Source organism: Pan paniscus, chromosome 4 (assembly GCF_029289425.2).
Source record: "Pan paniscus chromosome 4, NHGRI_mPanPan1-v2.0_pri, whole genome shotgun sequence".
NCBI classification, from domain to species: domain Eukaryota; kingdom Metazoa; phylum Chordata; class Mammalia; order Primates; family Hominidae; genus Pan; species Pan paniscus.
In genome coordinates, this window is record NC_073253.2 from 169,594,820 (window position 1) to 169,666,908 (window position 72,089).

The window sequence follows — 72,089 nt, forward strand, 5'->3', positions numbered from 1 at the left end:
CTTAGAACAGTAATGGTTAAAAACACAATTCACAAGGAAATTTGCTTACTTCTGTGGCATACAACAATTTTACATAATGATCATAATTACTACTAAAAGTGTATGCTAAGACATATTAGAATCACAGGAATCTCATGCAATCCTGGAATACACACTAATAACACATTTGTATGAATATAATCCAAATAAGGTTAAACCCCATTCATATTTGACAATACTATTAGCCTGAAGTCCAAAAGAGACATATTCACCTTTGTTATAATAAAATGATTTTATTTGACAACGATTTTATTATATCAAACAAGCCAAATGTGTCTTTTTTGGACTTCAAGTTTACCTAATATCAAAAATTAATGAGGACCGAAGTTAGAGTTTGATTTTGGAAAGTTAGTCAAATATAAAAAGCTTCAAACACTTGATATCACAAAATAGAATCACAGGTTATTGTAAAATAAGTCATTCATTTAGTCAAAGTGATAACTCAAAGATTTCAAAAAAAGGCAAAAATTTTCATTCTTTGAGAGAGGAGACTTAATTTCCCAAACAATAAGCCCTAATAATAAAGATAGCATAAGGCCAATTAAATCTGTCTCTCAAAATTTTATAAACAAAATCTATTAAATTTTAATCATCTTGGTCATAAGATAATTTTCATAAATCTTTTTATAATCGTTATCATTATTTATTAAGGAGTGGGTTAATGCTCCAAGAAAACCTTGTTAATCTGACACAAGGGCCCAAATGTTGGTTTTGCATCAGTGTGCCTTTGAAATTAAAAGTTAATTTATTTAAAAAAGGAAAAAAGATGACTAAAAAATTTCTAAATCTGAGGAAAGAAATAGACATATACATTCAAGAAGCCTAGAGGACCATAAATAGATTGAACATAAATATTTTATACCAAGACACATTATAATTAAATTTTCAAAAATCAAAGACAGTCAGAACTTTTAAAGCCTCAAGAGAAAAGTGACTCATCACATATAAGGGAACCCCTAAATGATTGTCAGTAAATTTCTCACTAGAAACCTTGCAGTTCGAGACAGCGAGATGATATACTTAAAGTATTAAAAGAAAAAGAAAAAAACTAACAACCAAGAGTACTATACCCAGAAAAACTACTCTTTAAAAATGAAGGAGAGATAAAGTCTTTCCTAGGAAAACAAAAACTAAGGAAGTTGGTCACTGCTAGATCTGTCTTACAAAAAGACCTGCTTAAGGGGATTCTTCAAATTGGAAGGAAAACACACCAAACAACAATACCAAATCATTTAACTAATTTTTTTATTTTTAAGATGGAGTCTCACTCTGTTGCCCAGGCTGGAGTGCAGTGGCATGATCTTGGCTCACTGCAACCTTCGCCTCCTGGGTTCAAGTAATTCTCCTGCCTCAACTTCCCGAGTAGCTGGGATTACAGGCGCCCAACACCACACCCCGCTAATTTTTGCATTTTTAGTAGAGACAGGGTTTCACCATGTTAGCCAGGCTGATCTCGAACTCCTGACCTCAGGTGATCCTCCTGCCTCAGCCTGTCAAAGTGCTGGGATTACAGGCGTAAGCCACTGCACCCAGCCCCAAAGCATTCGAAAGCATAAATCTAACCAGTAAAAGTAAATATACTGGCCGGGCGCTCACGCCTGTAATCCCAGCACTTTGGGAGGCCAAGACGGGCAGATCACGAGGTCAGGAAATGGAGACCATCCTGGCTAACACGGTGAAACCCCGTCTCTACTAAAAAATACAAAAAATTAGCCAGGCGTGGTGGTGGGCGCCTGTAGTCCCAGCTACTCGGGAGGCTGAGGCAGGAGAATGGCATGAACCTGGGAGGAGGAGCTTGCAGTGAGCCGAGATCGTGCCACTGCACTCCAGCCTGGGAGACAGAGCAAGACTCCGTCTCAAAAAAAAAAAAAAAAAAAAAAAGTAAATATACAGAGGAATGCATAATAATATAACACTTTAATGGTGGTGCATAAATTATAGTCGGCTAATATAAAAGTAAAAAATATTTAGAATAAGCATAACTGCAAAAATTTGTTAGTGGATTCATAACATTAAAAGAAATAAATGCTGGCTGGGCACAGTGGCTCATGCCTGTAATCCCAGCACTTTGGGAGGCCGAGGCGGGCGGATCACCTGAGGTCAGGAGTTCAAGACCAGCCTGGCCAACATGGTGAAACCCCGTCTCTACTAAAAAAAAAATACAAAACTTAGCCGGGCATGGTAGCGGGTGCCTGTAATCCCAGCTACTCGGGAGGCTGAGGCAGGAGAATCGCTTGAACCTGGGAGCCGAAGGTTGCAGTGAGCCGGGGTCATGCCACTGCACTCCAGCCTGGGTGACACAGCAAAACTCCGTCTCAAAAAAAAAAGAAAAAAAAAGAAGTAAATGCTGGCTTTAAGAATACAAAATATGTGTGGGGAGGAGTAAAAGTGTAAAGTTTTTGTATATGATTGAAATTAAAATATTATCAACTTAAAGTAGATGGCTATAACTACAATTTAGTTAATACAAGCCTTGTGCTATCACAAAGAAACAACTATATAGATACACAAAAGGTAAAGAAAAAGCAAATCACTGCAAAAAATAACAAAGGAAGACAGTAAGGCAGAAAAGAGGAATAAAACAATTTTAAAAAGACAAAAAACAATTCGCAAATTGGCAACGGTAAGCCTTTATTAATAACATTAAATGTAAATGGATTAAACTCCCCATTGGAAAGACACAGAGTTGCTGAGTGGATTTAACACATATAGACACACTCACACACACACATGAGATCTAGCAATATGCTGTATATAAGAGACTCAGTTTAGATTTAAGGTCACCCACAGCCTGAAAGTGAAGGGATGAAAAAATGTATCCATGCAAATGGTAGCCAAAAAGAAAGCAAGGGTGACCATATTTACGTGAGAAAAAAATAGACTTCAAGTCAAAAACTGTCACAAGAGACAAAAGGGGACACTATATAATAATAAAAGGGTCAATCAACCAGGAAGAAATAACAATTATAAATAGATGTGCACCCAACACCAGAGCGCTAAAATATGTAATGGAAATATTGATATATCTGAAGGAAGAAATTGACAGCAATACAATAATAGTAGGAGACTTCCCTACATAACTTGCAATAACAGCTAGAACAACCAGATATAAAATCAATAAAGAAACTGACTTGAACAACTTTATAGATCAAATGGATATAACAGACATATACAAAGCTTTCCATCAAAAAGCAAAGAATGCATCTTCTTCTCAAGTGCACATAAATGTTCTCTAGGATAGATCATATCTTAGGTCACAAAATAACTCTTAACAAATATAAGAAGATGAAAATTATACCAAGTATCTTTTCTGATCACAGTGAAATAAAACTAAAAATCAATAACAATAAGAAACTGGGAAAATTTGCAAATACATTGAAACTAAACAAACCACTTGAACAACAATTGGGTCAAAAAAATACAAAAGGAACATTAAAATACGCAGAGACAAACAAAACTGAAGGAATAGCATACCAAAACTTATGGGATACAGTAAAAGCAGTAGTAAAGGGACATTCATAGTGACAAATGCCTACATTAAAAAAAGAAGAAAGATTGCAAATAACCTAATTTTACACCTCCAGGAACCAGAAAAAGAACAAACCAACCCCCATATTTGCAGAAGGAAGGAAATGATAACAATAAGAGTAGAAATAAATAAAAGAGAGAATAAAAAACAGTAGAAAAGAAATTGAGGAAACAAGACTTGGTTTCTTGAAAAGACAAACAAATTTGGCAAACTCCATCACTAAACTAACTTGGAAAAAAAGAAAGAAGTCTCAAGTAAATAAAATCAGAAATGAGAGACACTACAGCAGATGAGTCAGAAATAAAAAGGATCATAAATGATCATTATGAACAATTATTCATCAACAAATTGGATAACTTGGAAGAAATAGATAAATTCCTAGACATATGCAACCTACCAAGACTGAATTAAGAAGAACAAATTTTAACAATGAAATTGAATCAGTAATTAAAACCTTCCCAACAAAGAAAAGCCCAGGATTAGATGGCTTAATGGGTGAATTCTACCAAATATTTAAAGAAGAATTAATACCAATTCTTTTTTTATTAATTAATTAATTTTTTATTTTATTTTATTTTATTATTATACTTTAAGTTTTAGGGTACATGTGCACAACGTGCAGGTTAGTTACATATGTATACATGTGCCATGCTGGTGCGCTGCACCCACTAACTCGTCATTTAGCATTAGGCATATCTCCTAATGCTATCCCTCCCCCCTCCCCCTACCCCACAACAGTACCCAGAGTGTGATGTTCCCCTTCCTGTGTCCATGTGTTCTCATTGTTCAGTTCCCACCTATGAGTGAGAATATGCGGTGTTTGGTGTTTTTTGTTCTTGCGATAGTTTACTGAGAATGATGATTTCCAGTTTCATCCATGTCCCTACAAAGGACATGAACTCATCATTTTTTATGGCTGCATAGTATTCCATGGTGTATATGTGCCACATTTTCTTAATCCAGTCTATCATTGTTGGACATTTGGGTTGGTTCAAGTCTTTGCTATTGTGAATAATGCCGCAATAAACATACGTGTGCATGTGTCTTTATAGCAGCGTGATTTATAGTCCTTTGGGTATATACCCAGTAATGGGATGGCTGGGTCAAATGGTATTTCTAGGTCTAGATCCCTGAGGAATCGCCACACTGACTTCCACAATGGTTGAACTAGTTTACAGTCCCACCAACAGTGTCAAAGTGTTCCTATTTCTCCACATCCTCTCCAGCACCTGTTGTTTCCTGACTTTTTAATGATTGCCATTCTAACTGGTGTGAGATAGTATCTCATTGTGGTTTTGATTTGCATTTCTCTGATGGCCAGTGATAGTGAGCATTTTTTCATGTGTTTTTTGGCTGCATAAATGTCTTCTTTTGACAAGTGTCTGTTCATGTCCTTTGCCCACTTTTTGATGGGGTTGTTTGTTTTTTTCTTGTAAATTTGTTTGAGTTCATTGTAGATTCTGGATATTAGCCCTTTGTCAGATGAGTAGGTTGTGAAAATTTTCTCCCATTTTGTAGGTTGTCTGTTCACTCTGATGGTAGTTTCTTTTGCTGTGCAGAAGCTCTTTAGTTTAATTAGATCTCATTTGTCAATTTTGGCTTTTGTTGCCATTGCTTTTGGTGTTTTAGACATGAAGTCCTTGCCCATGCCTATGTCCTGAATGGTAAAGCCTAGGTTTTCTTCTAGGGTTTTTAGGGTTTTTATGATTTTAGGTCTAACATTTAAGTCTTTAATCCATCTTGAATTGATTTTTGTATAAGGTGTAAGGAAGGGATCCAGTTCCATCTTTCTACATATGGCTAGCCAGTTTTCCCAGCACCATTTATTAAATAGGGAATCCTTTCCCCATTGCTTGTTTTTCTCAGGTTTGTCAAAGATCAGATAGTTGTAGATATGCGGCGTTATTTCTGAGGGCTCTGTTCTGTTCCATTGATCTATATCTCTGTTTTGGTACCAGTACCATGCTGTTTTGGTTACTGTAGCCTTGTAGTATAGTTTGAAGTCAGGTAGTGTGATGCCTCCAGCTTTGTTCTTTTGGCTTAGGATTGACTTGGTGATGTGGGCTCTTTTTTGGTTCCATATGAACTTTAAAGTAGTTTTTTCCAATTCTGTGAAGAAAGTCATTGGTAGCTTGATGGGGATGGCATTGAATCTGTAAATTACCTTGGGCAGTATGGCCATTTTCAGGATATTGATTCTTCCTACCCATGAGCATGGAATGTTCTTCCATTTGTTTGTATCCTCTTTTATTTCCTTGAGCAGTGGTTTGTAGTTCTCCTTGAAGAGGTCCTTCACATCCCTTGTAAGTTGGATTCCTAGGTATTTTATTCTCTTTGAAGCAATTGTGAATGGGAGTTCACTCATGATTTGGCTCTCTGTTTGTCTGTTGTTGGTGTATAAGAATGCTTGTGATTTTCGTACATTGATTTTGTATCCTGAGACTTTGCTGAAGTTGCTTATCAGCTTAAGGAGATTTTGGGCTGAGACAATGGGGTTTTGTAGATATACAATCATGTCGTCTGCAAACAGGGACAATTTGACTTCCTCTTTTCCTAATTGAATACCCTTTATTTCCTTCTCCTGCCTAATTGCCCTGGCCAGAACTTCCAACACTATGTTGAATAGGAATGGTGAGAGAGGGCATCCCAAAAAAAAAAAAAAAAGAATTAATACCAATTCTTAAAACTTTTTCAAATAATTGAATAAGAGAAAGCACTTCTAAACTCATGTTATGAGGCCAGGATCACCCTGATGTCAAAGCTTAGCAAAAATACCACAAGGAAAAAAAAACTACAGGGCAATATCTCTAATTAACATAAACAAAAAAATCCCCAATAAAATACTAACAAACGAAATTCAAAAGCATGTTGAAAGGCTCATACACCATGACCAAGTAGGATTTATCCCTGAGATGGAAGGATGGTTCAACATATCAAATCAATCAGTGTAATATACCACATTAACACAATGAAAGGTAAAACCACATGATTATCCCAAAAGATTCAGATATTTTTTTAGAAAATTTAACATCCATTTATTATTTAAAACTCTCAAAAAAATAGGTATAGAAGAAACTTACCTCAACACAATAAAGACCATATATGAAAACCCCACAGCTAACATAATAATGGATGGGGAAAATTTGAAAGCATTTTCTCTCAGATATGAAGCAAAGCAAGGATGATCAACCTTACCACTTCTATTCAACATAATACTGGAAGTTCTAGCCAGAACAATCAGACAAGAAAAAGAAATAAAAGCTATCCAAATTGAAAAGAAATAAGTAAAATTGTCTCCTCTTAAAGGTGACATGATCATATATGTAGAAAATCCTAAAGACTCCATACAAAAAAATTATTAAAACTAATAAACAAATTCAGTAACTATGCAGTATAAAAAGTCAAATTGCAAAAATCAGTGGCATTTCTATATGCTAATAACAAACTATTCAAAAATGAAATTAGGAAAACAATTCTATTTACAATAGCAACAAAAAGAATAAAATACTTAGGATAAAGTTAACTAAAGAGGTGAAAGACTTGTACACTGAAAGTTATAAACCATTGATGAAAGAAACTAAGGGAGACATAGAGATGGATAGACATCCCATGTTCATGGATTGGAAGAATTAAAATCTTTAAAATGCCCATAGTGCCCGAAGAAACATACAGATTTAATTCAATCTCTATCAAAACCCCAATGGCATTTTTACATTAATAAAAAAAAGCTATCATAAAATTCAAATGGAACCACAAAAGACTACCCATATCCAAAGCAATCTTGAGGGACAAAAAAAAAAAAAACCAAAAAACCAAAAAACAAAAAAACACCAGAGGCATCACACTTTCTCATTTCAAAATATATTACAAAGCTATAGTAATCAAAACAATATGGTTCTGGCATAAAAACAGACATGTAGACCAATGTAACAAAACAAAGAGACCAGAAATAAATCCATATATTTACAGCTAACTGATCTTTGACAAGGATGCCAAGAGGACACAATGGGGAAAGGATAATGTCATTAGAAAAACTGGATAGTCACACGCAGAATAAAATTAGACCCTTATCTCACATCACATACAAAAATAAACTCAAAATAGATTAAAGACTTTGACATGAAGACATGAAACTGTAAAACTACTAGAAGAAAGTACAGAAAAAATGCTTCTTGACATTGGTGATGGCAACAATTTTTTGGACATAACACCAACAGAAGAGGAAACAAACCCAAAAATAAACAAATGGGATTGTATCAAACTAAAAAGCTTCTGTCACATGGTGGCTCATTACTTGCTTCAAGGCAGGTGCAGTGAGTCTACTCTGGGCTGGTCTGGGCTCCTCAGGTTCCGACCCAACCACTACCTGGCCAGTTCATGGAGAGGAGAGGTGCACTTTACAGGTCCCTGATGAACCAAGAGAACCCTCCACCACATCCAGGCCCTGGTCCATCAGCCCCATACCCACCTTATCCACAAAAACACATGGGCCCAGGACCTATGGGAGGGGGCCCTACCCACCTCTTCAAGGATACACCTATCAAGGATACAAAGATACCCACAGTACAGCTGGCAGGACAGACCTCGGGAGCCTCCTAAAACCACAGTGTATGTGGTAGAAGACCAAAGAAGACATGAGTTGGAACCATCCACCTGCCTCACAGCCTGCTGGACTGCTTTCTGTTGCTGCTGTCTCTGGGACATGCTCACCTGACCAGCCCAGCCATCCTCTCCTGCCAGCTCTGCCACCACCTCCGATAGATGTGCCTGCCCCTGTCTCTTCTGATTGCTGTAATAAATGACTAGCTCTGCACAGACACCTACACCTTCGGCACTATGGGATTCTAGATTAGTGAGGGCTGCTGCTGTTAAATTCAGTGACTTGATCTCTTTAATGTCCAAAATCCATTTCTTACTGACCTTTAAAAATGTGCTAAGTGACTTTTTTTGGACAAAGGCTTAGTTGTGGAAAATGTATTTATAATTTTGTAATTATACATTCAAGGTAGTGGCAAAATTTAACACACCATGAATGATTTCTCTGCTTACACCCTGTAGGTTTCAATAAATTTGTTCAAACCTCAAAAAAAAAAAAAAAGAAAGAAAGAAAAGAATCAACAAAGTGGAAAGGCAACCTATGAAATGGGAGAAAATATTTGCAAATCATATATCTGATAAGGAGTTAATATGCAAAACGCATAGGGAACTCATACAACTCAGTAGCAAGAAAACAAATAACCCAATTTGAAAATGAGCAAAAGATCTGAATAGATATTTCCCATTTGTTTATTTTTGCTTTTGTTTCCTGTTCTGTTGGTGTCATATCCAAAAAATCATTGCCATCAGCAATGTCAAGAAGGCTTTTTTCTATACTTTCTTCAGTAGTTTTACAGTTTCAGGTCAAAACTTCATTTTGAGTTTATTTTTGTGTATGATGTGGTGTATTTGTATGTCTCAAAAGAAGGCATACAAATGGTCAGCATGGAAATGAAAATGTGCTCAACATCAGGAAAATGCAAATCAAAACACAATGACATATCACCTCACACCTGCAAGGATGGTTCTACTATCAAAAAAGACAAAAGTGTTGGTGAGGATGTGGAGAAAAGAGAACCCTTGTACATTTTTTATAGGGATTTAAAGTGGTACAACCATTATAAAAAACAGTATGGAGTTTTCACCAAAAGTTAGCAGTAAAACTACCATATGATCCCACTTCTGGGTATACATCCAAAAAAAATAAAATCAGGATCTCAGAGAAGCATGCACTTCTGTGCTCATTGCAGCATTGTTCACGATCACCAAGATATGGAAACACCCAAATGCCCCTGGATGGATGAATGGATAAAAAATATTGTGGTATATTTCTACTATGGGATATTATTTAGCCTTTAAAAAGAAGGAAATTTTGCCACTTGTGACAACATGGATGAACTTAGAGAACATTATGCGAAATGAAGTAAGCCAGACACAGAAAGACAAATATGACATGATCCCACTTATATGTGGAATCCAAAAAAGTGAAACTCATAGGAACAGAGAGTCAAATGGTGCTTGCCAGGGGCTGAAAGGCGGGGGAGATGTTGGTCAAGGTGTAGTTTCAGTTCTGCAGGATAAATAAGTTCTGGAGATCTAATGTACAGTGTGGTGACTATAGTTAGCAATACCATACTGTATACTTGAAATTTGCTAAGAGGGTCAATCTTACGTATCCTCACCTTAAAGCAGGGAAAGAAGGAAGGAAGGAAGGAGGGAAAGAAGGAAGGAAGGAAAGAAGGAAGGGAAGGAAGGGAAGAGAGGGAAGGGAGGGAAGGGAGGAAGGGAGGAAGAAAGGAAAAAAGAAAAAGGGAATTAGTGAGGTGATGGGTGTGTTAATTGTGGTGATTGTGGTGATTATTTCCCTGTGTGTGTGTGTGTGTATATATATATAAACATCAGTTTGTACACATTAAACATATATAACTTTTGTTAATTAAACCTTAAAAACTGTTAAATATAAAATAAATCAAAATATTAAAATAAAATATTAAAATAAACACTGCCCTCTTTCTTTCCCTGATGAGGAACTTGGCTTTTGATGGGAGCAAAAATTCAGAGAAGAAAGCCAAATGCCACTAAGGAAAAAGTTGTTGAGAAATTATTCATTATAGATTTGCTATATTTGCTAGTATTTTACTATATATATTTGCTAGTATTTCTTTTTGCTATATATTTGCTAGCATTTTACAGTCATTCATTAATCAAACCCTCTCACAGTCCCTTGATGGGAAATGATAGTGAACGCAGTTCTGTCCATTTCAGACGTAGGGTGATCTGGGTCACTCGGGGTCCAGGTTACAGTCTCAACGTTAACAGGATTAACAGAGAAAAAGGAAGCCTGTCTCAAGACAAAGCTTAGGAAGAAAGATGATGCCCCCATTCCCAGTACCGTCACTAATGTCATGTGCTTCCCACCGTTTACTCCCCAGCACATTTTGATCAGACATCTTGGTCCACATTTGATTTATTGTTCAGCTGACATGAAAGTGAACAATGGTATAATTAGAAGGCTCGCACGCGGGTGCCTGCAGGGAGAGTAATTATTTGCCAAGAGAAGAACTGCGATAAAGGAGTAGCGTGGGTGTAGGTTTCCTGTTGTGCCCAGAGCCTGCTGTTCATACATTGTTGATACCAAAATACAAAGGTGACTGCACTCTTTTTCCTTAGAAGATGCAATTTATATTTTATCTGCTTGAGACTAGGTTTGCAGGGCTGTGCCTAACTCCTTTCCCTCCCACCCCCGTTCTACAGAGAGAGAGCTGTGAGTGAGCCTCTCGGGACTAGAACTTGTTAGGAGGCCCTGCCATCTCCATGGTTCCTTCCTCCCAGGACAGCACCTGCCTGCCCAGGATGTTACTGCCCTTCCCAGTGGACCCTAGACTTGCTGCTGGAATCTAGCTGGAGAGTTTCCAGGAAGGAGGGTGCTCTGCAGGCAGGCTCAGGCATGGACTTGGGGGAACGGGTAAAATAAGGGGAATTGACACTGATTGAGCATCTACTCCGTTGCCTGCACTAATCCATTTGATCCACATGGCATGATGGGATTCGTACCCCCATCTTACAGGTAAGGAAACCGAAGCTTGGGGAGGTAAAAAAGTGCATCCAAGACAACTCAGCCAGTAGGTAAGGAAGGCCAGGATTTGAACCCAGGGATCTTTGGTGCTGCCACCCTGCTGTTTCCTCTGATTCAATCTGCCTCCCCACAATGGGAGAAGAGCCCCCAGAGAGTCCAGGGAGAACAGATCAAAATGCTGTTCACTTCCACACTGTTGACGTCCTCCCTGTGACTGGTCCTTAGTTAGATCCTGGTTAAAAGACTGTTGGTTTTGTAATTCTAATTCCTTGTCCTGGCTCATGTTGACCTTATAGAGTATTCTGGCCCAGGTCACTGTGACCCTGTTGCTCCCTGGCTCTAGGTGTGGTCCCCCCAGAGAAAAAAGACCAAGCTGTGGGATTGAGGTGTGTCAAGGAATGGGCTGAGTTTCCAACAGCCGCCAGGTCAGGGCTTTATGCTACACCAACTGAGGCCCGACCTGTCTCCGTTGCACTGCAGTAAAGAGGCCTGGATTGCTAACATTAGCCCGTGCAGCATTGTGCCAGACAACAGTCTGCTGGGGTCGCTGTCTTTTTTAATGATCTCACTCAACCCTCAAATGTGCTTTTCCAGGTGGAGATCAGCAGCCCCATTTTACAGACGAGGAAACTGTGGCTCAGAAAATCCAAGTGTCTGGTTGTGTCTGGTAGTGGAATGGGATTTGGAGTCAGGGAGACCTGGCTTTGAATGCCCATCCTGTTTCTTTATAGCTTTGTGCCTCAGGAAATGCCACTTCAACTCTGATATATGATTATCTTGTCTGTAAACCAAGGTAAAGAAGAAAACTGTCTCCTCAATTTGTTGGGACAATTAAGTATATTTTTATTTAAAATACCTGGCATATAGTAGGTACCAATGAATCATGGTTAGTGTAATTACAGGAATAGTCACTGAGTTTAATATCACATGTCATTTCTTATGGTTGTCAAGAGACCTGTGCTGAAATATATTCTGAGCTCATATCTGGGAAAAAATGCTGGTATTGATGAGCCACATTTGCTTTGGCATGAGAGGGCGAGTGGCTGCATATGTATTTCCCATGCTGGTTTACTATTATTGCCCAAGGTCATACCAGGAGGGATTTGATTTGAGTTCTACTTTTATCCAAAGCACCCACTCTTTCTACTATATCCATTTTAGCCTTCCCTACTGTAATTTCCTCGTTGTTTTAATTTCTTATGGTTTCTGTAACATATTACTACAAACAAGATGGCTTAAAACAATAGAAATGTATTCTCTTGTAGTTATGGAGCCCTGAAGTCCAAAATCAGTATCACTAGGCTGAAGTCAAGAGCTTCCAAAGGCCCTAGGGGTGAATCCATTCCTCACCTCTTCCAGCTTCTGTAGCTGCCAGCATTCCTTGGCTTGTGGCTGCAGCACTCCCATCTTTGCCTCTATTGTCACATGGCTTCCTCTGTGTGTGTCATCCACCTCTTCCTCTCTCTTAGAAGGACACTTGAGATTGCTTTTAGAGCCCATCTGGATAATCTCTCCATCTCAAAATCTTTAAGTTAATCATATCCTCAAAGATCCTCTATTTCCCTATAAGGTAACATAGGTTCCAGGGATTAGGACCTGATGTGTTTAGGGGGCTACTTTTCAGCCTTCCACACTAGGCTTTATATCCCTATTACGAAAAAACTTTTTAGCTGAGCAACTCAATAGCCACTGAAAGGTTATGTCTCATCTTAGAAAGGTAAATTATAAGAAATTCTGAAATAGTGGGTCAGCCTGACTCTTGCTCTTTCTCAGATTTTAGACCCCAGACTTAGTACCTGAGCTTTAGCCTTTTCTCTCAAGACCAAGTCCCAGTCAGGTATTTCTGCTCACATTTCTTTTCTTTTTTTCTTTTTCTTTCTTCTCTTTTCTTTTTCTTTTTTTTTTTCTTTCTGAGATGGAGTTTTGCTCTTGTGGCCCAGGCTGGAGTGCAGTGGCACGATCTTGGTTTACTGCAACCTCAGCCTCCTGGGCTCAAGTGATTCTCCTGCCTCAGCCTCCTGAGTAGCTGGGATTATAGGTGCCCTCCACCACACCCAGCTAATTTTTGTATATTTAGTAGAGACAGGATTTTGTCATGTTGGCCAGGCTGGTCTCGAACTCCTGATCTCAGGCAATCCACCCACCTCAGCTTCATTTCAAGCCTGCAGTTTGAACTTCCCATCTTAAGACACTCCTCTGGATCCTGCATGGAGTGCATGCCCCTAATCCTGGTTTCAAGTCTTCTGTGCCCTCTGCAATCTGGCTTCTTGAATAGTAAGGGTAGGCAGAGCTGCTGTAACAAATAGACTTTAACACATAATGGTTCATCACTGTAGAAATTTCCTTGCTGATATGTATGGGGTGGAGCAACTGACTCTCCTCTACATGATCTTTGGGGAATTAAACTACTTTCACTTTGTGGCTCCATATCCTTCTACCAGGGTGAGTAGAAGCATGAATAGTGTGTAATTGCTCTTCTCATATTTAATGTCAGTTCTTGGAGTCCAGGTTTGGTCAATCAGATGTCCCTGCCTAGGATTTTGACTTTTAAGGGAGTGTGACCTGAAGATACTGGACTAATTAAGACCAATTCTGGCAACATCATCAGTGCCATTTAGTGGCCTGTGGCAGCAGCGTCTTAACCAGGCTGTTCATATAAAAACTTTGTGAGGTCCTGCCACTGCTAGTTTCCTATAGTCCCTCCTTTTCCATGCCAGGCTGTCCAGTCTTACCATTGATGTTGTGAGCTCTGAATATCACTCCATTTCCTTGTCTGCTTGAATTCATTGAATTCATAAGTATCAGTTTCTGGTATCTGAGCCAAGAACTGTACTGGATTCACCTACCTCACAAGGGCTTCTGTGCAGATTCCATTAAATTAGAGATGGGGAAAAAGAAATGTTTCATTCATTTAAATGTTATGTCAGGGAAAAGAGATTAAAAGTAACTACAGCACATAAGATCCAGCAATCCTCCTTCCAGATGTTTACCCAAGTGATTTGAAAACTTAACCAAAACCTGAACACGTATGTTTAAAGCAACTTCTGTAATCATTACCAAATTCTGGCAGCAATCAAGGTGTCCATCAATAGGTGAATGGATAAGCAAACTGTGGTACACCCATGCAATGGGATACTATTCAGCAATGAACAGGAATTAACTATTAAGTTATGCAAAGACATGGATGACTCTTAAAGATATATTGTTTAGTTAAAAAAAACTAAAAAGGCTACATACTATATGATTCCATTTATAAACATTGTAGAAAAGAGAAACTATAGAAATGATAAGCAGATCAGTTGTTCGGGCGTTTGGGAGAGGATTGAATAGATGAAGCATGGGAGACTTTTTAGAGTGGTGAAACTGTTCTATATAGCACTTCAAGGATGGACACATCATACTGTGCATTTGTCAAAACCTTCAGCCGGGTGCGGTGGCTCACGCCTATCATCTCAGCACTTTGGGAAGCCGAGTCCAGTGGATCAATAAGATCAGGAGTTCGAGACCAGCCTGACCAACATGGAGAAACCCCATCTCTACTAAAAATACAAAATTAGCCAGGTGTGATGGTGTATGCCTGTAATCCCAGCTACTCGGGAGGCTGAGGCAGGAGAATCGCTTGAACCCGGGAGGCAGAGGTTGCAGTGAGCCGAGACTGTTTCCATTGCACTCTAGCCTGGGCAACAAGAGCGAAGCTCCATCTCAAAAAAGAAAGAAAGAAAGAAAGAGAGAAAGAAAAGAAAAGCAAAGAAAGAAAGAAAGAAAGGAGGAAAGAAAGAAAGAAAAGAAGGAAGGAAGGAAGGAAACTTTGTAACAGAAACAATGAAACTTAATGCATGTAAGTTTAAAAAAAAAATCATTTAGGAGGTTTGACAATCCCAGGATGGAATGCAGATTGTGACAACAGAATCTAACTGCATTTTAAATGTATGAAACAATCTCACTGAAGAGGGTGGAGAAATAAAGGCGCTGATTTATGTAACTTCAGAAATGAGTGGAATCTGTAAAACGAATGGCAAAAGGAACTGCACATAAGTGCTGTACTCTAGTTAATAAATTGTTTCCCATGGAGGTACAGGTTGACAGTTCTGAAGCCACTTTACACGTATACCTAAATTGGACAATTAAGTAAAGGGATGGTGAATGATGGTAGGTTTCTCACTATTGAGTGGGAGGTTATAGATGAGAAGACCGATAATCTACTCTCAAGGAGGTGGGGTATAACTCTCACTCCTTCAGCGTCAGCGCCACAGCGACTTCCTTCCAAAGACTGTGGTACAGAAGGGGAGGAAGGACGGGAGGCGACTCCACCATTGAGAAACTTGACAAATAGCACCTCGGCCAGATGATCAAGGTCAACATCCACAGTGATAAATCATGTTGCTAGTGTATGCCCCTGATATGATGTGATGAAAATGGCACTTCACTTCCATGGACTTCCCCAAAACTCACAATGTAACTTTAACAATGAGAAAACATCAGCTAAATCCCAATCAAGTGACATTCTGCAAAATACCTGACCAGTACTCCTGAAAGCTGTCAAGATCACCACAAATGAGGAAAGTCGGAGAAACTACCATGGCCGAGAAAAGCCTAAGGAGACGGATGATTCAATGTAATGTGGTGTCTCTAAATGAGATCCTGGAAGAGAAAAAGGACATTAGATAAAAACTAAAGAAATTTGAATAAAGTAGAGGCATTAATTACTAATAAAGTATCAATGTCAGCCCCTTGGTTGTGAAAATTGTGCCATACTAAGTAAGGTAATATACTACTAATAGGAGAAACCGGCTGTGGAGTCCGTGGGAATGCTCTGTACTGTCTTTGTAATTGTCCTGTAAATCTCAATCTATTCTAATTTTTTGTTATTGTTGTTTTTTAAAAGTATTAAAAAATTAGTCCGGGGGCTGTGGCTCATGCCTGCAATCCCAACACTTTGGGAGGCAGAGGCGGGCGGATCACAAGGTCAGGAGTTCGAGACCAGCCTGGTCAATATGGTGAAACCCCGTCTCTACTAAAAATACAAAAATTAGCCAGGCGTGGTGGTATGTGCCTGTAGTCCTAGCTACTCAGGAAGCTCAGGCAGGAGAATCGCTTGAACCCAGGAGGTGGAGGTTGCAGTGAGCCAAGATCGTGCCACTGCACTCCAGCCTGGGCGACAGAGTGAGATTCCATCTCAAAAAAAAAAAAAAAAAAAAAATTAAAGGAAGTTGCAACTTCAGACTCAGGAAGGTTGCCCAGAGGCCAGTGTCTAAAATACAACCATTACTGCAGTATCTCAAGTTATACATTTGAACCGTAGTATACAGATGACAAGACTGAGCTCTGAGAGAAACAGTAGGTTTCCCAAGGCCACAGGATGAGCAGAGCTGGGCTGTGAACCCAGCATGACAGCCGTGGATTCCCACGTTCTTTACTGTATCAACAGCACATCCGCCTGCCTCTGGCTGGTTGCTGTGTTTGTATAGGCAGGATTCTTGCACACACACACACACACACACACACACACGTAGTCTTCAGCTCCAGCGCAGTTGGCCTCGCAAATCACCTTCAAGCAGCCTCAGACCTGCAGGATTTGCATTGGCTTTCCTTCCATTCCAGTATGCCTCCGTCTCGCCTCTTGGCAGGCTGGGCAGCCATTTCCCAGCCAGCCTCCCCTAACAGCTGGGTGTGCTGCAAAGACACCCTGAAGCCTTTGTCTACATCCTTGCCGTCCTTGGCCAACTTCCACCCTGCAGTGGTAGGAAGGAGGAGGGTGCAGGAGGTGCTTGGCCAGGAGTAAAGGGGTAGAGGGAATGGGTGAAAGTGCTTCACCCTGGCAGGTGTGGCTGGGAAATTTCTCTTCCTAAGTGTGACACACACACAGCGCTTGGCATAGCATCTGGCATGAGGGATGTGCTACAATTTTAGAGGTAGACATTTTATAGACATTATGTGGTTGCTGGTAGGAGCCTACACTTAGATGCCTGCCCTATCTGCTCCATAAGCCAAGCTCACTTATTTTTATGCCATTTGAGAGCATTTATTCATTTATTCATTGAAGATTTTCTGAATGCATCCTATGTGCTGTGAACCTGTCTGAGTAATACTATAGTCACAAGGGCATCAGGGATGACAGCGGCCAACAGGCTGTGTTTCTATTAGATCAGAGTTCACAGGCCAGTGTTTCCTGGGAATAAGTGGCTACTGAGTGAATAGATCTCAGGACTCAGGGAAAGACCCTAAACGCTCCTTTTCACGTTACTGTGGGCTATAGTTCCACTATCTTAGCTCCAGGTTGTTGAATGTTATCCTTGAGCTATAGAGAATGTATTGCAAAGAGGGGTACGAGCCCCAGGGACTCCAAATGTCACACAACACCTGGCGGCTGGCCTAATGCTGAGCATGGTGGAAAGGCCTAGTTGCAAATGCCTTTCCTGAACTTTCAAAATCATTTGCAAATGACCCTTCCCATCTTACTCCTCCAGTCCTAATTTTGTAGAATATCATCATAAACCTAGCAAGGAGTCTATGACAGGATGTGTTAAATCCAAGGCTTAAATTAACAATAGCTACCATTGGCCATGCATCTACTGTGTGCCAGATGCTTCATGGTGAACTTTCTTGTATGTAGTTTTGTTTCCTTTTATCCTCACAAGAAGGTGATGTCAGGCTAGAAATATCAGACATGAGGCACATACCTTTGATTTGTGCATAAGGTCCAAACCCTGAATGATCTGATCCTGACATACTAACCTCATTTTTGCCCTGATGGAGAGAAAGAGGAAACTGGGCCGGGGGGCGCGGGGGGGGGGGGGGCGGTGCGGGGATATCGAGATAACCAGGCCTGAGTGAGGACACAGTAGAGATAATTCTCAGGAGGACAGAGTGACGGAGGTGTTGGCCCCATAAGCTGTTGGAATTGCAGCTGCAGAGGCACAGAATCTCGACCCCAGTGTGGGGAGTCCCCTTCTATTGGAATCAGCTGGGGAGTCCCATAAATGCAGAAGGCAGCTGGCCTGACTCAATGAATGGCAATGTCCACCAGGATAGTGGCACCTGCAGAGGCAGCAGCAGGGCCGAGGGAGCCTGCCAAGGAAGAGCCTTCCTAACAAGAAAAAGCATGTGTGCTGCTCGGGTGAGGCAGGGGATGTTACCTCCCTGCCCTCTCAGTGATCCCAACTTAAGTCTGGCTCTCAAGGCCAGATGATGTGTCTCATTCCTGATGTTGCTTAAAACTATTCAACCAATGACAATTTAGGAACTCAACATTTAATTCACTTTGTCCTTTTTACATGGAAAAAAAAAAAAGAAAACAAAAGGCTAGGACACACATTTGAGATTTGTTTTTTACTTATAGACAGGGTCTTGCTCTACTGCCCAGGCTGGAGTGCAATAATGCAATCATAGCTCACTGCAGCCTCCAACTCCTGAGCTCACTCAATCCTCCTGCCTCAGCCTCCTGAGTAGCTGAGATTACAGGCATCAACCACCACACCAGGCTCCATATTGGAGATTTATTTTTTTCCCCAGATGCCATACGATGGAAAGGTGCCAAAGATTATCTTTTTCCCCAGAAGCCATACGATGGAAAGGTGCCAAAGACAGTTCTGCAATGTGATGAATGACCTTCCACTTCTGTCCTTTTCACAAAAGTCATCCAGGCAACAGGTGGGAATGAGGAAGTAGATGTAACCACGGGAACAGGAAGAGAATGGGTCCCTGTTGCGTATAACTCATTGAAGGGCCTGCTGGCTATATGGAAATAGAGGCCCATCAACAGGGAAAGTTTATGGGAACTGACATAGCAGCGAGAGAGACAGGACATAGGAACACTGCGTGACACAGGAATGGGGCAGTGTGGTCCTTGCACCCACAGCAGCGTATCCTAAGTGCATTAACCAGCCCTGTCTCCTTCCCCTTGCGTCTCACTGTATGCTTTAGATGCGTTCCAGAAACTCCACAGCTTGAGCATCTTCATTTGGTCCATCGGCTTTTCTATCTGGTGGCTTCTCAGAGAGCCTGTCGGGCATCATACTTGAAGGCTACCATTGCATCGATGGAATATCTCTCCCCAACACTAAAAAACAGGAACTGGATGAAGTGGCTCCCCTGTTTAGACACTTCCGGTGGTGCCCATTGCATTCATTGCAAAAGGTAACCTTCTTAATGTGGTGGTGAAGGCATGAACAAGCTCCTTGCCTGCCTCTCAGCCTCACCTCTTGCTGTGCCTTCTGTCTTGCTCAATGCCTATTAACACACGGGCACCCTTTGAGCTAATCCCTTCCTGCCCCTTCCAGTTCCAGACATTTGCAGCCACCATCCTCCCTTGCAGAAAGCACCCCTCCCACCTTCACCCGGTTCTTCCTGCTCCTCTTTGGTCAGGGAGTTCTGACCCATCTGGGTCAGGCTGCAGAGTGTTGTGTTCTTATTGCAGCATTTAGCACAATTTATAATTTCTATATTTGCCTGTTTAATGTCTCTCTCCCCTACTAGATTTAAGCTCAAGGGAGACCAGAGACCATGCCTACCTTTTTCTGGCATGGTCCCCATCACATGGCACAGCCTGTGCTGTGATCGGCACTCCATAAGTATCTATTGCATTAACAAATACATAAGTGAGCCCCTGCCATCTACTATCTGCAAAGTATTTTACATGCATGTTCTCAAACCTCAATGCTGGAAGCTCAGAGAGGGGAAGACACTTGCTGCATGTTTCCCAGCTGGTAAACAACAGAACCAGGATTCTAACCTAGGTATGTCGAACCCCAAGGCCTTGTTCTTAACCATGGGCATACCCATTCAGAAGGGGTCAGAGCTGCTGGGAGCCTGAGACCTAATCAGCTTGTGGAACAGGAAGCCGTGAGGCTGAGTCAACAGAGAATGCCTCTCTGTCCTCTGGAACACTCTCTCCAGATCCTCCCATGTGTGGCTGCAGCTCAACATTCAGGTCTATTATGTGTATTTCTTCTACTAATAAGAACATTCAATTTTGATTTACTGAGAATAAAAGAAAAAAAGAAATAAAGCGGTGGGGTGAAACTAAATAAGAACAGTAAGTAAGCAAGAAGCTCATGAGCTGCGTTAGACAAAGCGGAAGTGAGTAGAGCATCTGTGTGTGACCAGGGGGAGGAAAGGGTAAAGGGACACAAGAGCACCCAATCGTAAATATCCATGGGCACTCAATGTCCACACGGTCTTAAATCGCCCACCATTAGTGACACCCTTTCTGGCCAAATGTATCCTGTGTCCAAAACCCTCAGAGAGAAACACTAACTTCCACTGGCAAGCCACAGCTCAGGCCAGGTGGCCTGGCCTGCCACCTCTCAGGAAGAACAAGTGTGCTGGCTCCAGGCACCTCCCACCTCAGTTCTGGCACCTCCAGGCCCTCAGTTCTGGTCTATAACCTCACCATCAGCAGAGTAGGCTGACAAGACAGAAAGAGGGGGAGAGAGAAAGACAGGATGTAGAAGCGTTGCATAGCCCAGGACACAGACAGTGTGTGGGCTTTTGCCCCGTGGCATCCTGTCCTAAGTGTATTAACCAACCTTCTTTCTTCCCCTTGTTTCTCAGTGTATATTTTAGATCAATTTAGTAAACCATGTGGTTGAGCATCATTGTTTGGTCCATGAGTCTTTCTGTTTCATGGCCTCTGGGAGAGCCTGCCTGGCAGTATACCTGGGGGCTACCATTGCACCAAGGATGCTCCCCCATGAAAAGGTCTCAGCTCAAATGTCACCACCTCAGTGAGGCTTCCCCAGCCTCCCTAGCTCCTCTCTCTCTACCTCATTCACTACTCCATCGCTTGCTTTATTTTCTTGGTCCACTCTCTCACATCTTATCTATGGAGTCAATGTATGCAGTTCCTTGTGTTTTGCTGCCCAGCCGCCCTAGAAAGTAGGCTCCATGAGAGCAAGAGGTTTGCCTTCTGACTGCTGGGTCCACAGAGCCCAGAACTCAACCTGGCACACAGGAGATGCTCCATGTAGAAGTGGCCACTCAATGCACTCAGCAAGGAGGCCCTAGCACTTCCCATGCGCCATGACTGTGCCAGGGTAGGGCGCTAACGTGAATAAGCTGTTCTCGGCCCTAGGGACTTGAGGTTGAGAGATGGTGAGAAGAGACCCACACGCCACAAGCAGATGATGATTCCATCAGAGAAGGAGAGGAGGACGCCTGGAGGAAGGCTTGTCTCATCCTAGCAACCAGAGGTTTTCTCTCCTGGTGTGGCCCAGGAAAGTGAGAAGACGTTTCCTTCCAGCTATAGTCATGGAGCCACAAAGTCGGGATTCAAGGCAAATTAGGCTGCTGATTTGTATGTTAAACAAGGTTAATTCCATCCATTAGCCAAAGATGTTTTCAAAGCGCCTGGCACAAGAGCGAGGAGCAATTAGTGTCTTTGTATTAGTGGATGTGGGCTTGGGGCCAGTACGTTAAGGGGAGGGGGATGCAATTTCTGCACTCTTTATGATATCATCAAAAGTAAATGAATTATGAAAACAAAAGAGGCAATATGAGGCTGCCAGTACTAATTACTGGGTAGGACAGAAAGTTCACAGTGAAGGAGGAAAGAATGATCAGAGAAGGACAAGGATACGGATCATCTGGCCTGCAGGTGTCTTTAGACAAGGTGGGGCTTCCGCGACTCCACCTTCCAATTTCAGGGAAAAGCTCTGCTTTTGCTCCAAATAAAGAAGCTGGATCGTGAGGAGTGATTTCAGCTGTTGTTTTTTGGTTTTGGCTTTGGTTTTTAATTTTCTTTCTGGTCTTAGCCTTAACAATGCTGGACAAACTAATCAACTTGATTCAGAGGCGACTTTAGGCCTTCAGAGAAGTTAACTAATAACAACCCTGGAGCTGGTTGCTTTGAGAAATGACCACAGAGCTGGTTGCTTTGGTAATCATAATATTTCCCCTCAACAAAGGCCTGGCCACTCTCTGCCATGCGCTACAGGGTAGGATCTGATACAGTCCACAGAGCCAGTCTCAGGGGTAGATGGAGGCAGTGGGCTCACACTGATATGGAAAAGATGGTTTTATGGGTGCTGAGGTGCCTGCATGTAACTTTAAAGGATGTCAAACTTACCCAACAGAAAATTATTTCTCTTTCATTTTCCTTCCAGTTCTTCTGATTAGATCAAGGAAAAGGATTCAGTCAGGTGCTAGCCTGTCTTAACACCTCCCTCAGCAACTGATAGGCATATTTTTAAATAGAAGTCTGGCAGACAATGGCATCAAGCTAAAATTTAATATCCTTTTGTTTTTAAAGTATTAATTCGTACAATTGCCTTCTGTTAACATAAAATGATTATGTTTTTCCATTTATGGTAATGATATAAAGTTTTATGCAAAAATAGTGAATTGATTTTTTTAAACTTTTAAGTACATAATTCTATGAATGATACGATAATACAGCAGAAATTATGAAAGTGGTGCTTGAATAACTGACATCTGAAAAACACCTGTGTAAAGGAAGGAGTACTGGCCAGAGGGACAAGGAGGACACACTCTTAGGTCCTCTTCCACTGCTGTGTAATCTTGGGCAAGTCACAACCACTCTGGGCCTCAGTTTCCCCAAACATGCAATGCCAGTTGAACAAGATACTGTCTCAGAGATGAACAAGCCATGATAGAATATTCCTTCTATCCTCAAAGTTTAGTTGAGAAAATTGAGGCCCAGAAAGGGCCAGAACGGTCCTGGCACATAGTAGGTGACCGACAAGCTGGTCACTTCCTCCCTTTCTGCTCTCCCTCCCTCCCCTTCTGCTCTCCCTCCCTCCCCTCCTGATCTTGCCAGTCACTAGAGAGAGAACTCTGTGTCACCCATGGATAGAAGTTCCACAAACACCGACAAGGGGAAACTAAGGGGCAATTTCATTGAAACAACAAGTTATTTTGAAAACTATTGGTCCCTGTTACAGTTGATTGTTTGGAAACCAAGAGATGTGTGTCCCACACAGAAAATTTCTGGGAAATGTTACCAGTCTTTAAAAACATTTGGTAACAGTAACTGTTTTCAAAATAATTGGCTGTACTACAGGCAGAGGGGGAAAAGAAGTCAGGAGAAGTGCACTGTATATAGAAAATTGGTAATAAGGGGCATGAAGTTTGAGAGCTGGGGGTTGGAGTGACATTTTACGTTATGATTCCATTTTCATATATTACTTTTTGTAATTGAAGGAAAAGACCCAAACAACATAGCCTACATATTTTTATATATTTCCAATGTTTGGGGAACAGCTTGGGTGGTACGGTATCTTCAATAGGGATAAAAACTCAAATATTTCTGAGGTTCACATAGAAAATGTAATGAATAAGCTTAAATAAATAAAGCAGGCAGATAGAAATGGGGGAACTGAGGGGGACCAGCAAGCTTCAAACAATTGCAACATTTGGAATGTGGGCCCAGAGATGTCAGCTCATTCCATTGTTCCCCCACTCAAAAAAAAAAAAAAATGAAATCCAAATTTTAATGTGAAACCTTCCATTCTTTTACTGGTAGCTTACATCTTAAAGACTGAATGTTAATTAAACAAACTGACCTGAAGATCACCAGTTGGAAGTGTCTCCAAATCCCTTTAAATCCATTCAGAGGCTCCACTTTCAGTCCCTGGGGAGGTGAAGCATGGCTCAATCTCTCCATGAACTTTCTTGCTTCTTCAGTTTACAGCGGGGTAGGGGAATCTCTGGTGATTATCTAGATGTGCGCTCCTCTGTGTGCCCACATTTCTAGTGCCCCAGCTTCCAAACTAGCCCCTTTCACCCTGGGGTGCCATTGCTGTCCTACTCTCTATTTCCCCTCTCGGGCTGTGAGTGCCACAAGGGCTGAGCCTTGGGGGCTCACCTCTGTCTCCTGGCATCTGCACACAGTAGGTGCATAGTAAAGCTCTGCGGAGTGCATGAGCAAATAAATAAAGAGAGAATAAATGAGTTGCTTAAGGGGAACTTAATTGAACTCAGATTAATGTCGTGGATGAAGGGAAAAAAAAATCATGGAATTATGGGTGTGCCTGTCTTCATGTCTGGGCCAAGTGTCTTTCCTAATAGGCCTACTTAGTGTTTCACTTTTGAATGCCTCTAGACAAGAATTTCCCTAAACATAGTCTGTAGATGTTACATGGAAAAAGACCCATTCTCACAGAAGTTTTGAAAATCTTGGGTTTAGCTACATTAGACATGCTTTTTAAATTGCAGGACTTCTCTGAGCCCTTAAATGCTAATGATTTCCCAGCCTTATTTCATCTTTTGATTGATGAGTAACTACTGGGACAAGTGCTCCAGGGTAAACAATTTCTAAAATGCTGTTCTAGGAAACGATAAATCTAAGATCAAAAAATATATGCTTGTGTTATTCTCAGCTCTTAATCAAACCGCCAGCTCTCACTTGTCAAAGCCAAGGCCTCAAGTTTGGCTGGAATGGCATGGCAGGGCCAGAAACAAGACACCAGCCCCCAACTTTTTTTTTTTTTTAATTTATTTTAAATTCAGGGGTTACATGTGCGGGCTTGTTACACGGGTATATTGTGTGATGCTGAGGTTTGGGCCTCTATGGATCCCATCACCCAAGTAGTGAACATAGCACCTGATAGGCAGTTTTTCAACACTTACTCCCGACTTGTTCATGTCCAGGGATGTTCCTGCAGCATTATTTCATGGAGCTAGGTTAGGCATATGTTCTTACTACCATTTTATGGGTGAGACAACTGAGGCTCCGGGAAATTAAGAAGTAACCATTTTTAAAAATTGTGGTAAAATAAATATAACATGAAATTTACCATTTTAACCATTTTTAAGTGTACAATTTAGTGGCATTAAATCCACTTATGGTGTTGCACAACCATCACCACTATCCATTTCCAGAACTTTTCATCATCCCAAAGAGAATCCCAAATTCTGTATCCATTAAATAGTAATTCCCCATTCACACCTCCTCCAGCTCCTGATAACCACTAATTTACTTTCTTCTTTATAAATTGACTATTCTAGGCACTTCATGTACAGTATTTGTCCTTTTGTGTCTGGCTTATTCCACTTAGCAAATTGTTTCAAAGGTTCATCCATGTTGTAGCATGTATCAGAATTTCATTCCTTTTTACAGCTGAATAACATTCCATTGTACGGCTATAGCAGTTTGTTTATCCATTTATCCCTTAATGAACATTTGGGTTGTTTTCACCTTTTAGCTATTGTGAACACTACTTCTATGAACATTGATGTACAAGTATTTGTTCAAGTCCCTGCTAGTAATTCTTTTGAATATATATCTACGAGTGGAATTGCTGGTCATGTGTTTAATTTTTTCAGGAATTGCCACACCTTTTTCCACAATGGCTACATTGTTTTACATTCCCACCAGCAATGCATAAGTGTTCCAATTTTTCCCATCTTCGTCAACACTTGGTGTTTTCTGTTTTTTTTTTTTAATTTATTATAGCCATAGGTATGAAGTGGTATCTTCTCGTAGTTTTGATTTGCAATTTCCTAATGATTCGTGATGCTAAGCATCTTTTCATGTGTGATATGGTTTGGCTCTGTGCCCCACCAAAATCTCATTTTGAATTCTACTCCCATAATTCCCACATGTTGTAGGAGGGACCCAGTGGGAGATAATTGAATCATGGGGGCAGTTTCCCCCATACTGTTCTCATGGTAGCGAATAAGTCTCATAAGATCTGATGGTTTGGTAAAGGGTTTCCACTTTTGCTTCTCTCTCATTCTCTCTTTCCACCACCATGTAAGAGGTGCCTTTTGCCTTCTGCCATGATTGTGAGGCCACCCCAGCCACGTGGAACTGTGAGTCCATTAAACCTATTTTTCTTCCCTGTCTCAGGTGTGTCTTTATCAGCAGCATAAAAGTGGACTAACACAGTAAATTGGTACCAGGAGTGGGGTGCTGCTGAAAAGATACCCGAAAATGTGGAAGCAACTTTGGAACTGGGTAACAGGCAGAGGTTGGAAGAGTTTGGAGGGCTCAGAAGAAGGCGGGAAAATGTGGGAAAGTTTGGAACTTCCTAGAGACTTGTTGAATGGCTTTACCCCAAATGCTGGTAATGATATGGACAATAAAGTCCAGGCTGAGGTGATCTCAGATGGAAATGAGGAAGTTGTTGGGAACTGAAGCAAAGGTGACTCTTGCTATGTTTTAGCAAAGAGATTGGCAGCATTTTGCCCCTGCCCTGGAGATTTGTGGGACTTTGATCTTGAGAGAGATGATTTGGGGTATCTGGCAAAGAAATTTCTAAGCAGCAAAGCATTCAAGAGGTGACTTGGGTGCTGTTAAAGGCATTCTCTTTTATAAAGGAAGTAGAGCATACAAGTTCAGAAAATGTGCAGCCTGACCATGCAATAGAAAAGAAAATCCCATTTTCTGAGGAGAAATTCAAGCTGGCTGCAGAAATTTGCATAAGTAACAAGAAGCCGAATGTTAATCCCCCAGACAATAGGGAAACTGTCTCCAGGGCATGTCAGAGGTCTTCACAACAGCCCCTTCCATCACAGGCCCTGAGGCCTAGGAGGAAAAAATGGTTTTGTGGGCCAGGTCCAGGGTCTCCATGCTGTGTGCAGCCTAGGGACTTGGTGCCCTGCATCCCAGCTGCTCCAGTTGTGGCTGAAAGGGTCCAAAATAGAGCTCAGGCCATGGCTTCAGAGGGTGCAAGTCCCGAGTCTTGGCAACTTCCACGTGGTGTTGAGCCTGTGAGTGCATAGAAGTCAATAACTGGGATTTGGAAACCTCCACCTGGATTTCAGAAGATGTATGGAAATGCCTGGATACCGAGGCAGAAGTTTGCTGCAGGGGTAGGGACCTCATGGAGAACCTCTTCTAGGGCAGTGTGGAAGGGAAATGTGGGATCCGAGCCCCCACACAGAGTCTCTACTAGGGCACCACTTAGTGGAGCTGTGAGAGGAAGGCCACTGTCCTCCAGACCCCAGAATGGTAGATCCACCAACAGCTTGCACCATTTACCTGGAAAAGCCACAAACACTCAATGCCAGCCTGTGAAAGCAACCAGGAGGGAGGCTGTACCCTGCGAAGCCACAGGGGCAGAGCTGCCCAAGACCATGGGAATCCAGCTCTTGCATCAGCATGACCTGGATGTGAAACATGGAGTCAAAGAGATCATTTTGGAGCTTTAAGATTTTACTGCCCTGCTGGGTTTCAGACTTGCATGGGGCCTGTAGCCCCTTTGTTTTGGTCAATTTCTCCCATTTGGAATGGCTGTATTTACCAATGCCTGTACCCCCATTGTATCTAGGAAGTAACTAACTTGCTTTTGATTTTACAGGCTCATAGGTGGGAGGGACTTGTCTTGTATCAGATGAGACTTTGAACTGTGGACTTTTGAGTTAATGCTAAAAGAGTTAAGACATTGCGGGACTGTTGGGAAGACATGATTGATTTTGAAATGTGAGGACATGAGATTTGGGAGGAGCTGGGGGCAGAAAGATATGGTTTGGCTCTGTGTCCTGACCCAAATCTCATCTTGAATTTCCCATAATTCCCACATGCTGTGGGAGGAACACACTGGGAGACAGTTGAATCATGGGGACAGTTTCCCTCCTGCTGTTCTCGTGGTAGTGAAAAAGTCTCATGAGATCTGATGGTTTTGTAAGAGGTTTCCACTTTCGCTTCTCTCTCATTCTCTCTTGCTGCAGCCATGTAAGAGGTGCCTTTTGCTTTCTCCCATGATTGTGAGACCTCCCAACCACGTGGAACTGTGAGTCCATTAAACATCTTTTTCTTCCTAGTCTCAGGTATGTCTTTATCAGCAGCATGGAAACAGACTAATACAATGTGCTTATTGCTCATCTGAATACCTTCTTTTGAAAAATGTCTATTTGAATGCTTTGCACACTTTTGAAGTGGATTGTTTGTTTTTATGCTGTGGAGTTATAGGAGTTCTCTATATATTTTTGATATTATTAGATTACTTGATACTCTGATATTAGTTAATAATCTGATAATATGCAAAATATGTAGAGAACTCCTATAACTCCTATATCAAGCAATTATAAATTACAGATATAATTTGCAAATATTTTCTCCCTTTCTGTGAATTGTCTTTCCCATCTCTTGCTAGTGTCTTCTGATGCACAAAGGGTTTTAATTCTGATGAAGCCCAGTTTATCTATTTTTTCTTTTATTACCTGTGCTTTTCATGTCATAGCTAAGAAATCATTACTAAATCCAGTATCATGAAGATATTCTCCCATCTTCTTTCTTAAGAGCTTTAGCTCTTACTTTTAGGTCTTTGATCCATTTTTGAAGTAAATTTGGTATATAGTATGAGGTATACAACTTCATTCTTTTGCATGTGGATATCCAAGTTTTAAAACATCATTTGTTGAAGAGACTGTCTTTTCCCCCATTGTGTGGTCTTGGCACCCTTGATGAAAATCAATTGACCAAATCTGCGAGGATACTGTTACTTTTAGAGACCCTGGAGCATAATGGGTGTGATGCCAGGTGTTTCCAAGTGGTGATAATGTATTCGAGGTCACACAGCTGGCAGAAGCAGAACTCGTAACAATAACACCCCTGACAAGGACAATGACGATGATGAAACAATAACGATTAGCAGCTATTTAGCACTGGCTCTGTGTCAGGCACATTGCCAAGAGCTCTTACTTGCATACTCTCATTGAATCTTCCCGACAACCCTATTATTATTTTACAGATAAGAAGACAAATTATCAGAGAGGCAAAGTAACTTGTCCAAGGTCACACAGCAGGTAGGAGCAGAGGCTGATTCCATAGCCTGTGCTGGCAACCACTGGGCTGTTCTGTTTTGGACCTAGACTTCCCTCTAGCAGCCATTCTTGGGCCATATAATGATGATGATTTAGAACAACCACAGTCTCCATTTGTGTCTAGTCCTGCTGAAGTCTTACCAGGGCCAGTTCCATAATTTGCGGGACCCAGTTCAAAATAAAAATGCAGGGCCCTTGTTCAAAAATCATGGGAAAAGCTCATTTTCCTTCTTCCACCATCTCTCTTGACCTGTCATGGTGTTTTTAGTTTGTTTTTTAATGCCACATTCCCTTGGGCATGGGGATACTCATGAAGTGAGTAAAGCCCCTACAGATGCCAGGACCATGTCTCCAAAACCCCAACCCTCCCTGCTTCTGTGCCCAGGCTCCTGCCAGAGTCAGAAGATGGCAGTGGTCACTGGGTGGAGACAAAGACAGCCAAGGAACCATCCCAGGTAGGCAAGAAGGCAACAGGAGGTGGGACCAGGAGGGAGATGAGGCTTCAAGTTTCCAAGTCTTCCTTGTCCCATCAGACTTCACTTACAAAATACGAATTCAAAGACAGCTACTGAAAGTTGCAGGACAATGACCATGAGCATTAAACTCCAAGTGTGGGGCCCGTTTGAGTACCAGCTACACTGATGACACACCCATGTGCTTCTTTAGTAGTAAAATAGGAAATGAGGCTTCTCCAATTCTCTCCCCTCCCTGCACACAGGATTTTAACTCTGATGAAGTCCAGTTTATCTATTTTTGGAAGAGTGATTCTCCCACGGTCTGATTCCATCACCTTCAGAAGCCCTTTATCATGGGAATGTTTCCAATCTGGGATTCAGAGAGACTTACCTAATCCCATGGCTGGGAGCCACACAATGCCAGGATGTGAAAGGGAAGTCAAAGCTCTTTGCCTCCAATTAACTAGTAACTAAGACTGAATCATCTGTCTGTGAGGAAAAGAGTCCCACAAAACTCAGCTAGGGAGCACTCACCTTCCTAAAAAAGCCAGGGACGGGGGATCTGGCACATGTCTGGAGTCATCCCATAAGCAGAAGGAAGAGGGCTGGCTCCCCTCCTTATTCCAGAAGGCCTGGAGTGAAGGGAAAGGCTCTAGACCTAGTAAGTGGCCCTGAGTAGTTGTGTGAAAACTGTCTCTTCACTTCCCCTCATGGAGCCTCAGTTTTTCCTTAAAAAGTGAGATGATAATATAATAATTCCCACAACAGATGCTTCCTGTGACCCTGTGAAAGGGAGATTATTTGAAAGCTGTTACTCATGGCATAAAAATTGGTTATTACCACTACTGTTCTTCATTTAGCAAAGACTGACCTGGCACTCATTGCTGGACCCAGGGCAGTGCCAAGCATGGGAGTGAACCCTAGAGGCTTCTGGGGAGACACAAAAAGATCATGGGCTTTGGAGGCTGGAGGCTGTCTATTCCCACCCCACTCCACCCTCCCCTACCACATGCACCCCTGACCAGCCCACCTCCTACCACCCATGACTTGATGAGAAGAGCAAAACTGGGCTTGCAGATGCCACTTTATTCCTCCACTCAAGGAGAAAGCAAGGACATTCTCACAAAGGACATGTTTGATTCTTCCAACTTGGTTCTCTGAGGCAGAGCAGGAAGGTGGACAGAGGTGGGTGTTCACCATTACAAGATGGTATGTCCTTTCCTCACGTTCTGTGACAGTTAACTTGACATATGTCTGTCTCCTCATTAAGCTGTCAGCTCTGGGGTCCAAGACTCTGATGTAAATTATCTTGTATCACTCCACATTGCCAAGCCTGATCTCCTTTCTTCTTTCCTCTCATTCACTCATTCATAAAATCAATTAACAATGTGCAAGTGAGCCCTGCTCTGGGTACTAGGGAAGCTTACTGAATGATGATGATGATTATAAGATGAAGAAGAAGGAGGAGAAGAAGTTGGATAAGGAAAAGGAGGAAGATGAGAAGGAAGAAGAAGAGGAGGACAGGAAGAATCACTAACATTTATTGACTACTTTGTGCCAACCATTTGGCACATATTTTCTCAGTTAATTCTCCTGGGGCTCTGTGACATGCAGATTATTATTTTCATTTTACAGATGAGGAAACTGAGGCTCAGAGAGGCCAAGTTTCCATAGTAAATACCATCTGAGCTGAGATCCAAAGACAGGTGTGTCTGTTTCTAAGGCCATACCCTCTTTACCCCCAGACTCTGGAGACAGCAATAAATAATGATGGTGGCAGTATGTGGAAAATGCAATGCCTGGTATCCAGTAGGTGCTCAATAAATGCTTCTTTAAATTGGGTTGTGTTGGTTTAAATACTGGCATTCCAAGATTTCTAGACCCATGGAGACCAAGCTAGATCCTTTTCAACTTCCCTCTTGGAGCCTAGGGCTTGAGGGGACAGGGGAAGATGGGCCTTGCAGCCCCCAGACCTAGCGAGGAGGCAGCTCTCACTCCTCCCACCTGGACAGAGTACCCTTTGTTTATTGTGCCTCTGCATCCTACCCAGTAATTAGCATTGGCAGCTTCATATTGAGCTTTTGTTTTCATAATTCATTTGCCCGCGATGACATAATAAAGGGAATATTGATTCAATCCCAACTCCTCTTGGCCAGAAGCCCACATCAACCAATAAAAAAGAATTGCTAATTGCAGAGTGCGCTTGCCCAGCTGAGGCATTGGAGCAGGGCATTTTGATAGCGGCTGGAGGGCAGGCAGCTCAACCTCTAAACCCCCCTGGTCTGGGCACCAAGTCCTGTCCTGGGCACGGGACACAGTCCTCCAGCGAGACCAAACCCAGCTTCTCTGCAGCACCAGGAAGAAGGCAAGCTGGGCCACCAGGGCGCGGCCCCAGGAAGGAAAATCCTCCATGGTCCTGTTGACAGATGTGGTATCAAATGAATTGTTCTCTGCTTAGACACGACTTTGATATTTATTGGTTCAAATTGCTCGGCTGACTCAGTCTTGCGTAAGTCTCCCTGGTCCGTTTTAATCTTGACGTTTTGGGAAGCCACACTGATGTGGGTAATGACTGGGTTTACCTGGGATCAAAATGAAAAGGGAGAAGGGGGGTCTGGAATAATTACAGTGGGGCAATGTATACTTTTGTGTAATCTGGAAAGGCGATTTATGAGGCCGATAAAAATGATAATGTGTTCTGCGTGGAGCCAGCATGGATTAGCTGCAACAGAGCTTTCTTTGCAGGAAATGAAGGGGGTGGTGGCTGCTGTTTACTAGACAAATAGTTGTTCTGAATCTCTGTTTTTTTCACTTCGCTTCTGAAATTACTGAGATAAGGCACATTGGAATATAGATTGTGGTCCTCCTTCGGTTACTGTGAATTAGAATTTGTTTCCGGAGTGCAGGGAGGTAGGGATGGGATTTGTGTAATTAAGACCAGAAAAATGATGGGGAGGGGAGGGGAGGGAAGGGAATCCCCCAACCCCCATTCCTGCTCTATCTTTAGAATCGACGCGCGGACCCTGGTGATTTTGTTAAGCTTGGCTGGAATGAGGATTCCTGGTTCCGGGAGGAAGCTTACATAACTTCCTGGGCGGTCTCCTCCCAACCAATGCCCATTTTGCTGACCCAACTGTAAATGAATCAGAAACATTTCACTTCCATCCCTCTGAATTTGTAGTTCATAATCTCACAGGAAAATAGTAGTAGAAAAAGCTCCCAAGTATTTGCTCAACTCAAGATGGAAAGAAAATTGTAATAGAGGTTTAGTTTTACTCAATGTCTTCACCCTCCTTCAAAGTGTTCCTTATCTCCTCATCTCCAGGAAGGCCCACCAAGCAACAGACCCTCCCAGGCCCCACTCTGCACCAGGTGGGACACAGTGACCATGGAGGCAGTGCCTATAAGACTCATGCAAAGCCACCTCCACCATGCACGTGCCTCAGCCAGCAGATGCATTCATCTGGGCTCAGTCAGCTTCCACGCTGGCCCTAACGGTGATGCCTCGAGCTCTCCTGGTATCCAGTCTCTCTGACCCACCACTTAACCCGCTTTGCTCCTCTGATCTTGATTAAGGAACATTCATTTTCCTAAGCAGTGGCCCTCATTCCTCCCAGACTTTGAAGGGAATTCAAATGCGGGGGAGAGAAATGCTTTCTCTCAAGGTGTTTAAAGGTCTCCAAAGGGTGATATTTTGAAAAATCAGGTCTGGTGTGGACTCAGCAACCACTACTCATCCTCCCGTCCACCTTGACAGAGAGATCATGCTCCTTCTTCCTCATGAGACCAAATGTGGTCCCAGAAAACTTGACAGAATGTAGACTCGTCACCCCATCAGAGTTGGCCCTTGGGCGAAACCCTCTCCCTATCCTTGCCAGAAGTCATAAGGTGCATGAAAGCACCTGAGCACATGTCCCTGGTACCGGTACCTGGTGCCTGATACCTGAGATCTGCCTCTGGGGTGATGTTAGATACTTGGCACCTTTGATCCACCCAACTCTCACAGCACCCCCAAGGGTCAAAATTTATTCTGTTTTATAGGTGAGGAAAGTGAGGCACAGAGAGATAAAATCACTTGCTCAAGTTCACACAGGCAGTAAATGGTGGCATTGGGATTCATGTGCAAGTCTAATGTTGCTTTAAGTTCACAGATACCAACTCTTCCTCCCCCAAGGTGTATTAGACGGGCTTGTGTCAGAGTGAGGTGCTGTGGGATGATCATGGAAAGAATAGGAAGAAAGTTTCGAAAATGATCTCATTGACCTACTAAAACACTCACATGATAAACTTGGAAGTCGTCCAGGTACAAAGAGTCTTATAAGTCACCCGGCTGGGGAGAGAAGCAGTGAAATTGGAAGCCACTTCCGCTGAATCAGTCAACAGGGTTCTGAGGCTTTCCCCTTATGTTAAGTTTTTATGGGTTCCCAGTAGATTGCTGGTAGGATTATGGTATTGGATGGACAGAGATACATTAGATCTGAGGCACAGCCCATCTCTTCTCCCCAAGAGGAAAATGAAGGACAGTGGATGTATTCATGCTTATGGTCATAAAAAGGCAACAAACTATTTTTTAAATCATAAAATTTTCTCCAGCAACAAGGGAAGTATTATGGACATGTAGACCTTCTAGAATATGAAATGCAAAAGGCCTTGTTCCCTTTAGGGCCAAAAATTATTTATTTATGTATTTACTTACTGTAATCTTGTAATAAAAAGAGTTACTAAGACAGTAGAAATATCTATGCATGAGATAATGCATCTTACTGCCCTGAGCCCTGAGCCTGCCATCGTGTGAATGCTCCTTAAGGATTAGGTTCATTCACTGAATGAACGTTTCTTTGTGTTTACTACCTGCCAGACCCAGTGCTAGGCTCTGGGGGATACAGTCACAGGACGCAGTCCTTGTCCACAGGGAGGGAGGGGGGAGTGTTGAAGGCAAACAGAAGCACATGCACAAGGTCTAAAGCAACTGAGGCCAGGCCTGTCACACAGCAAGAGGGAAGCTGGGGTGCAGAGGGGGTCAGTAAGGGCCAGGCAGGCAAGGGAGGCAGGTCCAGATAGGATAGCCTTTCCAGAAGGCCACAGAGGCTTCTGAAGAAAGTGATGTGATTAGACCCTTTTGGCTGAAATGGAGAAATTGAATTGGAAAGGGACAAAAGTGGAAGTAGAAAAAGAACAGAAAGAGGCTGTTGCAAGAATCCAGATAAGAACAATGGTGGCTGGGAGCGGTGGCTCACGCCTGTAATCCCAGCACTTTGGGAGGCCAAGGTGGGTGGATCACCTGACGTCAGGAGTTCGAGACCAACCTGACCAACATGGTGAAATCCCATCTCTACTAAAAGTATAAAAATTAGTTGGGCATGGTGGCAGGCGCCTATAATCCCAGCTACTCAGAAAGCTGAGGCAGGAGAATTGCTTTAACCCGGGAGGCAGAGGTTGCAGTGAGCCGAGATCATGCCATTGCATTCCAGCCTAGGCAACAGAGCAAGACTCTGTCAAAAACAAACAAACAAACAAACCAAAAAAAACAATGGTGGCTGGACCTAAGGCAGGGCAACGAAGGGGAGCACATCACTAATATAATAAACGCGTCGAGCTACACAGTCCTCTTCAGTTCACACTGTGCTTTCAGACACATTATCTTATCTAATTTGTGTGACCTCTACAAAAAAAGAACTATTATGCCTCATTTGCTAATAAGGAAGTTGAAGCTTATGAAAGTTAAGGGACAGGCCCAGGGTTCACAGCTGAGCCAGGCTTCAAATCCACATCATCTTATTCCAGTTTTAAGTTCATGCAACTGAGACTAAAGTCGCCGCTATGATAAAGCGGTACTGCCTTGAATGTTATGTTTTCTGGAGGGAAAAAGAGATCATGGGCAAGTGACTTTATCAGCTTTTCCACTCCTTGCCTATGTTCTTTTGCCGGTTATTACAATTCCTTGAGGTCTTATTTTTCCCCCTTTTATTTTACTTTTTATTTCCATGGGTTATTGGGGAACAGGTGGTATTGGTTACATGAGTAAGTTCTTTGGTGGTGATTTGTGAAATTTTGGTGTACCCATCACCTGGGCAGTATACACCACACCTTATTTGTGGTCTTTTACCCCTCACCCCCTTCCCACCCTTTCCCCCTGAGTCCCTAGAGTCCACTGTGTTATTCTTAAGCCTTTGCATCCTCATAGCTTAGTTCCCACTTATGAGTGAGAACATATGATGTTTGATTTTCTATTCTTGAGTTACCTCACTTAGAATTTGTCTCTAATTTGCAGAAGAGGAAAACCAAGGGCTTGGGGAGATTAGGTGGCTTGCCCAAGATCACAGAGAGAAGGGAAGAGTCAAACCTTAGAGTCAGATCTTTTGACTCGTGTTCAATTCTACGTCTTTATGTGATTCTAGGAATCATGAATTTGATAACAAAGAAAGCAAATACATTTTTCCACTATAATAAATCTGTCACAGGTCACAGAGATTACAGGTGTATATCTACCTAACACTAATTTATCATCTACCTACTATGTGCCAAACACTGAGTTAGGTGCCAAGACAAAAAACAAAACAAACAAAACAAACAAACAAACAAAAACTTCATCCGATCATCCATTACCTCATTAATTGAGAACATTGATTACATGTTGCTTGCAGGCCAGGTTTACCATTTGCTCACCATGCCAGAATGCAATTTGAATTAACTCTAGAAAGGGGTAGGAGTTGGCCAGGTGGAGGAGCATCCCAGATAAAAGGTAGAGCACAAGCAAAGGCATGCTGTGAAAGGGGTGTGATGGCGTCCTTGGGTATCAGGGAGCAGTGCAGAATGCATCCGGAGGGCCAGAAACTGGCTCCCATTGGGAAGAGTTGGTCCATGAGGCAAGGAAGGTTGACCTGGGTTCCTTTGCCTCCTTTATCCAGTAGTGAGGCTGTTTTCTCTCTCTGCCCTTTCTTTCTTTGCCATATGCCATGACCCCAAAAATCAAATGACTGTAGGCTGGTAACATTAAAAAGCAAAGCAGGGGGCTGGGAGTGGCATAGACTGGGAAGGGTCTTGAAGAAACTTCCTGGTGCATATTTCCAGAAAGCCAATAACCAGTGATGCAACAACAGTTATATTAAATGCCTATTGTATGCCAGATACTATGCTAAGCTAGTATTATCACATTTAAGGTTCACTTTAGCCTACTGATATAGGCTCCATTTTTAGCTCCATTTTACAGATGAAAAAAAGAGGCACCAACAGGTGAGACGCCTGCCCAAGGCCTCACTGCCAGAGGGAATGGGTGCCAGGACCAGAAGACAGTCTGATCACAAAACACGTGCTCTGAATCAGCTTTGCTTTGTGGCAGAAGTAACACACTGGAGTGCACCTGCAAATGTTTCACTTGACCATTGGCATAAATTGTTTCTTGACATTTAAACATCAGAAAAATGTAAATGTTTACATTTAAACGTCATGTAAAAATGAGAATATCTGGCAACACCAAACCTGCAATCACAAGCCAATTAACAATTACAGCCAAGTAGGAGAGACCTATGCCCCCGAGTTCACTGCAGTCCCCACTACTCCCTATTGTCTCAGCACTGGATTCCTAATTTGCAATTCTTCCCAGCATTATGAAAAATGTTGAGCATACAGAAAAGTTGAAAGAATTGCGCAGTGAACACCAAATACCTAGATTCTACCATTAACATTTTACTCTACTTGTTTTATTACTTACCTGATTATCTTTCCATCTCTCCATTTGCTCATGGTCTTTTTGATGCATTTCAAAGTCATTAACATCAGTATACTTTACCTCGCAACACTTCTGCTTGCATGTGTCCATCTGTGTCATTCATTAGAGCTCAACATTTGCTTAGTTTCTTTTCTTGAGATGAGATTTATATATAGTGAATTGCACAATCTTAAGTGTTACCATCCTGAGTGCTGATGAATGCAAACGCTGATAAGCCCAGACCCCTCCACGATATAGAACATTTGCCTCTCCCTGAAGTTTCTTCATGGCCCTTCCTACTTCATCCCACTGCCACCTGGAGCTCCCTTGGCCTGCCTAGCATAAGCAAAGGCATCCTGCCCTTCTCTAAGTGCCCCCGCTGCTGGGCTACCTGGAGAGAGAATACAGGTTACAGAGAGTGTGATGCAATCAGTCTGTGGGCGGTGGGGGCTGGGGCAGCCTTGAGCAAGGAGGGAAGGCAGTTCTGCACCCCCACCCAGACATCCACTGGACATCTAGCTGAATGACCATCAAGTCATGCGTGAGCCATGGGAGGCCTCTGAGCAGGGCTCTCCTCCTTTTAGAATATAAGAATTTCTACAGTTTCCCTCAAAAGACATTTCTAATCTTCTTGGCTTTTTTCACCACCCTCTTTTAGTCATGCAGGTTTGATTCAAATGTTTTGAGTGGTACCCCTTATTTGCCCCAAGCACATGGTTTAACCCAGCCCACCTGGACACAGCATCCTCTCATTTTCCTTTGAGCCACCGAACATTTTCTGTGTGCAGAAAAAGGGTCCCGGATGCTGGCTTACCACCATCATGCCCATGATCAGCCCTGGGAAGCCTGGCTGAGCCCTGAGGTGTTAAGCCTCATCCCAGCTGAGGAGGTGAGATGAACGGAGGTCCCACACGTCACCAAAGAGCTCAGAGCAAGGCCAGAGAGACCAGGGAGCATCTGAATCACACTCTGGACTATTGGGACAACAGCTTCTGATGTCTCAAGTCCATGGACATTTCTGTGTGCAAGATCCTGGCCAAAGACAGGTTCACAGGTATCAGAGATGGAGACACACAAAAAATGATAAGTTGCCTCAAGAGCCTTAAGGTATTCCCCTTCCCCATCTCCAACATCTTCCCCAAGCCATCCTTGATAAAAAGAAAATCCAGGTAAAATCAGCATGCTTACATAATAAGTATAAGACAATTCCTCCAACCCCCACTCCCAGTCAGCTGGTCATTTCTAAAACCCTCCTATAAAGAAATTCTAGAATGACCTCTGTGAAAGACCCTTGCTGGTTTTTGAGACCAGGGTATGAAAACTCCCCAAAACCAAATACTTCCAAGATCACGCAGACAATATTAATGATGGAAGCTGATGGGTTCTTACCATAGTGAATTTCATATTCTGTAAGTTGTCATCTATACAGATACTTGCTTCATTCATTCATTTATTCATTCATTCATTCATTTCTACATGTTAAACACATAGGAATGCTCTTTGCTTAAAAAAACACCCCTGAGATTTGTCTTTAAAGATACAACCTTCTAGGTCTAGGTTTTGTCATCCTATTTTGATAGGCAGTAGATACAAGAAATATTTCACTTCCCTCTTTGTTATAACACAAGTGTGATACCTCATGACAGAGGACAAGTAGTGGCTGCACAGCTTATTGAGGGTCACTACAGAGCGGTGAGAAGTGCAGTGAACCGGAGCTCGTGTGTCTGTCCAGGGAGGCAGCTGCTACCCACACCCAGATGGTTGCTGCCGCTGGAGTATTCAGTCCAGTAGCGCTACAGCTTCTTGTGTTTATTTTTCCCGCAAGAGAAACCAGAAGTAAAGATTTTTTATGGGCCAGGCATGGTGGCTCATGCCTGTAATCCCAGCACTATGGGAGGCCAAAGCGGGTGGATTACTTGAGCTCAGGAGTTTGGGACCAGCCTGAGCAACATGGCAAAACCCTGTCTCTACTAACAATATCAAAAATTATCCAGACGTAGTGGTGTGTGCACCTGTGGTCCCAGCTACTTGGGAGGCTGAGCTGGAAGGATTGCTTGAGCCTGGGAGGTGGAGGGTGCAGTGAGCCGAGATCATACCACTGCACTCCAGCCTGGGCAAGAGAGTAAGACCCTGTCTCAAAAAAAAAAAAAAAAGTGTCAAATCTTCTTATTTTAAATTTGTCAACTATTTTAAATTAAAATTTAAAAAAGAAAAGAAGCTAAAATAAACAATGTCTGCAGGCCACATCTAGCCTGTGGGCCACCACTGTAGTTCATTTTGTAACACTTGACAGAATTTTTAACTACAGATTCATTGGATTGTTGACTTGCTTACCTAGCACCCTGTTTGATTTTAAGGAGCCACAACTCCCAGTTTTAATCCTTTCTCTGCCATCATTCATGGGCGAGGGAGGTCTTGATTAACTCCTTACGCCTCTCAAGGCCTTAGGGTTCCCATTTGTTGGGGGGAAAAAAACAAGATTAGGTTAGTCTGACTTTTCCAAACTTTCCTAATCAGAAGAATCACTGAGTCACACAGAAAAGGGGTTACAAATTGCTCTTAAATATGGGAAAAATGCTCAGTCTCATCATCATGAGGAAATGCACATTAGCTTGGTGGAGATAGCTAAAAGTTGATAACGTGGAGGGTGTGAGAGCAGCGGTGCGTCTCATCTGTTGCTGTGGAATGGGCATGGTTCCCGCCTCTCAGAGGCAATGTGGCAATACCACTCAAAACAACAAAGGCACAGGTTTTGACCCAGTCAGGCCACTTCTAGGAATGTTTCTTAATCATGTACACATGTGAAGAGATGTAGGTACAAAATTGCTTCTTTCAGCATTGTTTGCATTGGCAGAGGATCAGAAACAACGTAAATGTCCATCAACAGGGGATTGATTAAATACACTATTGTTCATCTATACAATAGATTACTACACAGCCATTAAAAAATGTGAAGAGGGTAAATCTCTTGGTAAGTATTCTTGCTACAAACATGAAATGAAATAGAATACAATAAAATGAAATAAAAGAGAGCACTTTATCTGGTGGTGTGCTGGTAAATGTTTAACATCCAGTTCTCTAGCTGGGGAGGCTGGGGTAGGGTTCACTCTGACTGCAGCATTTGCTTGTGGTTTAGATACTTCCACCATGATCAACTTCAAGCAACCAACATGAGGTCACTGAACTTGAACTTGAGAAAAGATTCATCTCTGTTGACTCTAGCCCATTACTGCCTTCATTAACTGATATGAAAAGATCTCCAAGATGTATTGAATAAAAGAAAAGGCAAAACACAGAACAGTATACATAGTAGGTATTATTAACATAAAAAAAAGAGGAGAGGATAAAAAATATATACGTATATACATACTGGCCTGTGTATCACAGATTTCACTGGAAGAATACACACACAGACACACACACACACACAAGTACACACACAGAAAGCCACTAATTTTGTAATTGGGGATGGGAACCAAGAGGCTGGTGGCGGGGGGGGCAAAGTGGATGGAAATGCTTTATTATTACCCATGTATACTCTGTCAAAGATCTATGATATGAATGTCTCACATCTAAAAGATTGTTAAGACTGCCATGTATCACCTGGAAGGTTTATTGAGTGCTAATTCCATGGCCTCTCCCAGGAGATTTTAACCTGACATCCTTGGTGTGATGCTGGAAAAATCAGTTTTTAACAAATTTCTCAGATGAGTCTTAAAATTAGGCAAATTTGAGTGGCACTGTCTAGCCCAACCTTTCCATTTGATGAGAAATGCAGTAAGTGTGGGGATTTTTACATGGCCCACAGAGGAGAAGGGCCTGACCTCCAGGCACCAGGGGAGTCAGGGCTGAACCCAGGGCTGACACACAGCCTCACCCCCTTGCCTGGGCCATGCCCCGTGCTTTCCAGGGCTGGAACCTGGGCATGGTCTTACCTGCAGCACTGAGACCCAGAAAGAGATATGGCCTGTCTGGTCTCACACAGCCATGGCCCAGGAAAATTCTACCTAATATACACCCACAAGAACAATCCACAGGAGTTCTCTGCTCCTCCCGTTCGACAGACAGCCACATCTTCTCATGCATCGCCAGCCGCATCCCTGAGACGCCACGGTGAAGGTGAAGGCTGCAGTCAATGGATTTGGTTGTACTGAACACCTGGTCACCAAGGCTGCTTTTAACTCTGGTAAAGTGGATATTGTCACCATCAATGACCCCTTCATTGACCTCAACTCCATGGTCTACATGTTCCAGTATGATTCCACCCATGGCAAATTCTGTGGCACCGTCAAGGCTGAGAACAGGAAGCTTGTCACCAGTGGAAATCCCATCACCATCTTCCAGGGCGAGATCCCTCCAAAATCAAATGGGGTGATGCTGGTGCTCAGTACATTGTGGAGTCTACTTGTATCTTCACCACCATGGAGAAGGCTGGGGCTCACTTGCAGGGAGGAGCCAAAAGGGTCATCATCTCTGCCCCCTCTGCTGATGCCCCCATGTTCGTGATGGATGTGAACCATGAGAAGTATGACAGCCTCAAGATCGTCAGCAATGCCTCCTGCATCACCAACTGCTTAGCGCCCCTGGCCAACATCATCCACAACTTTGGTATCGTGGAAGGACCCATGACCACAGTCCATGCTATCACTGCCACCCAGAAGATTGTGGATGGCCCCTCCGGGAAACTGGCATAACGGCCATGGAGCTCTCCAGAACATCATCCCTGCCTCTACTGGCACTGCCAAAGCTGTGGGCAAGGTCATCCCTGAGTTGAACAGGAAGCTCACTGGCATGGGATTCTGTGTCCTCACTGCCAATGTGTTGGTCATGGACCCGACATGCCATCTGGAAAAACCTACCAAATACAATGACATCAAGAAGGTGGTAAAGCAGGCATCCAACGCCCCCTCAAGGGCATCCTGGGCTACACGAGCACCAGGTGGTCTCCTCCGACTTCAACAGCGACACCCACACCCACTCTTCCACCTTCAATGCTGGGGCTGGCACTGCCCTCGATGGCCACTTTGTCAAGCTCATTTCCTGGTATGACAATGCATTTGGCTACAGCAACAGGGTGGTGAACCTCAGGGCCCACATGGCCGCCAAGGAGTAAGACCCCCTGACCACCAGCCCCAGCGAGAGCACGAGAGGAAGAGAGAGACCCTCACTGCTGGGGAGTCCCTGCCACACTCAGTCCCCCACCACACTAAGAATCTCCCCTCCTCACAGTTTCCATGCAGACACCCTGAAGAGGTAGGGGACTAGGGCACCCCACCTTGTCATGTACCATCAATAAAGTCCCCTGTGCTCAGCCAAAAAAACAAAAGCGAAAAACAATCCACAGGTCTCCAATCTACATCCTGAGCAACTGGACTCAAACCCACTAGTCAATGTCAATCAAGGCTTTATCCTCAGAGGATCAGAGGACAACACTGCCCCAGCACCCTGGCAATCCCTTCACATGAATAACCTGGGACAGGGCAGAAGACCCTTTTGTGTGAGCTCTGGCATGTAAAGTATCGTCTCTTACCTTGCCGGCATTCGTCGCCAGCTGCTGTCTCACAAAGATGAGAGGTGAGCTGGGGAGGGGATAGAGAAAAGAAAAAGAAAGAAACAAAAGCCATTTCTCCCCAAGTGCTTTGCCATTGATAGCTGATATGCTTGGCTGCCATTCAGTCCCTCGGTGTCTCCTGTGTCTCTGTACCTGCCTTTTGCACACATAATTAATTGTGTGTTTTCAAAAATGGCACATCATTCCTCCATATAAAACAACAAACTCAGTCCAGAGACAAATTGAATCAAGTTCTCTGGGTGTTTTTTTTCTCACTTCAATTAACACGAAGACTGGCATATATCAGAGGTGCAAATCTCCTAGCGTTATGTGACCACAAGCAGGGATGCAGCAGAATGTACACCCCCAATTATGTCTTTAAGTGCTCATTGGAGACACTTGTAATCACGTTTTATTACTGGTCTCCTCCCCAACATAATGAACTTTGATGAAATAATGAAACAGCCCTGGCGCCTGAGCAGTCAGGCTGGCGGCCTTGCCAGCTAAGACCTCCCATGAGTACAATAGCCTGAGCGGGGCGCCCGGCTCCAGTGGCAGTGGGGCGGAAAACCTGGCTCCCCGCCCTCAGCTCCCCGCCTCCTGGCTGCTGGGCCTGCCCCCCTGAGTCAAAAAAATGCCACAGCCAATTGGAAATGGGGAGCAGGCCAGGAAAGCTGGGGCTCACAGAGCCTCGGAACAGAAGTACTGGACAGGAGTTAGGTGGAGGACATCTCTTCCACCCCACCTTGTCAAGATGGGGAAACTGAGTCCCAGAGAGGGAAAATATTCTCACTGAGGCCACGCAGTGGCAGAGAAGGGACTCAAAGAGGGGACTCGAAAGACCTCTCCAAATCCTAGGTATTTCTTTAGTCTCTACAGGATTCTCTTACCCAGTGTCTCCCAGCCCCAAAGAAGCTTTGAGAAATCTCAGATTCCATGGGCCCACCCGGGAAATACTAATTCAGTAGGCCTATGGGCAAAGCCAGGCATCTGTGCTTCCCAAGCAATTCTGAACATCAGCAGATGTGGTTGAGAAGTTGAGATTGACAGGAAGTTTAAAGTCCTCCTGGATGAAGGTTGCTATTTCTCCTTGCAACTCAAAGTAGGGGCACAGCCTAGCAGCACTGGCATCCCCAGGAGGTCCTCAATCAGAATCTGCATTTTGGCATGCTCTCCAGCTTGAGGAGCACTGCTATATCCCCTCAGTGCATCCCAGAGGGTCTCCTGAGGATCTGACTCCATCATGATAGATAACCAACACCTTTCTGCAGAGAGCCTGGGCAATAACACCGTCTGCCATGAGCCCAGATGCTGACGCCCCACAAAGAGCCGATATTATCCCCATTTTGCAGTTGAAGGAACCAGGGCTGAAGAACTGACTTGAAACTTAAAATCCAAGGCCTTCCACGGCTTTTTTTTCCCCCCTCCTAAGCCCCCTTCCCTGTTGTATATGTATAGATAGGAAAAGATAACACATGTAAAATCTCAGCTACAAGTTGTGTTTTCTAGCTGATTTGTCTAGATGCCTTTTGAGGAAAATCCCAAAGCTTCTCTGGTATTGGGATTGTATAAATTTATTATTTTAAAAGCTCATATAGAAGGTTGGACGCAGTGGCTCACCCCTGTAATCCCAGCACTTTGGGAGGCCAAGGTGGGAAGATTGCTTGAGTCTAGGAGTTTGTGACCCGATCTCAAAAGAAAAAGCACAAAATGCAGATAAAAGTGTTTAAATCTCCTTGGGAAAGAAACTATTTATTTGTGTTACATTGTCTATAAGTTATTTTTAAATGCATTATAAGTAGTGTGATGCATATATGTTAATTTTTTATTTTATAAATAACTGTATTGCACATTTTATACATCATTCACTTGTTTCAAGTGCACAATTCAACGACATTTTAGTAAATCTACAAAGTTGCATACCATCACAGTAAATCAATTTGGGAACATTTCCATCACCCCAATAATATCCCTCATGCATATTTACTGCAATCCTTCACCCCCATCCCAGGTAACCCCAATTTTCTTTCTGTCTCTATAGATTCCATTTTTCTGGACATCCCATCTGAATGGAGTGGTTGGTCTCTTATGTCTGGCCTCTTTCACTGAAGAGTCTTGTTTCTGAGGTTCATCCATGTAGTTGCTTGTATCTGTGATTCATTCATTTTTATTCCTGTATAGTATTCTGTTGTATGGATATACCACATTTTGTCTTTCCATTATATGTGAATTAATTTTATCTACACCCAGAAGTAGTTAAAATTCGAAGGACCTTTATTAGGAATCCATGTCCACAGGGTCTTCAAATATCCAGTTGCTTATCTAGAATAAAGAATGTTGGAGATCATTTTTCTTTGGTGAAATGAGTGTTGCCCAAGAACTGAGGGGGGGCAGACAGACTGTACAGACACTGAGGTCCTCTCTGTCTGGTGCATTTCCAGCCACCTGGTTGTACTATGAGGTCAGTTAAATTTGCCACGAGGATATGCTGCATCCACTGTGGAGTGAACCTTTCCAGAAAAATACTTCTCATGACAGACAGCTAGGACTTCACTTATTTTATAGGCACTCATAACCATTTGTGTCTGTTTGTTATTAAGTGAAATCCTCCCCCCACCCATTTGCTAACATATGTCGTACATGTAGCAAAATTCAATCTGTGACTCATTTTCCTTATACCCTACTATCCAGTAGTGAAGCTGTGGAGGGAGAATACATAGTTCCCACCTCCCCAATCTCCCCCCGATATTTACCAAAAGAAACTTGTAATTGGTGAATGGTCAGATTGTCTTAGATCAGTTTGCAACACTTCCAGAATTATGCATTGCATCCTTCAGTACTGGGTTCCAGATACGTAAGTGTGGAAGACTTTACTACCACCAGCCTTTGACGTTTGGCATGGCCATGTGACTGGTTCTGGCCAAGGAGTTGTGAGGTGAAGTGACAGGTGTCACTTCCATTCCAAAGAAGTTCATTGCTGGTCTCAACACTCCACCCCTCCTGTAGTGAGCCCTGAAGCATGGCATTGAGAAGCTGCCTAAGAAGGAGGCAGGTCCATCAGCCTGGGTGCCCGACTGATTACCCTGAGCAGAGCTCCCCAGCCCACCTGTGATGGACGCATGGAGCTTGAGCAAGGAATAAATATTCGTTGCTGTAAGTCACTGGGACTGGGAGGTTGCTTGTGGTTGTAGCATAATTCAGCCTGTCCTGCTTGACTGCAAAAGTAAGCACATTCAAGCATGGCCCTCAACTCAGAATTGCCAGTCAAGTGGGGAAGTTCAGCCTTAATTAGACCATAAAAACAAAAATAAAAAGAACAATTGCAAACTGATTGCAAACTGATGATAATGCATGGTCTGGGTAAGTCAGAGAAAAATCAAATTCAAGTGAGAACCCGCAAAGAGATGGTGTTTTCTCTGGCAGAAGCAACACCAATGCAGTGGCCCAGGAGTGCAAAGACCCTGTGGGGTGTTCATCCACCAATCACCGGGTGCCTCTGCCCTTCCAGCCCCATTAAAGTGAGGAAACAAGGGCCGTAGGAGAAGCCACATCTGCCTGAGACCCCTGCTGTCTGGGGTCCTGGGTGCCTGGGCTCTAGAGAGTCCACTCCCTTTGAGCATCCCGTGGCCTGAGAGGTGGCCCCAAAGCCCTCGCACACCTAGTCCCGCAGGATCCTGCTCCTGCAAGTTTACACTGAGGGAACTCTGCCAATGTAATAGTTTTAACTGCAGCAGAAAGTTGTTATACATATATGATAATAATAGTACTTTTCTTTGTGCTTTCAAGTTTACAAAGCACTTCCATCTATTTTAGAAACTTTGCCTGTATTAAATACCCTCCAGCAGCTTCCTAGCTTGTTTAGAATAAAATGCACATTCCTGAGCATGACGCAGGAGGCCCTGCTTCCCCCCACCATGTGGGCTCTGCTTCCCCACCGCCATGTCCCCCGCTAAGACAGGGCAGCCTTGCTGTTCCTCACCCCACCCGCCTACCCCACGCATCCACCCAGAGCCTTCCTACGACATCCATTCCGTACACATTGCAGGATGCCCTTTGCTCTTCTCCTTTGGCTCAAACCTTATTTCTTCAAAGAGATGTTTCCTTGCCATGAAATTAAGTTATTCCCCCATTCCAATAGCCCTCTCTACAAATCCCCTAGTGCATCATTTTCATCACAGGTGCCACCATTTAGTGTGAATCATTTACTTCTTGATTGGTTGCTTCCCTGACAGAGCTGGGACATAATGAAGACTTATTTATTTATTTATTTTTGAGATGGAGTCTTGCTCTGTTGCCCAGGCTGGAGTACAGTGGCAAGATCTCAGCTTACTCCATGCAACCTCCGCCTCCTGGGTTCAAGCAAGTCTCCTGCCTCAGCCTCCCGAGTAGCTGGGATTACAGGTGCCCGCAACCACGCCTGGCTAATTTTTGTAATTTTAATAGAGACGCGGTTTTGCCATGTTGACCAGGCTGGTCTCGAACTCCTGACCTCAAGTGATCCACCTGCCCCGGCCTCCCAAAGTGCTGGGATTACAGGCACGAGCCACTGCACCCAGCAGAGATTTATTCTTATAAACTCAATGCCTAGGATAGCTCATTGGACTGTCACCCTTTGAGGGATATATTTATTTCCATTTTTGCTTGTGGAGAAAGTGGAGTGAAGAAGTTGGAGCAAGGTCCTAGGGCTAACAGTAGAGCGGAAGTGATTCCAGATTTTGCAGCCCCTGAGTCTGTGGCTTTTCCCCACCCAGCCAAGTCAAGCCAAGCCAAGTCTTGCCATCCAGTGTGCTTCTGTGTCACAGAGAACAGCAGACAGCCACATTGCAAGGGGGCTGATGAACTAACTAATTCACACTCAAAGGTGACTGTCTAAAGGTCGCTTTTCTGCAGCCCTTCCCAGGAGGAACTGGGATTTTAACAAAGGAGTGAGAGGAGCAGTGTGGGCCTCAGCGTAGAGGACTTTAAGCCTAGTTCTGACAAAGTCACTTTCAAAGTGAGGGTCATTGTTACCTGGGAGCCATTTCATGGGACTTTAATCAGTGCCCAGGTCAGAGCAGTGACATCCTGGCCTGTCCCCAAAAAGCCTGGGTGGCCTCAAGGCCCAGACTGCTCACCCACCAGAGGCCTCCAATTTAGACTCCTCAGCAAACACAACAATACCTGTGTCACATGGATTATACGAAGAGGACACCCACTTCAAAGTTTTCATTCAGCATCCCCCATCTGGATCACACTTCATATTTCCAAAAATAAATCTACTCCTTTTCTTACGCATAGTACAACTTGATTACCTTGTAATATTCTTGGCTATTAGCATGCATTGTTCCATGTAAATTATTATCACCGTATTTGTAACTCTGATTTGGCATTTCTTCACTTTTTAATATGCCCAGGCTCTTAAAAAGTCACTCCTTTTCTGCAAGGACCAAAAAGAAAATGGAAAAGTGGAATATGAAATGATTTGGGGTGCCCCCTTTTAGTCTTTGTGAAAAATCCCTGAGCATCTGGAGTGAGAAATGAGCATGCATTTTATAGAGGGGCGGTCAGGCAGGCCCCACCCAAGAAGGGCTTGTTTTTCATCACAGGGGACCAAGGGCCAGGATTAGAACCCGGCCTCACTCGAACCCTTTCAAGGATCTTTGAAATCTCTTTCTTACAGTCCTGAGAACCCCACTGCGGATGAGAACAAAGGTTTGTTCGGTTGACCCTTTCTCAGATCCCGCCCACTGAGAAGTGACAGTCCCTCCTCTCCCCGCCTCTCCCTGACCCCCAGCTCTCCGCGGCGGGATCTGAGCCCTCTCCTGCTGGACTTGTGGTACTTGCTGAACAATCTCGTGTTGTTGTCTGCCCGCTGGGAGAGAACACTGATAAGAGAGGAGATTAGGTGACTAAATCTGCTGGCTGCCCTTACACAATGCCAGCAGGTAACTCATTTGAAGCTTAATGGCTGGATTTAGTCATAAAGGAGGCCTGCAGAGGGAGTGATGTCAGAAGTGCAGGAGATTGGAGGCAGAATCAGGGCTTCCAACCGATAGATGGAAAGAGATTGTCAGCAAGATGTAGAAATGTGTTTGTGTGTAAGAACACAGCACATTGTGCACCTTCACATATGTGTGTAAGAGAGAGAGAACCAAAGAACCCAAGGGCTGAAAAAGCCTTGGTGATTCTAGCTCCAGCTACCTTATTTTATAGATGGGGAAACTGAGGAAAGGGCTTGTCCAAGATCCGGCTTCTGGGAGTCCTGTTCTCTATCACAGCAGGAAGTGGAATTATTCTGGTATTATTTACTTGCCACTTTTCATCTCCAGGAGTCATAGCCATTTTTATCTCTCCCTGTGTATCTGTTTGCCCCTGGGGGTAGCACTGTGCCTGAGGTCTGGCTGCTGAGAAATGAAACATTCCTAATGTGCAGATGGAGGCACAGTCACCGCAGGGCCAGGCAGTAAGATGCATCATTGAATAGGGAAGCCCACAGGGTGTGCAGCATTTGGGAATGGTGGGGACTGTGGCTTGCAGGCAAGAATACACTCGGTTTCAGAGGGACAGCTGCCACTTAGTGCCAGGCAGATTTAGCCTTGGAAAATGCAAACCCAGTTTTGCTAGACCTTAGGAATTTCAAAAGAATCTTGTTCAAGTGAGGAACAAGATGTTTTTTTCTAGGCAAAGTCTCTGATTTTTTTTAATGTAGGTAAATGTTTAAATATTTGTTTTTCAATACTTTGGATCAATCAACACATCTGCAGTCAGGATGGGGCCCATAGCCCTCAGCTGGTGACCACTGATCATTTTATCGATGGGAACACTGAGGTCCAGAAAGAAGAACCAAAACTTGGGTCTCATGCTTCCCTGTACTGGGGAATTTTTTTCTACTGCATTGCACAGTATGTGTGTGTGTATGTGTGTATGTGAGAGAGAGAGAGAAGAAAGAGAGACAGAGTGTGTGTGTGTGTGTGTGAGAGAGAGAAGAAAGAGAGACAGTGTGTGTGTGAGAGAGAAGAAAGAGAGACAGAGAGAGAGTGTGTGTGAGAGAGAGAGAGAGAAGAAAGACAGAGAGACAGAGTGTGTGTGTGTGTGTGTGTGCGCGAGAGAGAGAGAAGAAAGACAGAGAGACAGAGTGTGTGTGAGAGAGAGAAGAAAGACAGAGAGACAGAGTGTGTGTGTGTGTGTGAGAGAAGAAAGAGAGACAGTGTGTGTGTGAGAGAGAGAGAGAGAAGAAAGAGAGACAGTGTGTGTATGTGTGAGAGAGAGAAGAAAGACAGAGAGACATAGTGTGTGTGTGTGTGAGAGAGAGAGAAGAGAGACAGTGTGTGTGTGAGAGAGAGAGAGAGGAAAGACAGAGAGTGTGTGTGAGAGAGAGAGAGAAGAAAGAGTGTGTGTGTGTGTGAGAGAGAGAAAAGAGAGAGTGTGTGTGTGAGAGAGAGAGAAGAAAGACAGAGACAGAGAGTGTGTGTGTGTGAGAGAGAGCAAGAAGAAAGACAGAGAGACAGAGTGTGTGTGTGTGTGTGAGAGAAGAAAGAGTGTGTGTGTGTGAGAGAGAAGAGACAGAGTGTGTGTGTGTGTGAGAGAGAGAGAAGACAGAGAGACAGTGTGTGTGTGTGTGTGAGAGAGAGAGAAGACAGAGAGACAGTGTGTGTGTGTGTGAGAGAGAGAGAGAGAAGAAAGAGACAGAGTGTGTGTGTGAGAGAGAGAGAGAAGAAAGAGAGACAGAGAGAGAGTGTGTGTGTGTGTGAGAGAGAGAGAGAAGAGAGACAGAGAGAGAGTGTGTGTGTGTGAGAGAGAGAGAGAAGAAAGAGAGACAGAGTGTGTGTGTGTGTGTGAGAGAGAGAAGAAAGACAGAGAGACAGAGTGTGTGTGTGTGTGTGTGTGACAGAGAGAGAAGACAGAGAGACAGAGTGTGTGTGTGTGTGTGAGAGAGAGAAGAAAGACAGAGAGACAGAGTGTGTGTGTGTGTGTGTCAGAGAGAGAGAGAAGACAGAGAGACAGAGTGTGTGTGTGTGTGAGAGAGAGAAGAAAGAGAGACAGTGTGTGTGTGAGAGAGAGAGAGAAAGACAGAGAGACAGAGTGTGGGTGTGTGAGAGAAGAGAGTGTGTGTGTGTGTGAGAGTGTGTGTGTGTGTGTGAGAGAGAGAGAAGAGACTGTGTGTGTGAGAGAGAGCGAGAAGACAGAGAGACAGAGTGTGTGTGTGTGTGAGAGAGAGAAGAAAGAGTGTGTGTGTGTGAGAGAGAGAAGAAAGAGTGTGTGTGTGAGAGAAGAAAGACAGAGAGACAGTGTGTGTGTGTGTGAGAGAGAGAGAGAGAAGAAAGACAGAGACAGAGTGTGTGTGAGAGAGAAGAGTGTGTGTGTGTGAGAGAGAGGAGTGTGTGTGTGAGAGAGAGAGAAGAAAGAGAGACAGTGTGTGTGTGTGAGAGAGACAGCGAGAAGACAGAGAGACAGTGTGTGTGTGAGAGAGAAGAAAGAGTGTGTGTGTGAGAGAGAAGAGTGTGTGTGTGAGAGAGAGAAGAAAGAGTGTGTGTGTGTGAGAGAGAGAAGAAAGACAGAGAGACAGTGTGTGTGTGAGAGAGAGAGAAGACAGAGTGTGTGTGTGTGAGAGAGAGAAGAAAGACAGAGACAGAGTGTGTGTGTGTGAGAGAGAAGAAAGACAGAGAGTGTGTGTGTGAGAGCGAGAAGACAGAGAGACAGAGTGTGTGTGTGTGAGAGAAGAAAGTGTGTGTGTGTGAGAGCGAGAAGACAGAGAGACAGAGTGTGTGTGTGTGAGAGAAGAAAGTGTGTGTGTGTGAGAGAGAAGAAAGAGAGACAGAGTGTGTGTGTGAGAGAGAGAAGAGAGACAGTGTGTGTGTGAGAGAAAGAGAGAGAAGACAGAGTGTGTGTGTGTGTGTGAGAGAAGAAAGAGAGACAGAGTGTGTGTGTGTGTGTGTGAAGAAAGACAGAGGGAAAGAGTGTGTGTGTGTGTGTGAGAGAGAGAGAGAAGACAGAGAGACAGAGTGTGTGTGTGTGTGTGTGTGTGTATACATATATATGTAGGCACAATCTGATGAAAAACCAGAGCTCTACATAACAATACTCCCGACCATTCATGGTACAATGTGATCTTTACCCACATAATCTGCACAGCAGCCACTGGCCATAAACATTTCTGTGTTTGCTCACTCCTCACTGCAGACTGTATGTGTATCTGTTATTCATCACTTCACAGGCTCCTTTACATGTATTTTATCCTTTGTATCCCTAACACTGGGACAAGGAGCCTTAAGTAATATTGTCCTACCCATCGGGCAGATGAGAAGACTGAGGTCTACAGTGGTACCTGGACCAGCCCAAAGCCACATGGGGAGTGAAAGGCAGAGATGGAATTCAGACCCCAGTCTCTCAGGCAGGTGTTCTCCTTCCCATACCACTCTGCATCTTTGTTTTTCTGCTTCCTAACAAACAGGGCCTGTTTCTTCTCCTTCCTGTTTTTGGTTCTTTCAAACATCCTGAGCACGTGAGCCTGGGATCCTCCTTAAGCCCTAGGGAGACAAAAACTCCCCTGGAGAAACTGGGAGGCAGCAGGACTGAAAGAGAATGAAGAGAAAATCCAGGCCTTTTCCTTCTCGTGGCCTTGGAGCACAGTTTCAGCATTCTCCATCATCTTCCTGGAGGAGTAGGACCTGGTTGAAGAAAAAGAGACCCTAATTTTAAAACTTTAATGCCTCCTCACTTCTATAACGACCTAAAGCTGAAGCTGAACTTCAATAGTATAAATTATCCACACAATTCTAAATATTTTCAAAATCTGTGCAAAATCTCGGCATGAAGTCCCCAAGGACAGGCACCTGGCCATCCCACTTTTAGTATATTCTCAGAATCTTGGACAGAGCCTGGCACATAACAGCTGCTCAATAAATATAAAGGAGGAAGGAGGGAAGGAAGGAAATAAAGAGAAGAGGGAAGGAAGGAGGGAAGGAAGGATGGAGAAAGAAGGAAAGGAAACATGTATGTCAGCCCAATCCTTAGAATTAAACCTTCCAGAATTAAGGCAGCAACTGGGTGCCTTCAAATGTCTAGAGTGTTGTGGATAATTCATTGCAAAGAATTCCAACTTCAGTTATGGGCCACAGAGAGGTGGCAGTGGAGAGCAACGAAGAGTTAAGATTTTATGACCTCAATCCTAACTGTGCCGCTGACCTTGGATGAGTTATTTTATCTTTCTGAGCTTCAATTTAGCAACTGTGTTTGTGTTCTATTGTTGCCATTAAAAAATTATCACAAACTTAGTGGCTTAAAACAATACACATTTATACACTCAGAGTTCTGGAGCGCAGGAGTCTGAAATGGTAAGCATTCCTCCTGGAGGCTGTAGGGCAGAATGCGTTCTCTTGCCTTTTCCAGCTTCTAGAAGCTGCCTGTGTTGTCCGTCTTGTAATCCTGCATATCTCCAACCTCTGCTTCCATTGTCACATCTTCGACTCTGCCCCTCCTGTCTGCCTCTTCTAGGGACTCTGATTACACTGCCTATCCAAGATCTGAGATCATCAACTCATCTCAAAATCCTTAAGCTGACCACAGCAGCATCGTCCCTTTTGCAGTGTAAGGTAACGTATTCACAGGTTTTAGATCATTTTCTGCCTACCACATCCACCAAAACAATAAAAGATACCGTTTACCTTACGGGATTGTTCTGAATGTTAAACTGAAAAAAACGCATGTTCAGCACTAGACATGCAGGAAGAGATTTATAAATATAACTTCTTACCAGGTCTCTGAAATACAGATCTGTCCCTGCCTTGGGGGCCATATAATCCCATCCTTATCATAGAGATAAGTGGGAAACAGTATCAAAGGAATACTTGGAAAATAAACTCTCCCACATCTCACTCCCTGAGAGTGACTCTATTTACTGTTGCTTGCTTCCTTCTCATCTTCGCCCCAAAGCAGACACATGTGGCATGGCTGCAGTCATAGTGTGCACGCCTTTTCATCAAACTTGTGTTCCTCTCTCTTTTCATGGACCTACTGACCTTGTTCCATGTTGCTACACCGCCATGAAGTCATAACAAAGTGTCATGTGTAGAGAGGTCTTCACTTTCTATCATGCCATACCATCATTTTTTTGGCCATCCCCTAGAGTTGGACAAGCTCAAGGTTATTCTAGTTTGTTTTTTATATAATTGTGTTTTTGCTGTTTGCAATAATGTTGCTAAGAATATCTTTATTGAGCCGGGAGTGGTGGCTCATGCCTGTAATCCCAGCACTTGGGAGGCCGAGGCAGGCGGATCACTTGAGGTCAGGAGTTTGAGACCAGCCTGGCCAACATGGTGAAACCCCGTCTCTACTAAGAAAATACAAAAATTAGCTGGGCGTGGTGGCAGATGCCCGTAATCCCAGCTACTTTGGAGGCTGAGGCAAGAGAATCGCTTGAACCTGGGAGGCAGAGGTTGCAGTGAGCCAAGATCACACCATTGCTCTCCAGCCTGGGCGAAAGAGTGAAACTCCGTCTCAAGAAAAAAAAAAAGAATATCTTTATTGAGCTCACAGTAAATTTGCTGCATATACACACATATACATATAAAAAGTTTGTTGAGTAAATGAATAAACAGAATCATACATGAATAAGAGTTAATATATAAATGAATGAATGAAGTAATTGATGAATTTCTGAATCACTCATTTATTTATTTTACAAATATTTGAGTAACTAATAAGAATAAACACTAGATAGAAATCCTGTCCTCATGAAGCTTACATTCTAATGGAGAGGGAGAAAAAATGCACAAATAAGTAAATGAAAAAGGTAATTTTAGATTGTGATAGATTGTGTAAAACAAAACCAATAAACTAGGGAAGAGGATTACAGATGGTGGGAAGCGATAGAGTGAATTGCTGTAGATGAGGTGGTTTGCAAAGTTCATCTGATGGGTGCTCTGAGCTAATACTTGAATTATAAAAGGGAACCAGCCTTGCAAAGACCCAAGGGAGCAGAATTTCAGATAGAGACCAAAATAAGTGCAATAGTACCTAAGCCAGGAAAGAGCTTGGTGTGTCCCAAGAAAAGGAAGAAACCAGGGTGACTAGGAGACTAGAGTGGCTTTGAGTTGCGGTTTCACCCTCCCTGCAGATCCACAGGTGAGGTCAATACTTGACTCTAAGAGCTGGGAATGGCCATGGCAGGTGGGGGCATCTGGAGGCCCCGGTGTCCACCTCAACCTGACTTCTCAGCCCCCCAGCCGGCTCAGCTTCCACCCTGAGAGCCACTCCCTCTTCCAACAACACGCAGGAGAAGCGCAACAGAGACTGCCCCTTGGGAGACATTTTTAAAACAAAGTTTTATTTAACCTTCTCTGTGACCCACAGGGTATATAGGTTCCTGAAATATACTCAATTTCTGTTTATTTAAAGAATGCTTGCCCATTTGGTGCTTGCTTGAGTAGAATCACTGTGATTATTCACTTCACTGTGAGCATTCACCTGGCAGGATTTGCCTGGCATGCTTAGTTCTCAAAAGATTTTTTTTTCTCATTTTTTTTTTCTTTGTCATGTTTCTATTTTTAGGGGAGTCTGGGGCAGATGGAAAATACCAACTTGAGGGTCTGTGGCCACACCGTGCTGCTCCCCAAGGCCCCTCAGAATTTCACTGCCCAATATGGTAGCGCCCAGCCTGAAACATGGCCAGTGTGAATTGAGATGGGCTGGAAATGCATGAGACTTCCAAGAGCTGGACAAAAACCATATACGTAAAATATCTTTGTTTTACATATTTCTACTGATGACACAATGAAATCATATTTAGGGTATTTTCTGTTACATAAAATACATTACTAAAATTAACTTACCTGTTTCTTTTGACATTTTTAATGTGGCTGGTAGAAAATTTAAACTTTTCAATTCCAGCCTGTGCACCATAGGGAGACCCCATCTCTACAAAGAATGTTTTTTAAATTAGCTGGGCATCATGGCTCATGCCTGTGATTCTAGCATTTTGGGAGGTCAAGGCGAGAGGATCACATGAGCCCGGGAGTTCGAGACCAGCCTGGGCAACATAGTGAGAGCCTGTCTCTACAAAAAATAAAAGAATCAGCCAGGCGTGGTGGTGCATGCCTGTTATCCCAGCTGCCTGGGAGGCTGAGGCGGGAGGGTCGCTTGAGTCTGGGAGATTGAGGCTGCAGTGAGCTGTGATCGTGCCACTGCACTCCAGCCTGGGTGATAGACCCTGTCTCAAAATAAAAACAAAAAAATTTGGACTTTGCATATGTGACTCATGTTATGTTTCTATTGAACAGGACTGGACTGGGCCCCATGCATTTCTCATCACAGACTCTTCTACCTATTTTCTTTTTCTGTTTTTTTTTTTTTCTTTTTTTTTTTTAAGACAGTCTTGCTCTGTCACCCAGGCTGGAGTGCAGTGGCGCGATCTCAGCTCATTGCAACCTCCGCCTCCCAGGTTCAAGCAATTCTCCTGCCCGAGTAGCTGGGACTACAAGCGCATGCCACCACGCCCGGCTAATTTCTTTTGTATTTTAGTAGACATGGGGTTTCACCATGTTGCCCAGGCTGGTCTTGAACTCCTGAGCTCAGGCAATCCACCTGCCTCAGCCTCCCCAAGTGCTAGAATTACAGGCGTGAGCTACCGTGCCTGGCCTCTTCTACCCCATTTTTACCAGCAGGGCAAGGCCTTGGGATGTTTGAGAAGTGGCACTTTCCACCTAAATGTGACCGCGGGAGCTTTCTTGTGGTCTGAGCTATCAGAGAGGAAGGCAAAGATCATTTGCTAATGACATCCTTTTTTCTTCCCCATTCGTCCCCTCCTTTTTCATTTGGTCTGCTGTTGTGCTGTCTGCTGCAAGCCAGGAAGCACACTGCAGACCAACTGTTTCCCCTGCTGCATTTGCCATGGCTTCCAATTCTGCTCTCGTTGTTTTTGTCTAGCGTTCAAAAGGTGTCAGGAAAGGCAGGGGGTTGCTGAAGCCAGCGTGGGTGTTTGTGGGATGCCAGACACCTGGGCTGCCGGAAAACTTTTGCAGCAACTCTGATTTCTTCTCTTCTCAGTTTCCATCCAGCTGTTTGGCATTGGATACTGCTGCCTCTGCTTGACTTGAGAGTGTGTGAGAAAAGCTGTGTTTAGACAACTGAAAACCATGAGCTTGAAAGTAGTGGGGGCACCCTCTTGGAGACTCCAGTTGCTCACCAGCTTGGACAAACCACTGGACTCAAATGATCAGGTAGAAATTCATCACTGGAGAGAACACAGTGGAATGGCTTCAGCCAAAACTCACTCTGGAGGTCTTCAGGGCAACTTTAAGACTTGCCCCTGGCCGGGCACAGTGGCTTATGCCTATAATCCCAGCACTTTGGGAGGCCAAGGCGGGTGGATCACCTGAGGTCAGGAGTTCAAGACCAGCCTGGCCAATATGGCGAAATCCTGTCTCTACTAAAAATCCAAAAAATTAGCCGGGCATGGTCGTGGGCGCCTGTAATCTCAGCAACTCCAGAGGCTAAGGCAGGAGAATTGCCTGAACCCGGGAGGCAGAGTTTGAAGACAGCCAAGATTGCACCACTGCACTCCAGCCTGGGCAACAAGAGCAAAACTCCATCTCAAAAAAAAAAAAAAAAAAAAAAAGTACTTGTCCCGGCTTTTTGTGTGATGGACTTTCTATTTACAGACGTGATATTTATCTATGACTTTACTCAGAGTCTGGCTCATAGACCAGAAGGACTGGTATCTCCTGGAGCTTGCAGGAAATGCAAAATCTCAAACCCCTGTGTTAGTCAGGGTTCTCCAGAGAAGTAGAGCCAAAGGGATAGAGACAGGGATAGGGATGATAGAGATGGAGATAGAGGTAGAGATCCATTGATTCCTCTGTTAATAAATTGACTCATGCATTTGTGACAATTTCAAAATCTGCAAGGTATGTCAGCAAGCTGGAGACCCAGGGAACAGCTGATGTTGCACCTTGAGTACAAAGGCAGTGCGTCTGGAGCCATAATATCTTCTTGTTAGGAAGACTTTGGTCTTTTCTCTTCTGGCCTTCAACTGCTTGGGTGAGGCCCATCCCCACTACAGAAGATAATAGTCTGTTCTACTCAGAGTCTACTGATTTAAATGCTCATCTCATTCCAAAAAATACCCTCACAGCAACATGTAGCCTGTGCATTTGACCAAACAACTGGGTACCATGCCCCCCCTCCCAAGTTGACACACAAAATTGACCGTCATACCCTCCCCACCCCCAGTCTTACTGAATGAGAGAGAATCTGTGCTTCAACAAGATCCCCAGAAAAGGTATAAGCACAGGGAAGTCTGAGAAGCACCACCTTTGAGGCTTATCCAGGATGCCCACATCAGCCTTCTCTGGATATGTCAGATCCCCTTCCTGGCCCCCTAGACACCTCCTCCACTCCCCAAACTTGGAAGCAACATTGTGGGGAAGCAGGCAGTGAGGCGCTCAGTCTACCACGTTGTGAGATACACAGCTCCATCTGTGTACCCTGATTTGATCCAAGGGAAAACAAAATATCCAGAAACATAAGTACTTTTTTGTGAGCTCTCAAAAACTTCCTGTGACAAGATCAGGTCCTTGATGCGAGAGCCACACTTGTTTCTTTTTCCTCTTTATTCTCCACCTCTGACATAATACTTAGCATATAAAAAAAATCCAATAAACACCACTGAATCAATTATCTAAGCCTCAGTTTCCCTCTTATAATATGTACTTACCTGGCTGTGGTAGGAAAGACACCAGGCATGAGAAACACTTAAAAGCCCAGGACCCTGAGCTGGGCACATGGTAGGTACTCAGGAAGTCATTGCCGAGTGTTCAGTGCATGCTTGTTGAATGAATAAATGAGGTCAGGCTTCAGCATGCAAACACTCGCTATAAAGCAGGAACCCTGTGCCCTGAGTGCACAAAATAGATATAGGTGAGTGCGTATGGGGGCAGTGAGTGTATGGATTGGATATAGGTGGGTGTATATGGTGAGGAGTATGGATTGGATACAGGTGGGTGTATACAGAGGGGAGTGAGTATATGGATTGGATACAGGTGGGTGCATATGCCGGGGTGGGGGGGGGGCGCGTGAGTTTAAGAATTGGATACAGGTGGGTGCATTTGGGGGCGTGAGTGTATGCATTGGATACAGGTGGGTGTATATGGGAGGGTAAGCGTGTGGATTGGATATAGGTGGGTGCATATGGGAGAGTGAGTATATGGATTGGATATAGATGGGTGCATATGGGAGGGTGAGCGTATGGATTGGATACAGGTGGGTGCATATGGGGGGAGTGAGTTTATGAACTGGATACAGGTGGGTGAATTTGGGGGAGTGAGTGTATGGATTGGATACAGGTGGGTGCGTATGGGAGGGTGAGCATATGGATTGGATACAGGTGGGTGCATATGGGAAGGTGAGCGTATGAACTGGATATAGATGGGTGCACATGGGAGAGTGAGTGTATGGATTGGATATAGGTGGGTGCATATGGGAGGGTGAGCATATGGATTGGATATAGGTGGGTGCATATGGGAGAGTGAGTGTATGGATTGGATATAGGTGGGTGCATATGGGAGGGTGAGCGTATGAACTGGATATAGGTGGGTGCACATGGGAGGGTGAGTGTATGGATTGGATATAGGTGGGTGCATATGGGAGGGTGAGCATATGGATTGGATATAGGTGGGTGCATATGGGAGGGTGAGTGTATGGATTGGATATAGGTGGGTGTATATGGGAGAGTAAGCGTATGGATTGGATATAGGTGGGTGCATATGGGGGACAGTGAATGTCTGGATTGGATACAGGTGGGTGCATATTGGGGGAGTGAGTGTCTGGATTAGATACAGGTGGATGCACATGGGAGGAACGAGTGTACAGAACGAATACAGGTGGATGCATATATTGGGAGTGAGTATACAGAGAGGATACAGGTGGATTGAGTTGTTACAACCAATGACAGGAAGCACGTGCAAGGCTCTCGGCATTGCACAAAGCACTCCGTAGGCAAAATCACATTGGCACCAATAGCAATCCTGGGAGATGTATTCATTATTAATAATATTGTTGTCATTTTATAGAGAAGGAACACAGGCTCAGACATCAGTGCCATATCTGAAGACATTCAGCTAATAACAGGATGGAGTCCAATCTGGTAATGCTTTTTTTCTAACTTTAATATCTCCTACCACTCCTTTCTTTTTGAAAGGAGATAGAAGTGAGATAGAGAAAACAGAGACAGAGAGAGTGTGTACACACCTGTGCCTGGGTGTCTTTGCTGGTGTGTGCACATATGTCTACATGTGTGGTCGTGAGAGTACACACGGGGGCTGGAGGGTGGGGAAGGGCTTAATCTAATCCTGAAAGTGCCAGCAGAACTCTTGGGTGTCCCTCGAAGTCAAGCTTCTTTCCAGGTCATCAAAGTTTTCACTTGGGTAATAATGCACGCATAATTAACTGAACAAATATAATGAATCTATCTGTAGTGACATGATAGTTGGTGCTGAATCCTATTAGAGCACATTTAATTAAAAATGCATTAAACCTTCAAGCTTCTAAACACACCCTGCGCTTCTTCAAAGCCGCCCCTCCATTAAAGTCTTCCCCACTATTAACTATGAGTCAGCCTGTGACCCTTTGGGCATGACGGGGTGAGGTGAAGTGGCTCTTAAATGCCTGTGCCAGTATATCACAGGCACTAATGGATTTAAATCAGGGAGATTAATCCCATTCATTCGGCTCCTCATTTCAGAAACAACTGTCACGCTGAGCCTAATTGCTGAAGATGGTTGAAGGCACTGGGAGGCTGGAGTTTTCTGGAGGTGGTTGGTGGCCAACCGTCAATTATTTGGGCTGCTGCGCAGTGGGGATAGAAGGATGATTAGAATCCACAGACAATCCATTGGCCTTTGTTTACCATTAACTTCTGTTTTCTCCACCAGCCAAGCTCCTCCAGACCCAGGAGATGGCTCATCCCCCTGTGTAGCACACTCCTTCCAGTCAAGGGGTCTTGCATTGCTATTTCCCCTTCTGCTTTGCTTGGTTCGTTCTTACTGACCCTCCAAATACTGAAGGAATGAATGGAGAAATAAGTAAATGAGAGATGTGGCCAAGAGTCTCCAAGAGAGGAAATTTAAAAATCCTATACCTGTGAGGAACTGGCCCACTTGCAAAAGGCGGACTCATTTGTCACTGTGTTTGCTGGCTGCTCGCACCACACAGTTTCCAGCCTAGGCATTATTTCCAACCTCTTTTTCCAAAGGGCCTTTCTAAGGTACAGAAAATGGACATAAAATCGCCCAACGTAGTTGAGAGGTAAGGAGTAAAAGACGGAATTTGAACTCCTAATCTCCTGCCACGATTTCATGCTGCCTCTGGGTAATCTCCCAGCACGTTGCTTAATCAGCTGCTGAGTCATTGAGAGCTGGCAGAACCAGCTTCCTGCTGAGGCAGAGTGGGAGGAGGCCCGTCTGGGAGCAGCACACTGAAGGAAGGGAGGAGGAGGTGATGTTTGGCACAATCGGATTGGTTCCCATGAGGTCCAGGGCTGCAGCTCCTACAGAAGGCACTTTTTGCATATGGTAGGCTTCACGGGGTGCAACCTCTGTGTTGTTAGAAGAACCTCGTGCTTGCTAGGATGCTCTGCTGTCATTATCTTGAAATTCTTAGTCACATTAAAACACGGGAGCCTACATGTTTATTTTGCACTGGACCCTGCAAATTAGCCAGTCCTGGTACTGAGGGCAGGTCCCTGGGTGAGTCTCACACAGCCTCCATCCTTTGGTAAAGCAGCCTTCCTGATTTAGCAAATGCCTTACCAGAAAGCCTTTTCCTTGAAGATGCTTTAACTTTTGTCTTCCCTGGCAAAGCTGTTTCCTTATGGTAAAGCACCCAGCTCATAGCAGATATTCAATCCATGAAGTAGCTCTGTCAGCAGCTGTCATCATGAAGACTTTGCAGCCTGCGGGTGGTAGCATTCTGAATCATCAGTCTGTCTTGCTCCTGTAGCAAATGCACGATCCGGGAAAGCATGTCCCGAGCTTTGTTCTGGAGAAGATTTCTCCAGCTATCAGATGGTGTCTGTCATCACAATAGCTTAGGAGACGCTGCTCACTCCATCCTCCTCACTAAGTGTCACAGTACACTTGGGTATGTACAAGTCTCTGAGAAGTCCAGCAGCAGAGACACCTTTGTGTTTTGCTGATTCTAGCTTTTCCTAGACTAGAAGTCTTTTTTTCTAGTCTAGGAAAAGACTGGAATCTTTTTTTTTTTTCCTGATACACACATTCACATTCCGTGGAACATTTAGGAGGTGGTTATCTGGTCCTAAAGTAGTAAAGGTGAAGATGATGTGGGAGGTGCAAGAAAGAGCAGCAAGGAGTGGATGGGGCACACTGCAAAGTGCGATCCCCACATACCTAAGTTAGTATCAATTACTACTAACAAAACTCGGCCAAGACTCTTTTGCATTCGTTTTGTTTCTCTCTTTTACCCTGATTATATTAAGAAATATGACAGGCCTGTGACTCACTGATTAGACCATCTTAGTCACTTTGGGTTGTCCCAGCAACAGGGGACTTAACTCTGACCATAGGTAAGGAGCCCAGAGGACAGGAGAGCAGGGATTTCTGAGGATTTAACAAATGCTTATAAACAAATGATATCACTTTGAACAAAGTAATCAAAGTATCAAATGCTATAAACACCACAGTTAGGGCAATGTGTGAATCATACTTGTGGTGAGACATACATAGATCAGCTGCAAAGAGGAACTCAATTCTGCAGAACCTCAGCTGGAGTAACTGATGTGAAACATGGACAGGGAAATGGAAGGAAGTCAGCGGACACGGAAACTCTAGGAACTGAGCTTTGACAAGGAACGCCGTCCATAATCCCAAGTCCTATGACTTCATAGAGGAAAAAAATCCTAGTGGAGCAGAACAGGGCCTCATAGAGGGGCTGGGGCCTCACTGAGGGCTGGGAAGTTTGATAGGACTTCCCTTGCTGGTAAGGAACAAAACTGGGTCTCAGGTTCAGGTTTGTAAAGCTAATTTCATACATTTGCAGCAGATGCTGTCAGTGTCCCTCCCCAAGCCCTTCAGCACTCAGCATTCATAGACATCCTCATCTTGCAAGCACCTGAGTCTCTCTCTGTAAGGTTTCTGTTGGCCTCAGGGCAGACCAGGGTACCAGGGAGGGCAGACCAGGGTACCAGGGAGAACAGCCCTCAAAGAAAGATGACAGGAGTTGGTGTAAATATCATGGCTTTCATGTTACTTAGAGGGACCAATGCTGAGGCATGCTTAGCATGATCCTCTGTGAGACTGGGCCTCAGGTGTCCGCTGCAGCTGCCTGTTCGTTAGTGTGACACGCACGGGATTCCTTCTGTATCCTGGCCCCTTTCTCTACTTCCCAACCGTGCTTCCTGAGACATACTCAAATCCTTGTCTCACACTTGGCTTCTGGGAGAATCCAACTGCAAATGCTGTGTTTTATTTTTTATTTATGTATTTAATTATTTGGAGATAGGGTCTCCCTCTGTCACCCAGGCTGGAGTAAAATGGCACAATCCTAGCTCACTGCAATATTAAACTCCTGAGCTCCAGTAATCCTCAGCCTCCAGGAGCTGGAACTACAGTCATGCACAGCAATGCCAGCTAAAGTTTTCTTTAAATTTTTTGTAGAGTCAAGATCTCACTATTTCAGTCAGGTCTCGAACTCCTTGCCTCCCAAAGTTCTGGGATTACAGCACTTTGCCTCCCAAAGTGCTGGGATTACCGGCGTGAGCCACTGCATCTGGCTGTTTATTCCATTAAAATGATTGAAGGAGTCTCTTGCTTTGGGAATTTTGCTCCCGTGGTGAGAACACTATGGGAACGACATCTCAAGAATATAGCTCCTTCAAATGAATTTAAAATGGTCTTTCTATTTTTGTCCAGTGGTTACAATAGCTGATGGGCTCGAGGTAAGGAGATGCTAAGCTGCCATTCTCTCCTTCAACCCATGGCATTTACTGAGCTTCTAAACCAGTCAGGCCCTGGGCTGGACCCTGGGCATGCAGACTGAATCAGAACCTTCAGGACTAGCAGGAGAGACAGGTATATATAGTGGCAAGGGCAATATTTATTCACTCATTCATTCTTTTTCCTTTTTTATGTGCCAAATCTTTAATGAGGGCCTACCTTGTACTCAGGAACACCAGGAATAAACAGAAAACAAAAATATATCATTTCTGGACTCAGTTCACCATCTAGAAAAAAAAAAAAAAAAAAGACCTGAAATGGACAAATACAGTACTGTTTGACAAGTGTCACGTAAGAAGAAGCCCATGATACTGAGGATGGTATAGGAGGGGCCGTATCCAGGTTGAAGGAGTCAAATATGACAGCTGCCGTGAGAATTACAATCAGAAAACCATGACCCGGATGCTTATCCTATTCATTGCTTGAGCCTGAGAACACAAACACACAGGGTGTGGCTGAAATGCCTCTGAAATTGTATTGATTTGAGAAAACTGCAATCTTGTGTTAAAATGTGAATCATACACAAGGATGCAAAACAGTTACTGTTGACCATAAATCTAGGCTATCAGAATGGAATCTGATGGCTTGTCTACCAGACTGCACTGTGAAACCGATCAAATGGGAGATAGACTCACCACTTACCAAGTACCTCTGAGACACCAGGCACCCTGTGGGGTGCCCTACTCATCATCTTGTTTAACAGTTGATTGGGAATAGCTCCATTTTACAGAGAAAGACTGTTAGGCAGCTTTCTAAGATGGCCCTAATTATTCCTTCCTTCTGGTAATCCCCTTCCTTTAAATGTGAGCTACACTTAATTACCTGCTTTTAACAAACAGAATATAGCAAAAGTGATGGGATGTCAGGAGACTGAATCAGTAACCAAAAACCTCCAGACAAAGAAAAGCCCAGGGCCAGAGGGCTTCACTGGTAAATTTACCAAACATTTAAAGAAGAATTAGCACCAGTCTTTCTCAAACTCCTCAACAAATTGAAGAGGAGAGAACACTTCTAAATACACTTTATGAGGCCAGCATTACCCTAACATCAGAGCCAGACAAAGACACAAGAAAAGAAAACTACAGACTAATATTTCTAATGAATCTTGATGCACAAATCCTCAAAAAAGAAGAAAACATACTAGCAAACATAATTCAGCCGCGCATTAAAAGGATTAAGCACCATGACAAAGTGGGATTTATTCTTAGTATAAAAGGATATTTCAACGTAAAAAAGTCAGTTTAATATATCACATTAATAGAATGATGAGAAAAAATCCACAAGATTATCCCAATTGATGCATTTAACAAAACTTAATACTCTTTCATGAAAAAACACTCAACAAACCAGGAATACATGAAACTAACTGAACATAAGACAGTCCACAGATGAAAAGCTCACAACCAACATAATACTCATGGTGAAAAGCTGAAAGCTTCCTCTAAGATCAGGAATGAGACAAAGATGTCCACTTTTGAATCAACCCGTATTCAACATAGTATAAGAAGTCCTCGCCAGAATTTTCAGGAAAAAAAAAAAGAAAGAAAAAAAAGTCAGTCAAATTGTAAAGAAACAAGAAAAATTATCTTTGCTCACAAATGACATGAACTTATAAAATTCCTAGAATTAATAAATGGATGCTGCAATGTTGAAGGATACAAAAATCAACACACAAAAATCAGTTATGTTTTTATATACTAACAATGAATGAGCCAAAAATGAAATTAAAACAATTCCATTTACAGTAGCATCAGAAAGACTAAAATACCTAACAATAAACTTAACCAAGGAGGTAAAATGCTTAAGTATTTAGACACTAAAAATTATAAGGCCTGCACAGTGGTTCATACCTGTAATCCCAGCATTTTGGGAGGCGGGTGGATCACTTGAGGTTAGGAGTTTGAGACCAGCCTGGCCAACATGGTGAAACCCTATCTCTACTAAAAATACAAAAATTAGCTGATGTGGTGCACACCTATAATCCCAGATACGTGGGAGGCTGAGGCAGGAGAATCACTCGAACCTGGGAGGTGGAGGTTTCAGGGTTTCGGTGAGCTGAGATGTCACCATTGCACTGCAGCCTGGGCAACAGAGAGAGACTCCGTCTCAAAAAAAAAAAAAAAATTATAAAGCGTTGCTGAAAGAAACTAAAGACAACACCAATAAATATAAATATATTCCACATTCATACATTGAAAGACTTAATATTGTTAATATGTCAGTACTACCCCCAAGCAACCTACAGATTCAATGCAATCTCTATCAAAATCCCAATGGTGGTTTTTTTTTTCTTTTTCTTTTTTTCTTTTGAGAGAAGGTCTCACTCTGTCACCCAGGCTGGAGTGCTGTGGTGAAATCTCAGCTCACTGAAACCTCCACCTCCTGGGTTCAAGCAATTCTCCTGCCTCAGCCTCCCAAGTAGCTGGGATTACAGGCGTGTGCCACCACGCCTGGCTAATTTTTTTGTATTCTTAGTAGAGACAGGGTTTTACCAAGTTGGCCAGGCTGGTCTCGAACTCCTGACTTTAGGTGACCCGCCCACCTTGGCCTCCAAAAGTGCTGGGATTAAAGGCGTGAGCCGCCGTGCCCGGCCCCAATGGGGTTTTCGTTGTTGTTGTTGTTGTTTTGTTGTTTCTGAGTCAGGATCTCACTCTGTCACCCAGGCTGGAGTGCAGTGGCCCCATCTTGGCTCACTGAAACCTCTGCCTCTCAAGTTCAAAGGACCCGCCCACCTCAGCCTCTCAAGTAGCTGGGACAACAGGTGTGCACCACCACACCTGGCTAATTTTTGTATTTTTTGTAGAGACAGGGTTTCTCCATGTTGCCCAGTCTGGTCTCAAACTCCTGAGCTCAAGCAATCCACTCTCCTCAGCCTCCCAAAGTGCTGGGATTACAAGCATGAGCCACTGCACCTGGCCAGATGGCATTTTTTGTGGGAATAGAAAAACCCAAAATTCATATGGAATCTCAAGGGATGCAAAATAGCCAAGATGAAATGAACAAAAGACAAAGTTAGAGGTCTTACATTTCCTGGTTTGAAAACTTGTTATAAACCTACAGTATCAAAACAGTGTGGTACTGGCATAAAGATAGACATATAGACCAATGGAATAGGATAGAATAGACAGAAATGAGTCCTCTCATATATGGTCACCCTTCAACAGGACCACCAAGACTATTTAATGGGGAAAAACACAGTCTTTTCAACAAACGGTGCTGGGAAAACTGAGTATCCACATGTAAAGTAATAAAGTTAGATCCTTACCTTATATCATAAACAAAATTAACTAAAAATGGATCAAAGACATAAATGTAAGACACAAAAGTATAAAACTATTAGAAGAAAATATAGGAAGAAAACCTCATGACATTGTGTTTGGCAACGATTTCTTGGCTATGAAACCAAAAGCAAAAGACAACAAAAGTGAAACTAGACAAATTGGACTACATCAAAATTTAAAACTTCAGTTCATCACAGGACACATCAACAGAGTAAAAAGACAGCCTATGAAATGAGAGAAGATATTTGCAAATCATATATCTGATAAGGGGTTAATATCCAAAATATATAAAAACCCCTAAATTCAACAACAAAAAAACAAACAATCCAATTTAAAAATGGGCAAAGTCAGGCATGGTGGCTCACATCTGTAATTCCAGCACATTGGGAGGTCAAGGCAGGCAGATCACTTGTGCCCAGAAGTTTGAGACCATCCTGGGCAACATAGGGAGACCTCATCTTTGATTTAAAAAAAATTGTTAATTAGCCAGGTCTGGTGTCACACACCTGCAGTCTCAGCTACTGTGGGGGCTGAGGTGGGAGGATCACTTGAGCCCAGGAAGTCGAGTCTGGAGTGACCTATAATCACATCACTGCACTCCAGCCTGAGCAACAGAGCAAGACTCTATCTCAAAATGAATAAGTAAAATAAAATAAGATGCAAATGGGCAAAGGACTTGAATAGCCATTTTTCTAAAGAAGATATGCGAATGGTCAGTAAGCACATGAAAACATACTCAGCATCACTAACCATGAAGGAAATGCACATCAAAACCACAATGAGATACCACCTCATACCCATTAATATGGCTACTATCAAAAAAAAAAAACACAGAAAATAACAAATGTTGGTGAGGATGTGGAGAAATTGGAACCCTTGTACACTGTTGGTAAAAATGTAAATGTAAATGTAAATGTTAGTAAAAATGTAAAAATGTACACTGTGGAAAACGGTGTAGCAGTTCTCATAAAGCAAAATAATAGAATTACTGTATGATCTCGCAATCCTACTTCTACATATATACCCCCCAAAACCTAAAAGGAGTATCTTGAAGAGATATGCATACACCCATGTTTGCAGCAGCACTAGTCACAATAGCCAAAACGTGGAAGCAATCCAAGTGTTGAAAAGATGAAAGGAATAAACAGAATGTGGCATATACACACAATAGAATATTAGCCTTAAGAAGGAAGGTATTTCTGATACATGCTACAACAAGGATGAACCTTGAAGACATTATCTTCATTGAAATAAGCCCTTCACAAAAAGATGAATACTATATGACTGCACGTATATGAGGCACCTGGAGTAGTCAAATTCAGGGAGACAGAGAGTAGAAGGGTAGTTGCCCGGGAATGGGGGGAGGTGGGAATGGGGAGCTGTTGTTTAGTGAGGACAGAGTTTTAGTTTTACAAAATGAAAAGAGTTCTGGAGATCAGTTGCAAAACATGAATGTACTTAACACTACTAAAGTATACCTTTAACAATGGTTAAGATAGGAATTTTTGTTGTGCATATTTTACTACAATTAAAGATTTAAACTACATTATTTGTTTTGGAGACAGGGTCTCGTTCTGTCACCCAGGATGAAGTACAGTGGCACGATCATAGCTCACTGCAGCCTCAACCTTCCAGGCTCAAGCGATCCTCCTGCCTCAGCCTCCCAAGTAGCTGGGACCACAGACATGCACACTGCGCCCTGATAATTTTTAAATTTTTTTGTAGAGATGGGGTCTTGCTATGTTGCCCAGGCTTACCTCAAACTCCTGGGCTCAAGTAATCCTCCTGCCTCAGCCTCCCAAAATACTGGCATGTCAGGCATGAGCCACTGTGCCCAGCCTAAATGATTTTTAACATAAAAAAAAGACAACATAAGAAGAAGAAATTCACAGAAAACAACAACAACAAAACCCAAAAGACACAAGATGTTATTTCTGAGACATAAGTTATAAAAGAGTGAGGCTTCAGTCTTACTCTGGCTTGATCGCACAGAGGAAGCCAGCCACCACACTGGAGGGGCCCAGGTGGCAGGGAACAACTGAGGGAGGCCTCCAGCCAACAGTCTTTAGGGAACTGAACCTGCCAGCAGCCACATGAGTGAGTCCGCAACCTTAATCCCAGCCTGGGAGGAACCCTGAAGCAGGACAAGGCTAAACTGCAGAGGGATTCCTGACCCACAGAAACTGTGAGATGACTGATACTGTCATTTTAAGGTACTAAGTTTTGGGGTAATTTGTTACACAGCAATAGATAAGTTGAGGACATCAAGGCTGAAAGAAAATAAGCATGTAGGCCGGGTGCAGTGGCTCATGCCTGTAATCCTAACACGTTGGGAGGCTGAGGCGGGTGGATCACCTGAGGTCAGGAGTTTGAGACCATCCTGGCCAACATGGCAAAACCCCATCTCTACTAAAAAAAAAATAAATAAATAAAAAACACAAAAATTAGCTGGGTGTGGTGGCACGTACCTGTAATCCCAGCTACTTGTGAGGCTGAGGCAGAAGAATTGCTTGAACCTGGGAGGTGGAGGCTGCAGTGAGCTGAGATTGTACCACTGCACTCTAGCCTGGTGACAGAGCAAGACTCTATCTCAAAGAAAGGAAAGAAGGAAAAGAAAGAAAGAAAGAAAAGAAAGAAAAAGAAAGAAAGAAAGAAAAAGAAAGAAAGAAAGGAAGAAATGAAAGAGCGAGACTCTATCTCAAAGAAAGGAAAGAAAGAAAAGAAAGAAAGAAAAAGAAAGAAAGAAGAAAGAAAAGAAAGAAAGAAGAGAGAGAGAAAGAAAGGGAAAGGAAAGGAAAGGAAGGTAAGGAAGGAAAGAAAGGAAAGAAAAGAAAAAGAAAAGAAAAAAAAGAAGCATATGGCAAGTGGGAGGCATCTGAAGCCTGCCCGGCCCCAAAATCCCCCCCTACTCCGCTCATGTCCTTCCCCCAAAAGCATCTTCCCTGGTGGGGTAAAAGAGCTGACAGAGATCACACCGCATCCCAACCTGTTCCACACACGTGGGTCTGCCAGCGAGGACACACGGTTCCTTGATGTTCAGCTTTTTTGCACATCAAAATACCAACAGCAATAACTCCTCACATTTATTGACAGTGAGGAGTTATTAGTGAGGAGTTATTAGTGAGTTGTTATTGCTCTTGGGGGGAGTAGGAAGGGGACTTTGGAGCCTGACAGGCTTCAGACGCCTCCCTCTTGCTACATGCTGATGCCCTTTCAGCCTTGGTGTCCTCCACTTAGTTATCTATTGCTGTGTAACAAATTACCCCAAAGCTTAGGAGCTTAAAATGACACCTAAGAAGATCTGCTACTCAGAAGCTTAGCCTTAAATATCTCTGTTTCAAAATAAAAGTGAAGGCTGCCTGCTAAGGACAAATAGAGACAAGGATGCTGCCGGTCATCAGCACATTGGCCAAACCTGTTCCCAGGCAGCTCTCAGCAGTAGTGGCAAAAGACACCTGATCACATCATCTGTGGGCTGGGAACACTGACCGTGGTAATGCCAATCATAACCACCCTGTTCTACGTACCTCAGATGTACTAGGCTTTGTGTCTAGCTGTTGTGTGATTTGACCACTGTGCTGTCAGAGGCAATGCAGTCTCATGGTTACAAATGTGGGCTCTAGAGTAGAAGACTCCAGCCACAACCCAGGCGTTGACACTCCCAGCTGGGTGACTTTGGCAGCTGTTTTGTCCCTTCTTTGTTTCCTCACCTGCAAAACGGGATTACAATAATTACCATCTCATAAGGTCATTATGAGGATTAAATGGGGTAAAGCACATAAATCACACAGAACCATGTGCAAACAGTCAATAAATGTGAGGAGTTATTACAATTGTTGCTATCATCATTACTGCCTTTGTTATCTTCTATAATTCGCACAATAATGGAAGCTAAGATTCGGAAACTGCGTTTTCTGTGTTCCAGATGAGGAAATGGAGGCTCAGAGGGGCCACATACCATTTCCAAGATCACATAGCCTCAAGGATGACCCCGGATCCACTCTGGGTGTGTCTGTCTCCAAGGTCAGTGTGATATTTCCAATATCCCAGGCTCAGATGCTCACATGTACCATTTCTCTTCTTACTCACTGGGACCCTGGTCCTCCTTGTTTTAAGATATCACTTGATGTATGTTGACTCTGGAGATCTGCTGCCTGATGGCTTAAGGAGAAGCCAACGTGGGGACAAATAAAGAAATAAAGGGCTTTGGGAAACCTGTGTGGTGGGAGGAGGAGGGAGGCTTAGTGTGATACAAGAACAGCTATTTTACAAATGCCTTGCCTTTAAATAGTTTCTACGTATAGATTTGTGAACCTTCATAACAACCCAGGGAAATGTAAATTATTATGCCTTTTTTAAGGTCAAGTTTTCTCATTTGAATGAATGAATGCATTTTCCAAGGCACAGAGAACTCCTTCCCCAGAGTCTAACAATTTTGACCTAACAAAACTTGTGCTTGAACCCTGCTCACCTGACTCCAAGCCCAGGGCGCTTTTGTTCATACTACAGCTGGAATTAATCATCACAGTGGCTAAATGTATTGAATTTCCATCACCTGCATGTTTCATAGGCATTATCACATCCAATCCTTATAACCACCCAATCAGGTCATTATTGTATTAGACTGGTGCGAAAGTAATTGCAGTTTTTGCCACTTAAAAGTAATGGCAAAAACTACACTTACTTTTGCACCAACCTACTAATTATTCCTCCATTTTACCGATGGGAGAACAGACTGCAAGAGGTGAAAGGACTGGCTCAAGGTCATGCCGCTGGAAAGTGATAAATACAAGACTGAAGCTCACAGTTATCTGGTTCCAAAGGTATTGCTCCTTATACAACACCCAGGGGAAGACATTTGGTGAAGTGGAGGTTCCTTCCTTGTGGTCTTCTGTCGTGTTACTCAGACTCTACATCTGGAAGCATCTCTACGTAGGGGCCTTCCAGAAGCCAGCAAAGCTACTTGCCAGGGCAAAAGTCCCTTGGCTCTGCCCATCACAAGTTGGTGAGAGTAAACGCATATGCACTCTGACTTTGGATGGCTTTTCTTTCTTCTTTGCCTTCGATCATCCTTATCTGAAATGATTTACTTGTTTGTCTGTTGTCTGCACCTCCTCCACCAAACCCCTGCAAACGAAATTTCCATGTGAACAGAAACTATGTTCTGTTCATTCCTGTATCTCCAATATACAAAGCAGGC

At 43.5% G+C, this 72,089-nt stretch overlaps 1 protein-coding gene and 1 pseudogene across 1 annotated transcript; both read left to right on the forward strand.

Annotated features, from left to right (window-relative positions):
- The first annotated feature begins 5,612 nt into the window (after positions 1-5,612).
- Positions 5,613-8,959, forward strand: LOC117980433 (cysteine-rich and transmembrane domain-containing protein 1). The gene is given in 3 exon segments (XM_055113090.2): positions 5,613-8,074; positions 8,077-8,115; positions 8,118-8,959. Coding segments are annotated over 3 exon segments (333 nt in total). The 5' UTR covers positions 5,613-7,945; the 3' UTR covers positions 8,283-8,959.
- Positions 8,960-40,581: 31,622 nt separating this feature from the next.
- On the forward strand, positions 40,582-42,459 carry LOC100995041 (glyceraldehyde-3-phosphate dehydrogenase-like; annotated as a pseudogene).
- Positions 42,460-72,089: the final 29,630 nt, after the last annotated feature.